At 43.5% G+C, this 72089-nt stretch overlaps 1 protein-coding gene, 1 non-coding gene and 1 pseudogene across 2 annotated transcripts; 1 reads left to right on the plus strand and 2 right to left on the minus strand.

Moving 5' to 3' along the window:
* Positions 1-14541: 14541 nt before the first annotated feature.
* Positions 14542-26183, minus strand: COPS8 (COP9 signalosome subunit 8). Its single transcript, XM_074189797.1, has 8 exons — positions 25996-26183; positions 25579-25649; positions 24123-24171; positions 22635-22767; positions 19194-19301; positions 17761-17823; positions 16352-16393; positions 14542-14783 (listed from the first exon to the last, which is right to left on the minus strand). Exons 1-8 carry the CDS (start codon positions 26074-26076, stop codon positions 14704-14706), a joined length of 627 nt encoding a protein of 208 aa, XP_074045898.1. The 5' UTR covers positions 26077-26183; the 3' UTR covers positions 14542-14703.
* Positions 26184-30173: 3990 nt separating this feature from the next.
* On the plus strand, positions 30174-30277 carry LOC141490280 (U6 spliceosomal RNA). Its single transcript, XR_012469133.1, has one exon. It is a non-coding gene; the product is annotated as a U6 spliceosomal RNA (small nuclear RNA).
* A 4584-nt stretch (positions 30278-34861) lies between these two features.
* Positions 34862-41572, minus strand: LOC141489558 (NADH dehydrogenase [ubiquinone] 1 beta subcomplex subunit 5, mitochondrial pseudogene; annotated as a pseudogene).
* Between the last annotated feature and the right edge of the window lie 30517 nt (positions 41573-72089).

Raw genomic sequence — 72089 nt, forward strand, 5'->3', positions numbered from 1 at the left:
TTTTGAGGCATAGCGGTTAATTAACAAACTTCTATTAAACACTTCTCATGTGGGCTACAAAAATAAAAATAAAAATCAGTTCCTGCGCCCAAAGAGTTTTCATCTGAATGGGGGAGAAAAGCACCTGTTTAAACCTTACAAAACCTTAGAAAAAAAGATACAAGTAGCCCCTGACTCTGGCCTGTGGGACTTGTAGGACAAAAGAAAGAATCAGATTTCTCTAAATCTTTGCTAAATTAATCCAACAGACTGAGGAAGGGTCTATAGGAGTGGAAACTGTACAGAGAAGGTTGGAAAAACTTTTTTTGGAGGGGGTTCTTTGTAACTCATTCCATTCCAGGCAGTCATAGAATAGAAGACCATTGACTTTAGAGTTAGAGGACTGTAGTTTGTATTTTGTGAGTTGGAAAAAATCAGTTTACCTCCTTGGACTCAGTTTCCCTGCATTTAAAATGAAGGCTCCAAAGAGACAGTGGAAGGAATACTGACTTTAGAATCAAAAGACCTCAGCTCAGTTCTTGACATCACAGTTAACTATCCATGTGACTTGGACAATCGTCTTCACCTTTCTGTGCCTCGGTTTCCTCAGCATTGAAATGAGGCATCTGAGAAGCAGCAGCACAGATTTACAACGAGTGAACATGGATTTCCCTAACACTGGCTCTCTCTGTCTACATCTGGGAGATGTTGGTTTGGTTTCCTCATCAGTAAAACAAAAGTTTTGGACTAGAAGGGTCTCTGAGGGCCCTTCCAGCTTCTAATCCTGTGGTTTGTCAATGATTTTGAATATGAATCATTCAGATTTTAACTGTTGCCCTTCTCTCATTAGTGCCGATTAGGCTTGGCTGGGAGAAACTGGACGCCTTGCCAACCCCCAAAACCAGAAGTTTACCAACATACACAACATTCACATATCATCTCCAAATCTGGTCTCCTTACCTAATGAATTGATCTGTTCGGACTCTCCATATTATTCCTAATAACATTCAAACAAACCAAACAGCAGAGAGGATGAGAAATTTGCATTGGATCACTGGTGACTCAGAGGTGTGGATGAGATGGGGACTCAATGTTCTCGCCTCCGTCTGCTACTCTGTTCACTTGGACATCCTAGTGCAGCTCTGTCAAGTCTGTGCCGATGTGGCCGAGTCCCAAATGAGAGAGAGCTCGGATGTTGGGATGGGCCCAGAACCCTTGGAGACTCTGTCGGGGAGAAGAAAAGTGCCTTCTGTTTGGTTCTCCTGGGGGTAGGGTCTTTGCTAGAGAAATACTTTTGTGGCTAAATTTGTCTCTGTTGAGCCTCAGTAGGAAGCTGACAGAGAGAATAGGTGTACATAGGAATGGGGAGGCATTGTGAAGTGGAGAGAGGGAAAAAGGAGTGGAAAAGAAGAAAATGGATAAAGGGGGAGAGAGAGAGAGAGAGAGAGAGAGAGAGAGAGAGAGAGAGAGAGAGAGAGAGAGAGAGAGAGAGATGAAATCAGAAATAGAAAGGACAAGGAGAAAAGGGAAGGGAGTTTCCATGTAGGGAGAAATATATTCAGTGACTGTGGCCTCTAAAGTCAGTGAGGTTGTCTCTGCCAAAGCAAAATCCACATTGAACTCCTCTTGTCATCAAGGAGGGGGGAAATGGTCATGGACACCTGGGAATGAGCAGCTAGGATGAACACAGATGGAAATCGAGGATGAGGGAGCAAAGTGAAGAGAAGATGGATGTCATTGGAGAGTGGCCATAGCAACATCAGACAGAGGGAGACCTTGGAACTCAAATCCCAAAGACACCTCTGAGTCGGTGGGTGAACTAAGGCAAATTTCTCATCTCCTCTGGAGCTCAGTGACTCCCCACCCACGTGCCCACCCACCCACCCATGGCCAGATGGGACAGCCCAACACCAAGTAAGAGACAGGTTCATTCAACTTCTGATGGAGAGAACTCAGGCAGACAGAGAAGCATTGACCTTACTTACCTATTCTCTTTTTGTTAAAAATAGTCATGTTAAATTTAAATTTTTCTTGTTATTTAAAATTCTATCTATAATTTCTGTTTAATTAGTCTGAAAGCCAGTTGCATGAAAATTGGTTGATCATAATTGTTTTTAGTCTATGGGTTTTTTTGTTGAGGAGGGAGAGTGAGAGAAAAGGAAGTTGTGAAAGCCTGGGACAGAGATGAAAGTGTAAGGGACTGAAGTATAGACCCTCGGCCTAAATTATTGGGGATCTTTCCCAGCTGGGGACTCAGGGGCATCCAGGAGAAGAGGGTCAAGAGAGGAGAACTCAGGAAAAGACAAATGTGTCGGGTAGCTAAGAGAGTGCCAATAACTTTGGCCTGACTCACAGATAGTTTTGTGTGGGATTAGGTGGGATTTTGATCCCTTCCTCCTTTTCTCCCTCACTTCCTTCCTCGCTTCCTTCCTCCCTCCCTCCCTCCCTCCCTCCCTCCCTCCCTCCCCTCCCTTCCTTCCTTCCTTCCTCCCTCCCTCCCTCCCTCCCTCCCTCCCTCCCTTCCTTCCTTCCTTCCTCCCTCCCTCCCTCCCTCCCTCCCTCCCTCCCTCCCTTCCTCCCTCCCTCCCTCCCTCCCTCCCTTCCTTCCTCCCTCCCTCCCTCCCTCCCTTCCTTCCTTCCTTCCTTCCTTCCTTCCTTCCTTCCTTCCTTCCTTCCTTCCTTCCTTCTTTCCTCCCTCCCTCCCTCCCTCCCTCCCTCCCTCCCTTCCTTCCTTCCTCCCTTCCTTCCTTCCTTCCTTCCTTCCTTCCTTCCTTCCTTCCCTTCCTTCTTTCCTCCCTCCCTCCCTTCCTCCCTCCCTCCCTTTCTTCCTCCCCTCCCCCTCCCTTCCTCCCTCCCCCACCCTCTTCCTTCCTTCTTTCCTTCTTCCATCCCTTCTGCCCCTCCTCCCTTTCTTCCTGCCTACTAGCATTTATTAAAGACTACTCTGGGTCAGACATTGGAGTAGGTGTTGGCCATACAAAATTAAACTGACCCCAAGGAGCTTACATTCTACTAGGGAGAAACAATACATGTGTGTGTGTCTGTGTTTGTATGTGTCTGTTAGTGTGTGTATGTGTCTGTGTGTGTGTGTGTGTGTGTATGTGTGTGTGTGTGTGTGTGTGTATGTGTGTGTGTATTGAGGCCAGATCTGTAGCTTGTTAGTATTGGGTGCTCCTGGTGAGGAACTCCCCCCCCCCCCCCAGTAATGAACAGGCACCTGCTCACTAACAGAAGCAGTGAGAGATTGATTAGTTTGTCCAGGCTCACTGACAGTATGGGACAGAAGCAGGATTTAAACCCAGAGTCAGACCTGGGTCAGACCTGTCATGTTCCCCTATTAAGCTGGCCTGATAGGGTAAAGGCAGAGTCAGAGTGCCCCGAAGGTCACTGGAACTTGGGGTGAGCTTGACCCTCTGATGTTCCTGCTCATTCCTGAAGGCAAGTTAATAGCTGACTTAGTCAGTGGAAGGGACCATAGTGCTGACTTAAGTCCAACCCCCTCAATTCACCAGTGAGGACATGGAGTCCCAGAGAGTGAACTGAAGGTCCCCTGGGTGAGTAAGGGATGAGCCCAGGTCTTGAACAGAGACCCTGAGGGCTCTCTCCACTGCATCCCCTGCCTCCATCTCCTTCCTTCCCTTGTCCTTTTGGATGCACTCAGATAATGAGGAGCAGCACGCCCTGCCCCTGGTAACAGCAGGGTGTCCTCCCAGTTTTGCTAAGACATCCCAGCCATCTTTCTTACATCTAGTTATTCCCAGAGAAGCCATCCATCTTCAAATGCCGCTTGTGAGAGCTCGCCAGACATCGGAACGCTTTCTGAGGCCAGCAACTTGGTCAGAACTCAACTGGGATGGGAAGTTCAGCAGGTTTGGCAATCCTGCAAAGCAACATTTGGGTGGGATCCACTTATCTCTGTTCTGTGGCTCCCAGGACTCCCATACCAAACCTGGTCATGGAGCTACCTTCCTTCCGGCCCTTCACCTAGCCTCCCCCCCAAGCTCCTTCTTAGGACAAGACTAAGACCTGACCAGGACCTGGGAAATAACTCAACTCAAAGAAGGCCAGAGACATTGTCTCTAGTCTATCGAGGAGAATCAATTCATCTAGAGGGAATCAACTGCTCAAAATGATCTGATAAGAGAAGAATTAGCTGATTGGCACAGATCATCAAATGAGTAACAGCATCAGTTTTCAGGCCATCAGAAAGACAAGGGATAAGGAAGGTCAGGTGTCAAGCAGATGTCTGAACTCACAGAGGAAGCTTGGTTTCAACATGGCGGAAATGAATCCAAAATCATGTGGAGTTCACCCAGATCTCTTTGGCCCCATTCTTCCACAAGCCATATTATCTAGGGGAGAGAACGACCAGAAATGGGAAAAGCTCTGATCCTGAACTGGCGGCCAAACCACACAAAGGTTTGTTTTACTTGCAATGCCAAGCAGAGGCTCAATATAAAACCAATGGAGCCAAGACATTTTTGATGGTTGATGGGAACTTAGCTAAGCCATTTCATCTTTGGAGATTTTCTGTATATTAAAATACCCAGACAATGGTGGAACAGCTGAGCACACTTTGATTTCCGCTAACATCCATGGTGCTTTCTCTGCAGGAATTAGATTTTTAAATCACATACCTCAGAGCATCTGGTGCTTTGAGGATGATTGGCCTGGTTGTACTATACTCCTGTGGATTCATGGAGTTAGAGAATCTGGACTCATTTTCCATCTCTGACACTTATTAGCTTTGCAATTAGTCTTTTTTCCTTTGGTATGGGGATAGAGGGATGAGCCTGAAGTCATGTATAGATATATGTGGAGAAGGAGGGAGGGAGGGAGGGAGGGAGGGAGGGAGAGAGAGACAGAGAGAGAGAGAGAGAGAGAGAGAGAGAAACCAGGATCTTTTTGTTGTCTCCAAATTCAGTATGAGCTATCCAAACAATGTGATAGTCAAAAAAATATAACTGTAATCTGATCTGCATCAAGACGTGTGACTGCCAGAAAACAAAGAGGTGACCACCCTTGTTTCTAACCCAATTGAGACCACAGGGTTGTCTTCAGTTCTGGGTTCCATATTTTAGGAAGGGCATTGTCAAAGTGGAGAATATCCAAAGAAAGGCATCCAATTTGTTTTTGGAAAAAAGTTACGAGTTCAATCACAATCACTCAGAGCCCCCAATTTAGAAAATTTCTTTCTTTTAGGTTTTTTTTTTTATTTTTTGCAAGACAATGGGGTTAAGTGGCTTGCCCAAGGCCACACAGCTAGGTAATTATTAAGTGTCTGAGGTCGGATTTGAACTCAGGTCCTCCTGACTCCAGGGCCAGTGCTCTATCCACTGCACCACCTAGCTACCCCTCAGAAAATTTCTAATGCATTAGACTCAGAAGGGGAATTTATTTTTCTGAGAGAATACAGCTAAATAGGGGCAGCTAGGTGACGCATTGGATAGAGCACTGGCCCTGGAGTCAGGAGGACCTGAGTTCAAATCCGACCTCAGACACTTAATAATTACCTAGCTGTGTGGCCTTGGGCAAGTCATTTAACCCCATTGCCTTGCACAAAAAGGGAAAAAAAAGAAAATGCAGCTAAAAAGTAGAGTCAGAATTGCCCCCTCCCCATATTCTGACTCTAAATTCATTATTTTTCCCTTTATGCTAGGCTGGTTCCTCTTCTCTTACCCTCAGTCTATACAGTCTCATTTAGTGACCTCATTTGTTCTTATGGGTTCAATTATCATCTCTAAGCAGGTGATTCCCAGGACTATATAGCCATCCCTTTTTCTTTCCTGAGCTCCAGTCTTGCCTAATTTACTGGCTTTTAGACATATCAAATTGAATGCCTAATGGGCACCTCAAACTCAACAAGTCCAAACAGAATACATTCCCCCCCTTTCCCAGTTACTGATGATGGCATCCCAGCTGGGTATCAACCCTGATGCCCTACTCACTCATCCCACAAATGCCAGAAATGCCAGATTTGTAATTTCTACCTTCACTTCACTCATGTACATCCTCATCTCTCCATCCACAGAGCTGCTCCCTAAATTTAACCCTAATCAATTTATGTTCAGATTATTTCAATAGCCATCTAACTGGTCTCCCTGACTCAAACATCTCCTTACTTTAATCTATCCTCCACTCATTTGCCAAGGTGATTTTTCTAAAGCATAGGAAATGTCATCCACTTGTTCAACAATTTTCCATGGTTCCCTATTACTTTCAGGATCAAATAGAAACTCCTCTGCCTGGTTTACCTGCTCAGTCTTCTTATCCATCACTTCCTTCCTTGTACTTTATTCTGCTAATATCAAATGAGACAATTAATATTTGTAACATCCCTTGGCTCTGGGACTGCCATGAATAATACTTTATTGTCCTTCCCTCCCCTTCTCTTCCCTTCCCTTCTCTCTTTCTGGATTCATTTTGGAATCTGCCTTAGGAAGGTGTCTTCCAGAGTCTTCTTTCTCTTGGCCCCACCATGGTCTTCTGCCATGGTGTCATTCTCAGAATGGCAGATTCCCATATAGAAGTCTAGCTTATTTACATAGTGCTGACCTCACTCCTGCCCTTTTTCAAAATGCATTTCTTTTCAGGAAGACAAGGGCCCTCTATAGTCCCACCCCATTTACAAATAAAATCTGGACATTCTCACAGCACTTTATTCACATTAACCCAGTGAGATTAACAGTAAATTGGAAATTGAGGAAGAGGATTGAAATTCAAACCTTATCTCTACTATTTACTATGTGTCCTTGGGTAAGTCATTTCACCACCCTGGTTCTCCATTTCCTCATTTTCAAATGAGTTGATTGCAATGACTTTCTCAGGCCCCTTCTGGTTTGAAATCTATGATTCTATTATTCCCATTGTACAGATGACAAAATAGTATGAGAGACTGAGTGAATTTTCCCCAGTTATATAGCCAGTACATTTCAGAGTTGAGATTTAAAGTTGGATATAAATAAAATGAATCCACAGTGCTTCCCCTTCTATACCACAAAGCCTTTCCAATGTCAGATATTCTGAGAGTCTAATTATCGCCTGTGTTTTCAAGCTCAATTTTTTCAAACAGTTTATGAATGCTATATTTTTATTGCATCTGGAAAAGTCCACTATCTTAGTATAGTGGCTACCTGGAAATCTGTAAGACTTTACCACTGAAGAGCAAAATACGTCAGACTCCACCAAACTGAAAAGCTCTGATCAGAGGCCTTGCGACTGAATAATCCCAAACCAGCCAAGCCAAGAATGAAGAGAGTTGTTGTAATTGGTGGTCATGCCGTCAAGTGGTGGATTCTTTGGGGACTGGGTGACCAGTGGGTCTATCACCTCACTTTAGATATTCCCTACAGAAACAAAGATCACAACTCATCCACACACCCCTTCCTGTGTCCCTTGAGCAAGATACCCACCTGATCTTCTCTGCCCTTGCTTTCCTAAAGACCCTTTGATGACCTGTATGTCAACTCTTGATTTGTTTCCTATTTTCGTCCTCCCTACACTTCTTCATTGCCTTCTTTGTACTGTTTCCAGTTCTCCAGAGGCCAGTGCCCTGTGATCTGTACCTATATGACAACTGACATCAAGAAGAGAGGCCTTTGTTTCTGCTTCTGAGGGTTATTAAGGCAATTTCATGAAGCTAACTCTGTCTTTTTTGGTACTACTCATTGATGGATAAGTTGTGGATAATAACGCAAAGACTTGAGATCCTTCAAGATGAGAACCAGGTTGGGAGGAGCTGGGCCAAATCATTCCCCAATGACCTTTAGGCACACAATTTCCTGGATTCATTCCAAAGTGGAGCCAGAAAGATGACTGAGATGGCCTAGATATCTCCTGGCCTTCCCTGACTGGGAAAAGAAGGGTTCATGTGACTATCAGAAGTCATGCCAGAGCAGATCAGCACAAGTGAAGAACAGACCACATATGCTGTTTGGAACTCAGAATTCCTGAGACTCTGGAACTGGCTGACCTCAACCGCCAGCTGAATCTGTTATTGGAATCCCACTTAGACTTTGGTGGTGGTGGTGGGGTTGTTACACAAGCCCTGATGTTCTTGGCCTCAACACATCACCATTTGAATATTCCAGAAGCTGGGAGTCACTGGGCCACTCATGGTTCATCTTGCAAAGTCCGGGTCCTTCTAGCTTACATGCATAGAAATAATCCTACTTATCTCCAAGGCAGCAGGTTAATGGAGATCATTGTGTTCTAAGGAATGAAATCTCATGGCTATTGTGAGTAAATGATATACACCTTCTCCCTCTACTATTCTTGTCTTTAAAGGGGTCATTGTGGTGGCTTGAACAGTCTCTGAAGCAATCCTACACTCCTGGGCCCATGCTGTTTGGATTAAGATGTTTACTGAGCTTTGAAGTCTTGCCTATGAGTTTCAAATGATTAAAAATAACCACAGGTAATCCTGGTTTAGTTTTCAAAAATTAGAATTTCTCCCTGGGGACCTCTGTCCCAGTGGATTTGATTTGATTTCCTCATGCTTTTAGACAAAGGCAAGTGAGTTCAGCTAGTTTAGAGCAAGATGTTTTGAACAGAACAGGAAGGATAGAGGGGATGATTTCCATCATGGGCTACAATCTTCTTGAGGGTGGGGACAGCTGTACTTTCGTCTCTTTATATCTAATGCTTGGTCTGGTACATAAAATCATAGAACGGACTTCAAAGCTACCAAGTCCAATCATTTTACAGATGGGAAAGAGACGACTTAGGACCTTTAAATTATTTGCCAGGCTCATGAAGCTATCAAGTGTCAGAGATGGGATTTGAACTCAGGTCTTCTGACACCAATGCCCTTGCCACTACAATACTACTGATTGAATTTAATCAATAGAGCAGAACAGAAGAGCTGTCAAAAGGAAAATAAAGGAGTAGGAATCACATTTTAATCAAATACAAAGGTCAAGAAAAATTTGACCGCTTACTAGACTTTTAGGGGAAAAAACTCCCCTAATGAACAGGATATGGCACCCACACATGGCAGTTCTTTGAGGAGCGCCATCTTAAAACTATATTGCTCTTCTCATGAGGTAGACCTCCTGGGAAGAAACTGATACATAATGTATCCCACAATGTAGAAAATACCATAATATTATGAGGAAGCTGTAAGGGGAACATGTTCCTCACAGGTGAGATTACCATCATAGATGATGGCTTAATTAGTAGTTGCCACCAGGCCTGTAAGGTTGCACATATCATCTCAAAGAGTTGATGATAGCCATTGGCAAGACCCAATTATCACTAACATGGCCTCCATTTGGGAGGAAATTGATGTTAGCCTGCAGGTGGGAAGGAAATGCAGGCAAGAATGGAAATCATTAAGATTTCAAATATATTTCTTCCTCCCTCAAGTCTTAGTGGAGTAACTTTCTGATTTCTATTGCATTCTTAGCCATTTCCTAATCTGAAAAGCCTCCCCCCACTGACATTTCATCATGAAGGTCAGCAAAAAATGACTTTATTTGGACAAATTTCAGGCACCATATTTCCTACTCCAAATAAAATGGCCAGTTGAATTAGTAACCCATCAATTCATTCTCCCACCTTTGCTCATAGCAGAGTTAGGAGGTATGAAGTTAATTTTATCGTGGAAATTTTAATTAATTCTATTATGAATTTCATCACATAAAGATTAATAACAGAACAATTAAAATCTTTAAAATGAGGCAAGACATGATTTATGTCTCAGTCAAGGACCTGTGATCTCATGGGTGTAGGGAATCTCCTTTAGAAATAAGATGCAAATTGTGATCATTTCTTTAGCTATAAGGAACAATTTGCGATCATTTCTTATTTAAAGTCTTAGGGAATTGTCTTAACTTCAGGCAGGGTAAATGACTTTTCCAGAATCACATTCCTTTGTAAGTATCAGCATATGGATCTGAACCCAGGTCTTCCTGATTCCAGATTCAGGAACTTGACTACTTTTTTAATCTTTTGAAAAAAATTTTCTTTTATTTAAGGCAAGAGGGTTAAAGTGACTTCCCCAAGGTCACACAGCTAGACAATTATTAAGTGCCTGAGATCACATTTGAACTCAGATCCTCCTGACTTCAGAGCCGGTGCTCTATCCACTGCACCACCTAGCTGCCTGACTACTTTTTTAAAGCAAATTTATAACTATCTTTCATTTTACATCACCTTCATTTCCCACTGTATCCAGCTCCTTTTCCCCAGAGAACTATACAAGCACATATCACTTACTATGTATTAGGAACTATATTAATTGGGAGGGGGCTTCAAATGAAAACAAGAAGAGAGGTCTTTCTTTTGAGGAGCTTACATTCTCACAACAGGAACAGAACAAAGGGGGTTTCCCCAAGCTGGACATTGGGGTCAAGTCTGGGGAATGGAGTGTGGCCGGTCTGGGACTCTCCTCAGAGTGGAGACTGGAAGGAACTCATCGATAGGAAAGGGTCCACACAGGTTGGGGAGAAGGTCCCTGGCACATCATGGCATCATCTGGAGAGTGAAGAAAGCCAAACAACCTCACTGACCAAGTCTCTGCATAAGATGGAGAAATGTGGCCACATGAGGAAGGGCTTGATTCTAATCCCATTCACCACAAGCTTATTCTACCCAAAGCCCTGTGAGAAAGGTCTTGCAGGATGCAAAAAAACCAGATGAGAATCCTCCCCATCAGGACTTCACAGCTGGGTGAGCAGACAAGATTCTCACATTGAACTGAGGAAGCCAAGCCAGAAGATGAGGAACAACCATCAAAAGCGCCCCAAGACTCTCTAAGAGGGGATCACACACTGTGGCCACGGGAAGGCTTCCTGGAGGGGGCTCCTTGAAGAACAGATATGACTTTGGTTGGCAGGTGAAAGAGGGACATTAAACCCTGGGTCAGGAACACAAAGGGTCCAAGGACCCACTTGAGGATGCTCTCATTCTTTTGGATTGGAGGCCTTCCTTAGGCTTAGAAGCCCCCTGGGAAGCAGAGACCCCCTGCTCCCTTGGAAGTCACACGGGCTGGTGTTATGGGACACAAAGGCAGCCTTTGGTGCCAATGATCGCTCTTCCACCTCACCCTGTCTTGGCTGAGCTGCTACCAAGCAAGCTTTGTCACTTGGAGGAAAGGGGTGCTGCTGCCCAATCCTCCCCCCCCCCTTCCCTAGGACCCCAGCACCTCTCCTTTCTCTGTTGTTTTGCATCACCCTTCATGTCTCTCTCCATCTCTTTCCCTTTTTCCTCTCTAGGATGTATAAATTCCTTTCTGCAAATGGATCCTGCTGAGTTTGTTGGGTTCCCAAGAGGAGGAAGAAGCAAATGGCAAGATAGCTTCTTTCTCCACTGGCCCCACAGGGTGTTATGGAGTGGAGCTGAGATGGTTTTAATGCTCTCTGGTGAGGTAAGGGAGGGCAGAGGTGGCAGTGGAGTGGGCGACTGGGCAAGAGGCCTCAAATGGACATGGAGGGGAAAGTGATGGTCAAGAAATGGGTATGGGAACCGCCATCTGGCAGGGAAGGCCTGGAGGAGGTTCTCTGGGAGAGGGAGAAGGAAAAGGAGAGGAGGTAAGAGAGGAAAGGGAGGTGGGAGACAAAAGGAACAGGGGAAAGAAGGGAGCAGGTCTTGCAGGGGCTTTCTTGGGGAAAAGGCCCTTGAATACTCCTCTGGCAGCCCTCCCAGGCTGGTCCACGATGCCATGGGGCATATCATGGGGCAGGGTGCTGAGAGGCATTGTGCTGCTTCCCCTTTCCTTGGCTGCCCCCTCCCATGGCTCTGTGGGCTGGCAGTGGAGTCATCAGGAGAGGATGGACCTGGCCTAAAACCTAGCTTGCCCCCTGGGGTTGAAGAGTCAATGGAACACAAGTTCTAGCACAAAAGAGATGAAAATATTGGAAGACACCGTGCATTTTTTTTCTTCCTCATGATTTTCCCTCCTCTTTCACAACCTAATATGGGAAGGTCATATATGATAATATTTGGACAATTTATGCCACATTTTTGCTGCTATGGAAGTGGGAAGGATGAATGTTGAAAACTACCTTTGTATTGGAAATTGTGCGTAATTGGGAAAAATATATGTATTATATAAACATTTTAAAAAACAGCCATCCTGAAAGACACCACTCATCCTAACTTCATCTTCCTTCTCATTTGTCTGGGAAGCAGCTGGTCAGCAACCTGAGAGGTAGCAAAGGCTGCCCCACCCTCCACACCCCACTCCCTCTTCAATGATCCTGGGGCTCCTCCAAAGTCCAGCCAGGCACCAACCTCCCCTTGGGTGGGGGGCTCTAGGTGACTTCATCAGTAGGCACAGAACACTAAAAGGCCCCTTTGATGGACTCAGGCAAACTAACTCACCCTATCAAAACTAAAGCTAGGAAAGAGGGAGTGTGGGTCCAACTCAAGGGTTCCTTCTCCACCCTCTACCCCCTTCTCCTCCCTGCAGCTGCCCGAGTCTGGTGGAAGCAGGTGAACAGGCCTTGCAGTCAGCCCCAAGTTCCCAAAGGTCCCTCCAGGGACAGACAACACTTAGAGCCACTTCAGACCAGAGCTGATGTTTAGTCTGTTATTTAAGGCTCACACCAACCCCCACATTAGAGGACAGAGGCTTTAGAAGGGGTCAGTGGCTTGTCCAGTCATGCAGCTGTTGTCTGGGGGCAGGATTCAAACCCTGGTCCGTGTCTCCCTGGACACCAAAGGCAGCTTTCCTTGGCTCCTTCGGCTCCCCTTTCCGAGGGCTCTTTGGCCTCCAGTGACTGCACTCCCCACCCAACTGGGCTACCAACGCTGACTACACATTTCTCTGCCCCGAACTGGACTCAAGGTGGGAACCCTGCAAACCTTCAGGAGCAACTGGACCCAAGAGTTCCAGGGAGGACAAAGGTACAAACACCAATGAAGGAAATCACACACTGGGTCTGGAGTCAGGACGACTCGGAGCTCCAAACCAGTCTAGACACTTCCCAGCTGTGGGACCCTGGGTAAGTCACTTCCTTCTACCTTTTTATTCCTTGGTAAGAGATGATAAAGTACCTTCCATCCCGAGTTGTTGAAGGATCAAATGAGAGACTAATTATCAAGTGCATAGCCCAGCTCAGAGTGCCAACTGCAAGTTGGACACATAGAAATGAGGGTTATTGTTACTGTTTGGACCATTTTTACAAGTCACCAATTTAAGACTTTTTAAAAAGTCAGACAAACAAATCTGGATTTTCTCACCCATGATCGATACTCCCTGTTTGATTAGGCCTTTTCATCCAAAGGATCAATCATTTCAAAGAAAAGATCAAATTCATCAAGTTCCTTTTCTAAAACTTGAGGGCATTTTGGCTTCCAGGAAACCACTCAAACAACCAATCCTCCCCAAAGTACCAACTTCAGATATTTAAAAAACCAAGCTGCTCCTCCTGGTCAGATCCTGTCTTAGTTTATCCTATTTAACTGGCATCTTGGGTTACAGAAGCTGCGAAATGAAAATTTCATTTGTAGTTATATCTCTGAGGATTCTTCAAAAACCAAAATATACATCCAGAGAAGCTTAGTGTAAACATATTTAATGTCACTGAAATTACATTTCCTTCAACACTTAGAAAAGCTCCAGGACTTCAGAGTTGAAATAAATATCCTATGAGATTAACTGTCACGCATGTTTAATTGACTTTTAAAATAACAGTGCACAATTCAGGACCTTTTGAAAAACAACTGAAGTTTTCAAAAAATGTACAGTAGTACAGTGCGCTGAAGGAAATCTTACTACAAATTCAGAAGCTACCAGTCTCACAAATGAATGAAACCACCCACAAAAGGCGCTTATTAAAAAAATGACCTTTGTCACCATGAAAAGGTGAAAGAAACGCTCTAGCCAGTCAATCATCAAGAATATGCAACGTTCTCTTGCTAAATAGAATCCTAATGGTAATCCAAGTTTCATCTTTCCAAACACAGAACCAACTTTAAACTCCAGAATGTCAAGAGCCCTGTTCTTGGAGTTCAATTGGATGGTCTAGATCCTCTCTGTAATACAGCTTCTTTTTAAGCAGCTTCTGGGTTGCTGTCAACCAGCCGTTTCAGCAAAGACAGGCCCAGCCCTCCTCCAGACCCAGTTCCAGGGCCCTCCTCAAGAGGCCCCCCAACAGCAGGGCCCCACATGAGTCTGAGGAGAGGGAGGGGCTTCTCTTTGGGAAGGTGGCTAAGAGGCAGCAGCATCGCTTTTGGACTCATTCCCCTTCCTTTACAGATGGCTCTGACTGAACCAGGCCCCTCCTATCCAGCATTCTCCCTCCTCCTCTGAGGATCTGTCCTCTTTTTATGGCTCCTTTCAGGGCCTCTGTCCCCGCTCGTGGCAAGTTCCTCACTGCCAGCAGTGGGTAGACGGAAAGTATCAGCAGAGAAGAGCTAAGATTGACCAGTTTGTTTAAAAAAAAAAGATAGTTGTCTTTGCCAGCCTATTGCATTTTAAATCCACTGAGGGAGACAGGTATGTTTCTCCACCAGGAATCACTACAGAATAAGACCTAGCCACATAATACTGTTGTACTCCATATTAATAAATATTGTGGGTCTAAGAAGCCGTTCAATGATGAATTCAGCACAATGTTTAAAGACCAAAAAAACTGTATCTAACATATATTTTATCCCATGTTCTAATCAAGAACATCAGGGGGTTTCATCCAACAGAACACAGTGCAAATGTTGCTTTTTCAGACTGGTTGGTATACGGGATTCCCAAGTTTGATCTCGAACAGAAAAGGTGATGAATCAGTTTTCGAGAAAAGCCACATAGTCGGTCAATCTGGCTAACTGTTGTTCATTGGGGATTGGGGGAACTGGAACAGGCTCTGTTTAGAAAAAACAAGAAAAGGAGACATAAATATGTTATAAGAGGCTATACATTCAGCTCCTGAGCCCTCAACCTCTAAAAAGACATTGCTTTGGATTAGGATTTACTTGTTTCATGGTCACTAGAAAGCTTTTGAGGGTCAAGTCAAATATCTAAGAACAAGGTATCCATTTTTTCTTTAGATTGTGATTTAGCAAATAATAAATAAGAAAAGGTCTGGGTTGTTGGGTGTCAAAAATATTTCTTTTTAATTTCCCTTTCAATGAATAAGAGAAGGGACAACTAGGTGGTGCAGTGGATAGTGCACCAGCCCTGAAGTCAGGAGGACCTGAGTTCAAATAGGGCCTCAGACACTTAATAATTGCCTAGCTGTGTGACCTTGGGCAAGTCACTTAACCCCACTGCCTTGGGCGGGGGGAGGACAATGAACAAGAGAAAAATCCAGGAGAAAAAATTGAAGGTCATAAAGGACAGCTACTTGGTTACTTCTGGACAATCCAAGAAGTCTCAGAAAGCCCTGAACTGGCCTCAAAAGAAGCCAGCTGGGAGGTCAGCCTATCCTTTGATACTTTGGAATTTCAATGCAAACAGGAGGTTAACACACAAGGGGGCAGAGCAAGGCCCCTCAAGGCACTGAAGCCTCATGCCCACCCTGCACCCTCACCAACCTAAGTCAAAGTGATCTACTACTATGTCAAAGCCCACAACCTTTAAAAATCAGTCACTGTTCCATTAGGGAGGGTCCTGGTCCCCACAGTTACCCTGTTGAACTATCATATCAGACCAGGATTCTTTAAGAAAACAACTGGAACCTTCATCTGCCTTAATTCAGGACCCCATGGTCACAAAGCACACCCTCATAAGGTCGGACAAGTCAGTCCCAAGTGGAGAACAGGAACCCCAGGCCATCTAATGACAACCAGGAACAGGACTGTAATATTTCATAATGGAAACAAAAAGCTAACATTAAGTCTGTCTTCTAGCTGAGACTACAGTTAACATATGGGGCAGCTTGATAGCACAATGGATCAAGCACTGGGCTTGAAGTCAGTATGTTTTTGTTTGTCCTTCAAGCATGTGAATTGGATTTGGGTTGGGGTGGGGAACTAAAGCCCCCAGCCTCACTTTCTCCTCCAGGGTATCAGGGTTTGGTAGCCAGAGATAAATCAGGGCAACTAAAGCAGGCTCTGAATGCACAGACTTGCTCAAGGGTACACAGAAAGTATCAAGTGTGCCAGGTGGGATTCAAACTCAAATTCTCCTGACTCCAAGGCCAATGGTCTGTCCACTGCACTACCAAGCTGCCCCATCTGGTCTCAGACACTGGCTGTGTGACCCTGGGCAAATGACTTAATCCTATTTGCCTCCGTTTCCTCATCTATAAAATGAACTAGAAAAAAAAAATGACAAGCCACTCCAGTATCTTGCCATGAAAACCCCCAAAAAAGTCATCAAGTCAGACATGACTGAAAACAACTGAACAAAAAGAAAAGGAAATCCAAGAAAATTCTTTAAAAATTCAATGTTTCTTGAGCATATTAGAGTAAATCCATGGAAACTACCAACCTGATAGAGGAATAAATCTGTTAAAGGAAACATCCAGGGAACCTGCAGGTAAGAAAAGTCAAAGCACTTGTTACAATGTTTTTCATACAAACTTATAAATGCATAAAACATAAGGCTTTTGTCAACTGATCAAAAGCCTTTAATGAATATCCACAACAGGCAGAAAGGCCAGGAAGGCCTGAGCCAGGTTCCAGGCCTCAAGCTAGGACTCTGCCTCCATAGCCTGTGTCCATGAGCTTTGTGGGCCAGAGGCGCCACCCAGATGACTTGAGTCGAGTTTAGTCTAATAGAGTGATGTGGCACATCTAGGAAAATCTTCAGCATCTTGTCAAGCCAAGGGGTGACTTCACATCCAACTCGTAAAGGGTCATTCTGAACCAAAGGGCCAGACTTGACATTTCTTCTTACTCAGTTTGGCCCCATGTTTCAGTACTCTCTGCGTCATCTGTACATTCAACACATGCCATCAAGACCTTTATCTAAATTGTGAATGTCAACCAGCCCAGGGCCAAGCTCTGGGACCAAGGCACTTTCCCTTCCAAGGCAACAGATTCCCTAATGAGCACTCAGAGGAAAGACAGAATGCTCAAGCCTATCAATCCCAAAATTTGTCTAAACTTTGCTCATTCTTGTTAGTTTCTTCTCATTTACTGAAAAAAATCCTTGTTTGCTCAAAAACCCAGTAGTTTCCACTGAGAGTTTAAGGCCTTTCCCCATTTAGGATACAAACTTTAAACAAGAGAGAGGACCAACTAAGTATTGGATATCTGATGTCACCCCCCCCCCCCCCCCCCCGGCCATGGATACCAATATCCTCTGAGTTGTGAACATCTTGCACAGAGAGAAACAATGTTTTTGTCATAAACAGCTCACACCGATGCTCCAAAGTTGCATTTTCTCTTTCACTTCCTCTGCCTATGGGCTCTGTTCTGTCAACCACCCAAGGACAGGATCCATTTTTTTTTATCCAGTTCCTTCAGAAGCATCACGAAACACAGGGAGGGAGGGAAGGGCATTGTCCTCCTGAAGCCTGGACAGCATTCTGCCTGTGCCCCATCCCCACTGAGCCTGAAGATTCCCACATCTGGAACCCCTCACCTCTACTCTGAAGACAATTTTCATCTGCTCTGATAGTTGACCACCCTCAGGATCTCTGAGCTCCCAAGGGCAGAACCACTGTGCCTCCTCTTGTCTCCTAAGTTGGGGGAATCCAATCCAATTTCTCATGGAAAGGAAAGGCAACTTTCAAAAAGTGACAAAGATTATAGGAGTTCTAATTCCTGCCTCTGAATCATGCGTTTTAAAACCTTGACTTGAATCCCGTCCATTTTGTGAGCAGGACCGCCCTGGGACATCTTTGGATTGTAATGGAGGCCAAGGCTGGGCCATGGAGCTGCAGCGCCACCTACCGGGCTTCTTGGGCATCACCATCCTCGTGGTGGAGTCAGCTTGCCATCCTTGTTCTAAGACACCTAGGACAAAGCATGGAAAAGTTAGAATGATATGACCACTGGGTGGACAGAGAAGGACCAGGTCGCAAGGACCCTGGTCAGGACGGAGGGAAACCCGCTCTAGAACCAGTCCTCAAATATTTATCATCAAATCCTACCCGAGGTCCTCACTGACACCTGAAATAGGGGGAATGAATTCTGTGATTCTCTGCAATTTTATCTGCTTTTGTCAGAGGTGTTTTTCAGAATATTCACTGTGAAAGATGCCTGGTCTTGCAGAAATACTTCTTTTAGAAATAATAAAAATTACAAAATGGTCTATTGAGGAGCTCATTTCATCCTCAGAATCACTCACAGGTAAATGATTATTATCATCCCTATTTTTACAGAAAACTGTTCTTTTTTAAACAGAATTATCTTTACAGAATATAGGAAAACTGAGGCCCAGAGATTAAGTCATTTGTAAGGTCCACCAAGTATGTGAGACAGAATTTGAACTCAGGGCTTCTTGATTCCAAGAGTCTCTCTGATTCTGTTGAAACATTCATTTGAGTCTAATTTTTATCTATCACTCACAAATAACTTTTTCTAGAGGCTAGGAATCAAAATTATAGAAACAGGTTAAATACAGAAGTGAAACCAGAGCAGAACTGATGAGACACCTTAAAGGATGTGATTATCTCAGCAAGCCTACATTATAGCAAAACGATTCCTTCCCGTTAACTTATATTGGGTTTTTTTTAAACACCAAAGATGATATGACTTGAAATTGTAAGCCCTGAAATGAATGTTTCTTTTTTTAAAGGGAAAAAAAAACCAAACTGAATACTTGGGGGAAAAAAAGTGGGTTCTTGGGATTCAAGGACCCCATCTCAGATAGGAAGCTGCAATGTTTAAGCTTCTCATGAGGAAGAGAAAGGCAGTCACCCCGAATGCAGGGAGGGCTCCCCTACAATTCTGGCCTTGCCCACTCAGTGGCTTTGCCTGGGCTTCGGGTCAGAGGCTCACTGCCCCCAGGCCTAGTCATGCTTCATTTCTTATGAACCATGTCAGCCCTTCTCTTGGAAGAAGGAAGAAGAGGAGGGAAAAAAACCATGTAGTCAGAATGGGAGGAGGGAAAGGTGGGTTCAGATATGTTGAAGTCAGAGGGGAAAAATAGTAGCAAAAAGGTTGGCATGAAGGTAAGAGGGGAGGACATGAGTAAGAGGAGGCTGGGGGAGAGGAGGACATGGGTAAGATGGGTCTGGGGGGAGGGGGCGATACAGTAAGATGAGGCTGGGGGGGGGGGGGGGGGAACGACACAGATAAGTCTGGCTTCCTAAGGTCCAGGGCCTCTTTTGTTTTTCCTGATCAAGAGGCCTAAACAACCTGAGGACAGTGAGCCAAGCTACCTTTCACAGCTTCTTCTACAGGAAGTCCAACAAATGCTGCAAAATCATCGGCGATGATCGAGGTGTAGGCCTGAGAAACCAGGGAGAAGGCTCTTCTTCTTGTGGCATCTGGTGAATGAACAAAGAACAGTCATCATCTGGCCTCCCACTACTTTCCCTGGCAAGACAGGGAAACAAGAGGGAGAGATCTTCAAGCACATCCACCCCCCTCCCCCATTCCTCAGGGTCCACGGGGCTATGTGCTTATGGGTAAGTTTTAAACATGGCATCTCTCTTGAAGATTTACAGCATTAGATCATAAAAAAGCTAACTTGGAAAGAAAGAAGTATTTTACACAAAGATGCATTTGGTTAACTTAACATGGACCCTGTACAATCATTCAGAAGGCCAGGGTCCCACTCAGGCACTGAGTCCCCCAGCCCCTGGGCAGTCAGAGCCACAGAAATCACCGGCGGCTTTCTTAGCTGCCCCCTCCAGTTCAGTGGTCAGCCCTGGTATGTCTTGGAAGGGAGTTAGCTCCTTCTGATGCCACTGCCCAATGTGGGGGGTAAGCCCCGGCTCTGCCCGTTGAGGAGAAGCGGCCTGGGGAGGCCTGAGGGATGTTTCACTGGTCATCAGTGCCAGGCTGGGTGACAAGGGCCTCAGTCCCATTTGGCCCCCTGATGCAGACCTGGAAGGGGCAGTATCAGCCCAGCGGGCTGGTCCTCAGGAGGTAAAAACAACTTTGCCCAGGGATCAATGGGGGAGGGGGTGTGAACTGCTGGGTAAAGGGAATCACCCAAAGGTAAAACAGCAGCTGAGGTGATTCTACAATTGTGATGGAAGCCCTAAGAGAGGCCCCCATCTACCTGATGACTGGAGACCAGAATTAGCTGGAGAGGTTGGTTGGCTCGGAATGCCCTCCCCCTGCACCCTGAAACAAAGGCCCAGGTTTTAGGACCTTTTCTTAGAGCTGGGTCATGGCTGAGGGACAAAGAAGGGATTGTGGAGGAGTGAAGGGAAGACATCACAAACAAGTCCAGGAAGTGCAGGAACCCAGAGGATGGGCAGCGATGGACAAGTGGTCGACATGCATGGTGCCAAGAGAGAAGGGCAGCTAGAGCCCAGGCTCTGATCTGCATCCCAGCGGAGGGCAGCCACAGCCTGTTGTTGGCTCCAGGGGAGGCAGTAAGGAGTTCCTGTGGGAGGGGGCACTTGAGGTGGATCTGGAGGGAGCTCACAATTCCACAAGACCAAGATGAGGAGAGGGAGCCCTCTAGACAGAGGGTACAGTGAGGAGGGCCAGAGGATCTCTGGAACAATGGTAAGATCAAGTGGGCTAAGAAGTGGGGTGCACAGGGGGCACACTGAGAAGGGCTCTACAAGGCAGAGGATAATGGAGAGGGGTGGCTGTGTGAGCCCCAAACATCCTACACATTCTGACCAATCAGGAGCAAGGGTTTTCCAAGAGGGGGCACCCTTCTCTCACTGACAGAAGCAGGTCCAGTTTGTCCCCAAGGACAGGAGGCAAGGGGCCGCCACCCTTTACCAAACCAAAGTCCCCCATCCAGCTGGCGTTCTGAGGCTCAGAGCTGGGTCGAGGCCTCTGTCCCCCACTTCCCACTGAAGAGATGTCTGATGGTCTCTCACACTGGGCTCCCCCAGGCCTTCCTACTCTTCCTCTCAGAAGCCAGGGCATCCTGGCCTCTGCCACACCTGGAACATTCCCTACTCCCCTCCTTGGATTACTCCAATGGAACAGGAGCTTCCTGAGGGCAGGTCAGCTTCAGCCTTGGCTGTCAGCAGCAGCCTCCTTGTCCTTCCTGTCTCAAGAGCTCCTTCCATGTGACACTGGCACCACCCTTGCCCTGGCTCCCGGGCTCTCCTAACATTCTGGACAACAACCACCAGTCAGTTCTCCCTAATTTTAAAAGAAAGCCCAGCCAGGCTGGTGACCCCCTTTCTGATTCCTCTCAACTTTCATACTCCCCCTGATTAGATAGCTTTCAGAGCTCACTGCAGTGTCATCCCATGGATTGGGGGAGATCTCCAAGGCCCTCCTGGATCTTCTGGGCAGGGTTTTTGGGGTAAACAGGGACAAGATTCTCAAGAGAAGGAATCGATGTTTGCATTCAAGGATCCGGCCTGTAATACATTTTGGGGTCCAGGCTCATGGTTTTGTGGGTCTGTAGGAGCTCCTGCAAAATGAAACCTGCTCTGTCTCAGTGTTTCCTAGTTTCTTGGGAACATGGAAAGGGCCAAGTGACCTGGAAAAACGAGTGATAGCAATACCAATAAGAGAAAAAGAGCAATTTGGAGAAGAAAGATGGCTGGAGTTTAGCTTTAGACACATCACATGGAAGGGTCAAACAGGACCCCAGAGTAGATGAGCCAGGGGCAGCTGGAAGCACAACACTGGCACTTGGGGTAAAGAGAGAGACTGTCCAAGAGGCCTGGTGTGCCCACCTCTGGAGGGCAGGAAGGCCTGGCTGCCCAAGGTGCCCAGCAGAGAGACACCCGCACGCAATGAACAACATCTATGGGATGAGAAACCAGACATGGGCACAGGAGTGGGGTCCCATGGAATGGAGTGACTGAAGAGATTATGTGACTGTGGGGGCTAATATCAGTCCTCCACTTTTTCCTTACAATCAAGTCAATAGAATGCTCTGACCCAGGCCAGCTTGGAGACCTTGGGCTAATCACTGATTGGCACCATGGGTGTTTCTAAGCTTGCTTTTCTGGCAAAATAGTCCTGGTTCTAAAAAAGACCGACAAGTTTGAATTTCTTTCTTTTTTTTTTTGGCAAGGCAATGGGGTTAAGTGACTTGCCCAAGGTCACATCGCTAAATAAGCATTAATTGTCTGAGGCCAAATTTGAATTCAGGTCCTCCTGACTCTAGGGCAGGTTTTCTATCCACTGCACCACCTAGCTGCCCCAAGTTTGAATTTCTTTAACAATTCTTTGGTCCTCAAAGTCTGGGCAGTGCCAGATTCTCTTCAAGTAAACAACAAAACAACAGAACTACTTCAAGAAGATTTCAATCCAAGGGATGCTAGAGAGCCAATGCAGGTCCCGGGGGCCAACCTCAGGGCTGCTGCTCATACTGTAGAGGATCTCAGATTAATACGGGGTCATGATCCAAGGTCATGAAATTTTGAAAACCATCTTTTTCATTTAAAAAAAAATTCGATTTTCCACTCATACTACTGATCTACCTAAAGTTTAAAAAACATAGGGAGGGAAGTGAATGTGCATTTGAGTCTTCAGCAAAAACCAGATCCTACTGGGGGCAGCTAGATGGCAGTGGATAGAACACCGGCCCTGGAGTCAGGAGGACCTGGGTTCAAATGCGGCCTCAGACACTTAATAATGAGCTAGCTGTGTGGCCTTGGGCAAGCCACTTAACCTCATTGCCTTAAATTTAAATATAAAGCAACAAAAAAGAAACTAGGTCCTACCTCTTAGGGCTTCCATGATGGGCTGGATGGTCTCTGACCACTGGTGTGAGCTGATGGTTGTGTAGATCCCTGGGAAATCCCTCTGCCAGATTCTCTGTCCTACTGACCAGATTCCACCAAGCTCAGAATTTGCCTGGAACAAACAGAGAACCTTCACTACACTTCAACACCCCACAATGAACCCTGGATTCAGAGAGAACACAAACAATGAACAAATGTCAGTATAAAAAGCAGTGGGCATCAATTGCTGCAGGCTGATCCATGGGCTCAGACAGAACCAGGGGCCATGGCACCAAGGATCCCCCCAGGCCACATGCTGACTTACTTTTAAACAGCTTTCCTGTTTAATTCTATTTTTATATCTTTGGCCAACTATTTCCCAATGACATTTTAACCAGGTTTGGGCCACACCTGGGAGTGTGCTTTTCTAGTTCAAAATCAACGAGAAGTATCTGAAATTCCAAACGATCCAGCCTCAGGACTGCCGAACTGTGGCTCTCATTAAGAGTATTTCAAAACCAAAGATTAATGTAGGAGTACAAAGCCTCCTACTAAAAAACCCAAAGGCTGCCTGCTCCATTTCAAGATAGACCCTTAGGAGGAAAGCCAGGAGGAGAGACCCTGAGCATTTACTACACTGATATAGAAGTTAGCAAAAAAAAAAAAAATTATAGATATTTTCTAATTTCAAAATTTCCTTTCTCACTCTTAGGAGCTGGGAGTTGGCTAACAACCCACCCTCAGTTGGTGGTCATCAGAACAGCTGAGCAGCATGTGCTGACTTCTTCCACGTCATTCTAGAAAGCCCTTTGTCAAACTTCAAAAGATCCATGAAGCACTTCTTCCATGTCATTCTAGAAAGCCCTTTGTCAAACTTCAAAAGATCCATGAAGCCGTTGGCGTTCCCCATGGGGAAGCTGGCAAAAGTCCAGGGTCTGTGTTCCCCCTCCCCCACAGATCTTCTGGGGATGAGCTCACCAGAACACAGCCAGGCCGGCCCTCCACTGTCAGAGTGTGCCAAGACTATCAAAGTCTTTCTAGCTTCTAGGAGAAGCAGCAAGCCCAGCCCATCCAAGTACTCCTTGGCCTGGAGGGCCCCCCCCAAGCCTTCTGAGTCTGGGATTGCCAAGCCAGGCCGGCCTGGGCTGACACAATTTAGGAGTATGGGCAATGTCTGTGGGCAGCCATGAGGGTATCAGGCAGTGACAGCATATGGTAAAAAGGTTTTGAGAACCAGACTCTCCCTAGCTCTGCCTTGTGTAACTGAGCTCATGGCAGGGCTTTAAGATATATGAAAGAGTGAAACTGTGTCAGTGGGCGCTGAACAAGAGCCCACTCTTCTCAAGCACAAGGTGAAGTGGAGTTTTCATATGGGAGGAAGGGAAGGAAGGACCAGGCTTCATCCCGGCCCCACCCGGCCCTTTTACAAATGGATTTTAAGCACAATAATGTCACAGAGGAGTCAAGACATACAAGGAGCTGACTTACCGATTTTATAGCAGGAGGGATTCTCTTCCAAAGATATCGGGCATTATTCCTAATTTATATATTACAAATATATATCCCCAAAGGAAAAAACAACAATTAACATTTGCTTCATTAGGTAAATATCCTAGTGCTACAGAATGGTTTTTAAAAACATTTAAATCCCCCAGCTCTAGAATCCATTCTCTGGGGGCAGCAGGACCAGACTCCTGGCCTGGCAGAGGATGGTCCAAGCACTAGCCTGGGTTTACCTCATCTAAGGCAGGTCCCAAGCAATCCTGAGCAACAGGCCCTGCCGAAGTTCCTTCAAGAACAAATGAAAGGGAACCTGAGGACTTCTCAAGGGGCTTTGTGGCAGGCTAAGTGTAAGAGTGGAAATTCTGGTTCTAGCTTCTGACCATATTGGGGGGAAGGAGGAGGGTTTGTCTTTCTTATCAGTGTCAGAACCTAACTCTAACCAGAAGGGGGGCTTAATGAACTTCAAACCCAAGCGTCTCTCTCAAGATGAAGGCAGGCCCTTTAAAAAGGCAGATGGAAGGAAACCAACCTCCTAGCCAGAATCTTATCTTAAATACACTCTGAGAACATTTTCACTTTGATTTTCTCTTGAGTCATGACCCTGAGGTCCACAAAGCCTCAGCACTTGGACAAAGACGCACAGAGTGTGATGACACAATGCCCCCATGCATCCAGACACAGCCACACACGGACACACATAGACACATACAGCCACACACACACACACAGACATACAGCCAAGGCAAACACACATAGACACATACAGCCACACATGGACACATACAGCCACACATGGACACATACAGCCACAGGCAAACACACATAGACACATACAGCCACACATGGACACATACAGCCACACACACACACACACACACACACACACACACACACAGTCACTCAGACACACAGACTCACAGAGGTGGAAGGGAGCAGACTGCACAGGAGCCTGTCCGGCCGACTCAGGGAGAGCTCCGGAAGCTGGAGCCACTCAGGGGATGCCCAGAGAGGATTTAAAGTCCTGGGCCAAACGAGGGCATCAAAGCCACAGGCCCCATGCTGACCTAGAGGACCCCGACCAACGGATCTAGGGCGGATCGCCTGTGGCTTTCTTTGGCCGAACGCCTCCTGAGCCCACTGTAATCTGGCTCGGGTGCCACAGGGTCCCCAGGGCGGTGTCCAGTAAAGCGGGGCCCTTTGACCGGGATGCTCGGACGTGGCTGCCACCACCGGGGCCTGCCTTCCTCTGGGGCGGCGGCTCGCCCGGGTCCGGCTACAAAGGCCAGCGGGCATCTCCCTCGGCTTCCACCCGGGCCCTCACCTGGCTTCTACCTAAGTGTTGGATCCCTGGCACAGGGTGGGGGAGGGGCGCCCCGAGGGGCCCATGGCCCCGAGGCGCCTGGTCTGGCCCCGACCTAAGAAGCCCCCCGCCCCGGCTCACATGTCGTTGTGCAGCAGGTACAGTGCCAGCAGCTGCCCGTACACGGGGGGCGTGGCGATTCCGCCGGGGGCCTAGGAGACAGGGCACAGGTGAGGCGCAGGTGAGGCGCAGGTGAGGCTCTGCGGACGCTCCTCTTCCACCAGGCGCGGCGGCGCGGGCGTGGACGCGGGGCGGGGGGCGGGGGCGCCCCCGGGGGCCCACAGTGGGGTCGGCCTCCTCCCCTCCCCCACGCCCACGGCTGAACTGGCGCCTCCGCCCGGGCCCCTCGGGGCGGCCTTGGCCTTGACCTCCAGTGGCGGAAGCAGAGGGGCCAGGCGGGCGGGGGCGCCCGGGGATCTCGGGGTGTCTGGTGGGCCGCCCCCCAACACGCCCCCCGGGCCCGGGGCCCCTCCCCCCGCCCCCCCGGGCCGCCGCTACCTCGAGCTCCTGGTTCTCGCACTGCTCCAGCAGCTTCTTGAAGCTGAAGGCGGCGTTGTCCGCCATCACCGCCACGGGCATCTTCCCCCCCGCGCGGGGCCTGGGCCTCCGCCGCCGCCGCCGCCGCCTCAGGCCGGGCCCCCGAGCTCGCCGCGGGCCGCCGACCCCGGGCTCCCTCAGGCGGCGTCGCGCCGACGATGACGCGCTCCCCGCGCCCGCCCTTCCGGGGACACGCCCCCCGACTTCCGGCTGCTCTGCCTCGCGGGGCCGGCTTCCGGCTTCCCGCTTCCGGCTTCCTCCTCGAGGCCCCGCCCAGCGGCCGCTCCGCCCCGACGTCTCGATGCTCCGGAGGCCTCACCGGGGCGGGCCGGGGGCGGGGCCGGGCGGGGCCGGGGGCGGGCCGGGGGCGGGGCCTCCTCCTCGGTGCCCCCTGGGCCCGGGCGGCGGTGCGGCCCCCCGGGGACCCTGCTGAGGGGGACCGTTACCCCTAGAGCCCAGGAGAGCGGTCCGGTGCGGCCGCGCCGAGCCCCCCGGCCCCCGGCCCCCGGCCCGCCTGGCCTGGCCCCGCAGCCCCCTCGTCCGGCCCAGCTACCGGAGGCCCCCACGGCCCGGGCTGCGAACGCGCGGGGCCCGGCCTCTCCTCCGGCCGCGCCTGGGGGTCCCGGGTGGTCTGGGGCCGGGGCGCCCCCGGGACTGCCCACACAACGGCGCCTGGCAAAGGCTGCTGAATAGCCGCGGTGCTGGCCAGGGCACTGGGCACCGGGCACCCTGGAGCCCAGGACATTTGGGTGGGGGGTTTTGCAAGCCGGCGGGGCCAAGTGACTTGCCCAGGGCCGCTCGGCTAAGTCATCGTGAAGTGTCCGAGGCCGGATTTGAACTCGGGTCCTCCGACTGCAGGCGGGTGATCCGCCCGGCAGGCACATGCGGGAGAACGCTGCCCCCTTGCCAGGTCTGAGGTGTGCCGGCCCTCCCCGACCCCGGGCCAGCGCTGCCATTTTGCAGAAGGAAAGGAGGCCCATCCGGCACAACCGGCCACAGAGACAGGAGGCCGGACAAGACACCTCCGGTGTGCCCCAAGCAACACCAGTGATTTCATTTACCAGAAAAGCAGAATTAATTTTCAGAAAACAACCCTCCCTCCTGAGAAGACTATGAACCCTTTTTGTAGAAAAATGTTAAGTTTGCATTTTAAAAATCAGTTGCAAATCATCTTTTGGCAGCCTGTGAACATAACTCCAAAGGGGTTGACAAACTTGTTCTTTCGGAAGGATGCTGAGAGCAGTAAATCCATCCCTTCGAGGGAGAAGGTCTGGGGCCTAAGAAAAGCGTCAATGATCATCATTTAATCAAAAAGTGTTTATTAAGCACATGCTCCTGTCTGCTAATTCCTTCTCTGCCTTCTGCAGTGGATTTCCCACTCTCTCAGAGCTTGGAAGTGGAGGGAGCAGCCACTCCCAGACTCTCCTCTCTTCCCTCTTCACTTGGGGGTCCCATCAGCTTCCATGGTCAGTGACGGTCTTTCTACAGAGGACTCCAGCTCTAAATGCAGGAACACAGACAGTCCTGAGAGGTCATGGAGCTTTTTCCCCTCCCACCTGCAGATGGGGAAACAAAGCAGGTTACATGATTTACCCCAAATCACATACCTTCTGAGGCAGGATCCCTTCTGAACTTGAGGTAGACGTCTCCTCCTAGGCCTCTCCAAGGCTCATGATCTACCCCCCTCATCAAAAAGTCCCTAGTACCCCTTTTCTTCCAATCCTGAATGAGGATCAGAGAAAGTTTTGCCATGAAACCAGGCCAAATTGAGCTGACACTCCATGTTTCAGGTTCCTTGTTAGGAAAATGAGCACATAGCTCATTATCACAGAGATAATGAATGTGGAGTCTTTGCCAACCAATATTAGCTACTATCATCACCATAACTCAGTGGTTTGTAACAGTTCAGCAGGACCAATACCTAATTTTATGTTGAGTTCAGTGAATTAGCTGTTAAAAGGTAGGAGCCTGGGTAGCCACCCAATGTAGAAATCACAAGTTTACATTCCTTACTCTTTTAACATTCATTTGCGTGGTAGCATTTTCTAAGCACCTGTAGTATTGTTCATTCTGTGGAAAAAAATGACAGAACTATGCTTGTGATATTTATTCATTTCTTAAAACTCATTATACCTTTGATGAAATACATTTTAATTTCCTCATTTTTGTTACTTCAGTAAACAAACATATAGTGTAAAGACAAAAAGTGCCAAACAACCAAGGGGTGTCAAACTGTCATTTCTTTCCACTTTGAGTTAAACCCCCAATTCCCCAGAGATACTATGAGTGCCCTGGTGTTCCCTGAACAGTGAAACCAATAGGAATCTGGGACACAATGAACCAATTCAAGGGTTATCACCTAATATTGGAAGCCATGGAACCAGAAAAAAGGAACAGGTAAAATGTGTTTTGGTTCTGCCTGTCTTCCACCATTGGCTGCCATGGTCACATGGCTGCTTTCGCTCCATAAGGGTATGTTTGCTTCTTGAGAGTAATATAACATGATCTAGTCTTGGACACCTCTTTTATTTTTCTTGAGGATTAAATGCATGAAATATTAAACTACCTTTAGGTATGTCTTTTTGTAAACTTAAAATGGCCATTAGGGCAGAAAACTGGTTGTTAATCTATTTGAATCCCACCACTGCCATCCCCCTCCCCATCAGGAAGGTGATGCTTGACCAGGTCTTTAAAAGATGGTCTGGCAGGGGGAGGAGATTGTCCCAGCAGAGGAACAGAAGCCAGAAACTGGGAAATGCCAGTGTTGATGGATCGTCCAAAGAGGGCAGAGTAAATGGAGGGGAATAGTCTGAGACAACAGCTGGGAACAGGGTATGCCACACAGGGAAAGTTGGAAGCTGTCAGGTCAATAGGCACTTATTAAGTGCTTGCTGTATGTCTGGCTCTTATTAAGTACTGGAATGGTGAGAAGGACAGAGAAAAGTGATGCGGAAGTCAACTGGACATGGAAAGGTCCCTGATTGGATAGGGGACCTGAGGAGGTGGGATGTCAGGGAGTTACAACCCCCTCCCCAACCCTCCCTAGCTGCGTGATCATGGCAAAGTCACAATCTTTCTAAAATTGTCAAACCCTCCCCCATGAAATCACAGGTCTCTGATATATTGGTCTTGCCTATGTCTTTTTTAGACAGTATTGCCCTATGGTTTAATTTTCTGGAGATAGATTTGAAGGCAGGATTGGAAATTTGCATGTTCTGGGAAACAATTGCTGAGAAGATGATCTGCAGTGAAAGAGGGTATTTTTTCATATGGCAGTTCCCTATCTCAATTAAATCATGGGTCCAGTGTCTGTCCTTATCCTTATTAAAATATCTGAGGATAAACATTCATTATTTAGTAGGATTATTTTGTAGAGGAAAGATGCCAGAACTCAAAAAATGGAGCTTGAAAACAATCCTCTTTCTCTGTGGTCTTTCTTCTCCCCCGGCTGTTTTTTGTGCAGAGGGTTGCTAGCAGGAGTAGCTTTGTGTTCCACCTGCAGCTCATCTTGACCCTGACTTCATGCTTGGCAAGCACAGATCCACATCTACGCCTTCCAATCTTCATTTTTTCCAGGCTACTTGGCCAAGAAAAACCCCTTTGAAAAATGAGCCTTCCCACTTCTTCTCTCTTGACAGGTCTGGGTTGAGATTCTACTTCTTCCCACACACTTTCTCAAATTAACTTTCTGTCTCCCTGGCTCCTGACTCATTTGGCATCTCAAACCTTCCTTGAATGCAAGTGTGTTTACTGGGAATACTCAAAAGTCAAAGGGCCATCCTACAGGGGACAAATGGAATAAGATATAGTCCCAAGATCATATTGGTTATATTTCCCATGGCTCCATCAGATCCACTACCTTTTCAATGGATATATTTTAAACATTTAACAACATAAAGATGGCTCTCACTTGGTAAAATCTACCTAGGGTGGCTAGGTGGTGTTATATATAGACTGCTCAGCCTGGAGTCAGGAAGACTCAACTTCCTGAGTTCAAATCTGGCCACAGACTCTTATTAGCTGTGTGACCCTGGGCAAGTCACTTAACCCTGTTTGCCTCAGTTGCTCATCTGTAAGAAATGAGTTAGAGAAGGAAATGTCAAATCATTCCAGTGTCTCTGCCAAGAAAATGACAAATGGTGCTCACTTCAGTAGCATCTACACTAAAATTGGAATGATATGGAGATTAGCACAGCCCCTGCACAGGGATGACCTGAAAAGTTGTGAAGCGTTCCATATTTAAAAAACAAAAAGAAAATTTCAAATGGCCACACAGGGTGTTGGACATGACTTCACAGCAACTCAGATTCAGAAGGGATTCGCTTCCTGAACAGGAACCCTTCAACAACCTCTCCAATAATTGGATGACAATGAGGCAACCTACCTGGTTCACTTCTGGATTGTTCTCCCACTAGGACCTGTTGCTCCTTTCTCTCCTCTCTGAGACCAAGCCAACAATCTGAATAATGTGAGTACTTTTTCCATCAATGAAGCCTTTCCCTATCCTCTGTAATCTGTGTCCATGGTAAAGGACTGTTGGATTACAGATTGAAACTTCTTTCCCGTCTCATCACTCCCCTGAATGAATTCTTCTCTGTCATATGAACATAAGCTCCATGAGGGTAGGGACAACCTCATTTTGTCTATGTACCATTAGCCCTTAGCACCATGTCTGGCCTATAGTTTTTTCATCAGCATTCATTGATTCATTCATTTCTCTAGTGCTTCCAGTTTCTCATGGGGGAACCCACATCTTACAAAGTGTTGAGTAGTTCCTCAGTTACCTCTCATACTTCCTTATTACCTTTTTTTCGCCTTTGTTATCCCCAGAGCCTAGTCCAGTATTCTGGTACACAGGAAGCAGCAACAATTTAGGCCAATTCTTGCTCCATGAAGAAGATGCTTCTTATTCTTGTATACAATCTGTTAATCTTGTTAGGGAAGGGATCATTCCCCTTCATCTGCCTTTCCCCCAAAAGTTGGTTCCCCATCTCTCTGGAATAATAAATATTTGTTAAACTGAACTGAAATGATGAAAGCAAATGAATGGAACTGACAGACCCCCCCACCCCATCTCTTACACACACACACACTCTCCCTCTTTCTCTCATTTTCTATCTCATTGGGGTGGGGGGGAAGAAGGCTTAAGCATTTATATTAGGATATATATATATATATATATATATATATAAAATATCATTTATTTATAGATGCTCATTGAAGGATAATTTGACAAAAAACCCAGGAAGGCTATTGCCCAGATTGACTGCAAAGATGATTGAACAAGTCCCACTGGGATCAGAGTCAGGATCAATTGGAGGTAGACTCACTCTAGGGAAATTACACGATGGAATTAATATTATTTGCCTTTTAGAGTTGTGGGAATCAAATCAGATAATTTTTATAAAGTGACTAGCATAGTGTCTGATTCATTGCAGGTACCATATAAATGTTATCATCATCTTAGAAGTTTTGAAAAAATATGAAAAGAACTTTGAGTACCTTTTGAAGCTCCATAAATTTAAGGTAGTGATTTTTAAAGTAACAAAAAATTAATGAAAAGCCTAAACAATTCCACATTTTTAATAGTAACTTTTGGCCTTTCTACTGGTCCGAGGGAGATCCTGTAACTTAGCAAAGTATTTCTTTTACAATCAGGGAGGAATTTAGACACTGGGAAAATCCATCTTAATAAGGAATGCAAATCTGGACAATGTTTAAATAACACTTATCACAAGAATGTATGAGCAGAAGAACCAAAAAAGTTAGCAAAACCTCTAGGGGGTAAAAGTTATCCTTAGAAATCAAAGATTTCCTTCATTTTATTGTGACATTTCAGAATTTAACCATCTATTAAGCAGTGAGTTAAATGCTACTTGTCACAGCCCTCTTTGTGGTCTGGCAACTAGAGCCTTGAGTTTAGAACTAGATTGTTTTAAGTGGATTGAGGATCACCAGGGGTTGCCCTCATTAGGAGGTAAGAAGAATGGGAGAAAAGATAGATGGGGAACAAATGAGACTAAAATATGCTCCCAATTTGTAGGCAAAGAATTTGGAAGGCAGACAGCTCAGTGAATGATGGCGTCCATGTCTTACACATTCCAGGCTTCATTGTAAGCTTCTCTTCACATCAACACTGAGAACTTTTGAAGATGCTGGCAAATGAGATGTTTTTCTGTGCCTCCCTGCTGTATTTGTCCCAGAATATGTGAATGACCATTAAGTGAAAGCTGAAAGTTATGAGAATACTGAAGAGTAGGATTTTTTTTAACAGGACCATTGTTGATTTGATGTTTTACTTTGCTTTGAGGGAGGAAATGGTCCCCAAAGTCCCATTTGCTGCAGACAGGGCCTCACAGGAAGCATCATCAACTTTGGAACATTCCCTATGAAGAAGATGCTTCTTATTCTTATATCCAATCTGATCCTCTAATCTTGTTAGAGAAGGCATATTTCCTCTCCCCAGAGCCTAGTCCAGTATTCTGATACGCAACAATTTAGGCCAATTCTCTCTCCATGAAGAAGATGCTTCTTATTCTTGTATCCAATCTGTTAATCTTGTTAGGGAAGAAATCATTCCCCTCCTTCATCTACCTGGGAGAAGTAAATGCAAAGTATCTCCCAAGTGTTAGAACAATGTCTAGCTAATTAAAACTCGTAAAGTTTAAAACTGTACTAAGACTTTCGGAATACTCCATATTTCTGAGGATGAAGCCAATAGAAATTGTGTACCCTCCTCCAAAAGAAGCCTATCATTCCTACCACCATGACTACCATAGTCAAAGTCATCACCATGGTTGTGACCTTCTGCTCATCAAATCCTCCTCATGTCTCCCACCGTTATCATCCACAAAAGCTTGCCATTTTTCCTGTCAGTCACTGGCATGGTTCTGTAGTGATTTATCATTGTCCTATTAGATCAGGAGATTCTAGGACTCGTGACTAATCAATAATGAATCAGAATTGTTGAAACAAATATTTGTTAATAAACTACTATGTGATTGGGCCATGTGGGGTGTTCAGTGAGGGCCAGAACCTCTGATGTGAGGGCTGATGAGCTCTTTTCAGGACTGCTCATCCTCCTCCTTTGTGGTATACCTGACACCAACTCTTACCTGTGGCTACAAGAAGCTATAGTATGCACAGCCACCCCTTGGTAAAAATGTCTTGGCAGATAGGTTAAACTTGGTTGAGGGTAACCAATGGATTTCCCCAGCGAAATGAGTGAATAAGAACAATTTGTTCCAACAGCCATGGAGATGGCAGAAGCAGATGCTGTGGAATGCTCAGAGCATGGCCAGACCTTGAAGACACCAAGGACATCCACTGTGTTTCTGGCCTTCCCCAATCTTCCTGACTTTTGTCTTGCCCCGGGACTCTAATGACACTGGAAGAGAGAGGGAGGCTGTGGACTCTGTGCAGCTCTCCCTCACTTAAATCTAAATCTGGGAAGGTCCAAATACTACCCCATAATGTCATTTATTGGTCCTCTTCAAAATGAAAAAAATGAAAACTCTGTATTGACAAGACAAGACAAAGACAAGACAGTCCCTGGCCTCAAGGTGCTTCTCTTTTATAACCTATGAAATGAATGGATCCAAAGGACTCCTAGACAGAAAAGTACTTTGTGATATTTACAGCATAATATAAAATTTTGCAAGTCTTATTACAGTATTTATAGGTGCTAAGGGACTCCATATGACTTTGTAACCTATTTATGGTGGTCTTCTAGTCTAGAAAGGAGGGAGATGGTCCAGCTAATTTCTAAGGCTCTTTGAAATCTCTGGAACTTTGGAAATGAAATGGGTGAGGAGTCTATTCTGATGGAAAAGAGATTGTCTGGGTTGCTTTTAGAAATGGAAGATTGAAATTTTTTTCTTTTTCCTTTTCTTAAAAGACTGAATTGGTCCTGGGACCAGGTGTTCCCCACAAACAGCATGGTCCTCTTTCTTTGGCAATGGTGACTACTAAATTGTCACTGCTCATTTGAAGGTCAAAGAAACAAGAAACTGGAGGTGTACCAACTTAAGGACAATGAGAGGAAAATAATTCTATACATTTTTTTATTTTATAAAGTGGAATGCTCTCTATCTCCTTCATGGAATCCATAGCATAATTTATTTTCCCTTTTTACATAAACTCTGAGTTAACATGTGGTTACATATATGCAGCCCAGTGGCATAATGGAAGCCTTTGGCCTGGGGTGAGAATGGCCTTTGAATCTTTCTCTGAGTGACCCTGATCTAGTCACTTATCTCTCAGGTTTTCTTCTCCTCCTCTAACAATGAGAGGCCTGGACTAGATGATCCACTCTGAGATGCCCCCTGGATCTGAATCCATGACCCAGGTCTCAAGTCCCATGTCTGCATCTCACTGATGTATTGGCATTTAATTCAGTCCTCTCTTCTCCCTTGCCAGGATGGGGAGTCTAGGAAATGCCTGTTTCTACAGTAATGACTCAGCATTCTCTAGTAGAATGGAAGTTCAAAGAGGGCAGGGCTTTTTTGTCTTGGTCTTGTTTACTGAGGGCCCAAGCACAATCAGTGATTAATCAGTATTGATGATCACTTATGATCCATCTACAAATCAGTAAGTAAACATTTATCATTTATTATATATTATAATATATAATATAATATATTACTATATATTAACTTGGGCAAGTTACTCAATAGCCTCAGTTTCCTTATTTTACAATGATGGCCTGTGACGTCTGTCTTAGCTCTTAATTTATATGACTATATTTATTTATTTACTTTTTATGCATTTCTTTATTTAACCCCCATTAAAAAAGAGAGTTTTACATCAGACATGTAGAATCAATAACTTAATAGTCAGGTACTGCTTTAGGATCATTGTCAATAAGTTCCTTATCAACAGTTGGGTAATGTTCAACCAGGATCCATCCCCTCTTCCTTGCATAAGTCTTTCTGTTTTCTGATACTTTAACCTCAGACCAGCCTTTTCAGCTTCTATCTGAAGGACTGCTATGGTTCTTTCATAATTCTTTTCAGGAGGCTCATAAACATAACGAGCAATACATCTAGTTACAGGGTGCTTGAAGTACTCCCAACGTTCGGGGATTTCTGCTAATTCAGCTTCACCAATGAATATATTCACCAATGTTATGCCAACTGCTACTGGAATCCCAGTCGACAATAAATAAAATCTCAACAACTTCAGAAATCTCTTGTCGTAATATTCAGAAGGTTTGATGACAAACAGTCTCTTCCCCTGGCCCCTGCCCGTGCTGGACTGGGGCCATGGTGCCCACAGCTGCCGAGGTACAACTGTGGCCAGAGCCCATGGTGACTCAGGGCTGGGCTGGCGCCCGTGGCTGCCCAGGCTGAAGCCCGCAGCAAGACTATATGACTATATTTATATGACTATTTATATGATTTTAGCCTGACTGGTCCTGTTAAATAAATACACAAACCCAAACCATATTATTGTACCTCCGTCAGGTTATTTAATGGTTAGACTTAGATTCAGGAATAACTAGGTTAAAATCTTTCCTCAGATATCTCTTAGCTTCAGTTTTTTTTTCTATCTGTAAAGTTGGATTAATAATGGCACCTGTCTCATAGAGTTGTGTTAAAAATCAAATGATGAAGCATTTGGAAAGCCTTTAAGGACAATATCCATGCTAGCTAGAATGATGGGGTCAGTTTAGGTGTAAAGAGTCATGATTTTTAAAGTTAGTTGGCTGAAGGACAAGTGTAGTGACCCAAAGGGCCATAGTAGTTGGCAGAATCTCTCTGGAAACCATTTGGAACAAGATGAGAAAAGTCCCTGAATTGCTCCTACATTCTCTTGGACTCAGTGATACCACTAGTAGGCATCCCTCCCAAGTAAAGTATTTTCCCATGCATTCCAAGTGTTTATAATTGCACTTCTGTGGTAGTGAAGAACTGGAAATGGTGGCCCATTGTTTGGGGAATGGCTCATGAAATTGTTCTATATGAATGTTGTGAATATTACTGAGCTATTAGAAGGGAGGAATTTGAAGAAACAAGAGGATTTGTATGCTACAGAGCAAAATGAGCAGAATCAGAACCATGTCCATAAAGGCCATTCCAAGTATTCTCAGTTTGGTAGGATCTGCCCAGATTTGCATTTGTAAAGGAAATGACCCAGAAAGACATCAGAACTCTGATCAAAGCAGTGACCTACCCTGAATTCAGTGACCTCTTGGTATAAGACACTACCTTCTGCTTGGTAGAGAAAAAACAATCAAGGACTAGAGGGGCTGAATGGAACATTAGGTGTGAGATGTGGCCAATATATGTATTGGCTTTGCTTCTTCCTTGGAGGGTGATGCAGAAACAGAAGGACAGTCATAAGATGGGTGATTTGGAAAGTATGGATGAAACATGTATTTAAATATCAAGAGAGGCAGCTACTCTGGACTTTCCCATCTTCTCATAATGGCTGGAAGAGATGCTAGAGGAGGACAGATGACTGCTCCCCTCAGTGGTCTCCTATGAAGACTGAGGATAGTGTCTCATGCTCCTAAGTCTCTGTCTAGTGGGCTTTCAGTGGTCACCTAGCAGTCACTTAATTAGCTTTATAATATGATACATTTTTTTTTACACACATGATAAAATAGAAACTCCTCCTCCTCCTCCCTCTTTTCTTGTGCACACTTATCCCTGGGGATGGCAGACCGAATCTGAAAGAGAACACACGGCCAAAAGGTAACTTGCGATTTCTAGTTTACTTGTAGTCCCTTTTTGTCCCGTTGGTGGAGACCCCACGACATTGCTTTATGGGGAAGCTCACTACTGGTCGCAGAAGGTGGTGCCATTTTGAGTTCCAATGCTTCTTGTCCTCAGCATGCCTCTCATTTTCCAATGTGGACACAACCATTGACCAATTCTGCTCCAGGAACACCACAACTGTGGTCCTGGAAGCCCAATGGTCAGGAGATTTTCCTCCAATAGAGAGGGAGACAGAGATGTCCTCTACTCTCGGCCCTAGTGATGCCCTCTTGGTGGTGGCATCGCTATTGGAATTCAACAGCTTGCTGGTTTATCTAAGTCCCACAAGACTATGACTGATTTTCTTTAATCCTTTTTAACCACAACACATTTTAGCTTTCATTCAATTCATTTCTAGTTCACTTGAGATAATTGAGTCAATAAAACAATAATCATTCACTCTGACTTTAAACTTTCCACAAATGATTCTTTAAGGCCAAGGGGCCCTCTCACCTGATGAAGGTTGTCAGGGCATGGAACAGGTCTTCTTAACTTGGAGCTGACAATTGTTTTCTAAAAAATTGAAATATTACAATATATTATAATAGAATTGGCTTCATTGTCATGTTATGCCTTCTACTTTATGCATTTAAGAACATACTTCTGAGAAGGATCATTAAGCTTCACCAGACTGGTGCTCAAAGGGGTTCGGAATGTTAAAACTGTCCTGTCCTGGTGCAGACTGTTAAATGGGGTTCATTCTTGGGGGTGGGCACTTTTCTGACACAAGTGTAAGTGCCCTAAAATGTACTGGCAATGAGGATTTTGGAATAAAAAGTGGTATAAATGGCAGAAAATGGAATGTGAGTCCTGTGTGGGCAGGAGCTCTTTTCTTTTGTCTTTGTATTTATCCCCAGTGCCAATCATTTCTTTTTACAATGGCTCTCAATGCAAAAGAAACGGGAAAAAACATAGGGGACTGCAATGAAGAGCAATTGTCACGAGATGGTGCTGGGCCCCAACCAATAGTACAGCTTCTATTATCTGGAATCTTTTATGATTGACTGTCTCTCTTCTTTCTCTGTCTCTCCCTGTCTTTCTTTCTCTCTCTGTCTCTGTCCCCCCCCCCCCCACCGCTTCACTCTCTCTGTCGCTCTGTGTCTCTGTGTCTCTCTCTCTCTTTGTCTCTCTGTCTTGGTCTCTCTGTGTCTGTCTCTGTCTGTCTCTCTCTCTCTGTCTGTCTGTCTCTGTCTCTGTCTCTCTCTCCTTCATAAAATGAGGCAAAACAAATATTTGGTTTTCTGCCCTGGGATTCTTCTCTGCCTTGATTTTTATTCTTTTTTTTCCTGGTTAACAACACATCCCCATCCATCATGAAATTGTTATATATGAATGTTGTAAATATTACTGAGGTAATGGGTCCCTCCATTCTAGTCTTGGCATCAGAGGATCAAAGGTTAATAGCAGAAAGGGGACCCCCAAAGCCTTCTAGTCCATCCCACCCCCTCCTCTAACAGAGAAGGAAACTGAGGATGAGGGAGGATAAGGACACAGTCAAGGTCCCATCCAAGATCATAGATCCAGAGGCAAAATAGAAAAGAGACTTTGAGGTCAAGTCCAACCACCATTTTACAAATGAGGAAACTGGGGCCCAGGCAAGTCAAATGACTTGAGGAGGCCTCTATTGCATCATGGTGCAATGGAAAGAGCCCTATAGGTAGAGTCAGAGGGACTGGATTCAAATATTGCTTCTGTTCCTACCTGTGTGGCCTTATCTATAAAGTGAACCACGTGCTCCCCAAATAAGACTGGTCTTAGATTAGTTTTTGCTCCAAAAGATGAATTAGGACTTATTTTCAGGGGCTGTCTGGAGCTGGGCAGTTATTCCTGCGGGAATCCTTATTTGATCTCTTCTCCCTGCAAAATTCTTCAGGTTTTCAGGGCTACACGCCAGTGGGCCCAATCCCAAAGGAGCCGAGCTCTGGGGCCAACTCCTAAAACAATAGCTTGTGGGCAATGTTTTACTTTTTTGGTTTCAAGGACCCAAATACTTCTCTTTCTTACACTTAAAGATATTGGAGGTGGGGCTTTCTTTCCATCCAGACATTATCCAGTGGTCACTTTATTCATGTACTGTGCATCTGGAGTCAGATTAGTCATTTGTCAATACGTTTCAAGTTCATCTGCTTACATAGCATTGACCTCTCCTTCAAAAGCACCTGCTTGGGTATTTACAAATACTTAATTCTAATTTGTTATTTATTTTATGGATTCATGCCAATAATACTATTTATTTATATATTATTATTGTTATTTTATAGTTCAATATGGCCATCCATTGCAATGGATATGATCACTGCCTCCAACGGGGTGATGATATTAACTGGGGCTTATTTTTGGGGTAGGGCTTCAATTACAACTGTCCTGGAAAAAAATCAAGCTAGGGCTTATTTGGGGGGAAATGCCATAATCTCTACGTCCTTATAGCATACCTGTGACCCTCCATTGCTCTTCTCCTAAAGACAGGGATCTGTATATCCATGACAATGTTGGCTTTTAGGGAGCTGCCAGAAAAGGAAGTCCTGTCTACACCTTCCCTGCTCCACAGAGTTTTGAGGAGCTGCCTGGGACTCAGAGAGGTTAAATGATTGTCTACAGTCCCAGAGTCGATGTGAGTCAGAAGCAGGATCTCTCTTGAGCATGCTGTCCTTCTCTCACCCTCATCTTATAAAGAGGAAAAATTCTTTTTTTTCTTTTTTTTTGAAAGGCAATGGGGTTAAGTGACTTGCCAAAGGTCACACAGCTAAGTAAATATTAAGTGTCTGAGGCCAAATTTGAACTCAGTTTTTTAAAAAAAGAATTTGATGACTTTCAATATATATATATATATATAATTGATTTTCTCGGTAATCATATATATATATATATATATATATATATATATACATATACATATATATATATATATATATTTAAAAAACATTATTCCAAGAAGGAAGTTACTAGACTGTGAAATTAAAAAAAAGAATTCAATCTTTTTCAATATGTAATTGGTTTTCTCTGTAATCTTATGTATTTTTTAAGATGTATTTAAAAACATGATTCTGAGAAGGGAGTCGTTAGGCGTCCAAAGGGATCCATGGCTGAAGACATGTTAAGAAGCCCTGATAAAGAGAGTGTAGAAGGAGCAGGAGCCATCACAGGAGTTAGAGGTAGAAGGGAGCCTCATTTTGCAGATGGACAAACTGAGGCTCTTGTAGCTGAAGTGACTCGCCATAGTCACACACGTTGGAAATGTCCATCCGATGTGGTGTCCTTCCACTGAACCAGGCCGTCTCTGGAAATCAGTGAGGAGCAAGGGGCTCCCCTTCATTTTCCTTCCTTCTTGTCATCCTTCCCATTCCCTCCCCCTTTTAATCTCTCACCTCTGCATTCCACCTTCTCTCCCTCCAGCTGAGGGAGGCTAGGCATTGTGAATGAGCCTCCCAGCCCTCCCTGGCTTGGCAAAGCATCAAGTAGAAAAGCAATGTGGTCCTGACAGGAGGTAAAGCATCCCCATGGTAACCCCAGAGCTCTGGAGCCCAGGAGAGAGGCAGGGGGGCTTCAATAGCACAGGGGCAGGGAGGAGGAGCAGGACTTTCCCCCAATGCCTTTTGTATCAGCTCTGAGAAATTCGCTGAGCACCATTTCATCCTGAACAGAAATCTGACATAAATCCTGGTCTAATTCCAACATATCCATCTCACTTACCTTGCCTTTCTGGTTTCTCACTTATGTTGACTCTGTCTTGTGATTCTTTTTTTCTTTTGCAAGTAGTGGGGTTAAATGACTTGCTCAAGGTCACACAGCTAGGCAATCATTAAGTGTCAAATTCAGTTCAAATTTGAACTCAGGTCCTCCTGACTCCAGGGCTGGTGCTCTATCTACTGCACCACCTAGCTGCCCCTTGTGAAGGATTAATCTCATGTAAGGTAGGAGAGATGGGGAGAATGAAGGTAAAGACTGGGTAACCCCCAAGGTGCTCTAGAAATGCCAGTTAGGATTATTATTTCAGACTAGATCCATGATTTAACTGATAGGATTAGACAATCAGGAAGTATTTATCAAACTTTGGGACATTAAAAAAGGTAAGAGACAGTTCTTGCCCTCACAGAGTTCACAGTCCAATGAAGGAGACAGCATGTAAGCAACTATGTAAACATGGCCAATAAGAAAAACTTAATACACTAAAATTAAGGGGGTGATCAAGAAAGTCTTCCTGGAAAAGATGGGATTTTAGCTGGGGCTTGAAGGAAGCCAGAGGTGGAGATGAGGGAGAGAATCCCAAGCACGGAGGATGGTCAGAGCAAACCCATATTGAAGAAAAATGGCAACTCATCGACCAACAGCATGTACTGTTAAAAAAAAAATAACTGGTAATAAGCAATGATTGGGGGAGATCTTCTTCTGCTTTAGTCCTGATTTCCAAAGTTCAGTCTCTCAAAGGACATAATTATTAATGAGATTGAATTCAGACCCCCAGGGATGGAAGCCATTGTGCTGGCGATTTTGCATAGCCCTCCCTCCCTCACTTAAATCCAAAGTAAAATAGGTGACCCGAGGAAGTTGGGAGGTGCAGCGGATAGAGCATTGACCCTGGACTCAGGAGGATCTAAATTCAAATCCAAACTCAGACAGGATCCTTCCTTAGCTGGGTGACCTTGAGTAGGTCACTTTAACCCCATTGCCTGGCCCAAAACAAAAGCATGTGACACAAAGTTCATTTGAATAGGTTCCGCTCCTCAGTGTAATGCATATTCATACATTAATTACTTACCTGGATGCACATCCAAGGCCATCTCCAGCCTTCCTGATTCATATCTAGCCATTAGATCCAGATGGCTCCAGAGAAGAAGATGAGGTTGGGGACTTAGCCTGGTCCCTCTCACTCAAATCCAATTCACATGCTTGTGATAACATCACCTCCCGGATAGCTTGGTCTTCAAGAATGAAGGACAAATGTCAATTGTTAACCAATCAGACTTGCTTGCCACTCTCAGGAACACCCCTCTTCCAATGGGCATATAAGCTGTGAGTCTACCACCATGATTGTCTTTGGTCTAACAGAGATGGCCAAATGACTATCTTTTTATTAAAATGTTGCTGTTGTCAGTAAGATTATTAAATGTCCCCCAAATTATGTCTTTGGATCTTTTTAAATACCACACTATGTTCCAAGTTGCTGAGTACAATTATTTCATTTGATCCTCCCAACAGCCCTGGAGTGGGGGCTACTATTTTCCTCATCTATCAGATGAGGAAATAAAGGCAGGGGTTAAGTGACTTGTCCAGCTCACGTGACTAGCTAGTAGGTGTTCTTACTCCCTGACCCAGTGCTCTATCCAAACTGAAAGATGAAATGCTATGTGTGAGAAGCAGTAAATAGGCCAGTGTCCCTAGATCATAGTGTGTGTGTAGAGGATAAAGATCTAAGATAACTGAAAAATAGAAAAGGACAAAGTAGGGAATGACTCAAAATGCCAGTCAATTTTATATCTAATCCTGGAGGTAATAGGGAGCCACTCAAGTATATTGAATGAGCATGGGGTGACATGATCAGATCTGGTTTGGCAGCCGGGTGAGTACAGGTGAGATTGAATATTGACTGATATTATTATTGAACCAAAGCGATTTGGAAGAGAACTCACTCAGCTGCACCTCCTCCAACCAGGCCAGGAAGTAAATGGTCATTAAACAGGCCTGATAAAGGGCTATCCCAATTCTTTCTGTGTGTGTGTGTGTGTTTTAGGTTTTTGCAAGGCAATGGGGTTAAGTGGCTTGCCCAAGGCCACACAGCTAGGTAATTACTAAATGTCTGAGGTTGGATTTGAACTCAGGTACTGTGAGTGCTCTATCCACTGTGTCACCTAGCCACCCCCATCATTCCACTTCTTTTTGAAGACTACCATGAAGGCGATATCTATTCCTTCTTGGAGTATCCCATTGGACTTTTGGATACTCTCGTTGTTAGAACATTTCTCCTGACATCAGACCTGAATTGACCAATTTTCCCCATGCTTTCGACTCTGCACTTGAGGGTCAAAAAGAGCCAGTTGGGTCCCTTCTCCCATAATGAGAGCCCTTCAGATTCTTGGAGGCATCTGCCATGTCCTCTCTGAGTCTTCCCTTCTCCAGTTCCTCATTCAATATTCATGTGACATGAACTTAAGACACTTTACCATCTTGCTTGCCTTTCTCTCAATGTCCTCCGTTTTATCAATGTCTTCTTCAGCTGTGCTGCCCAGAAATGGGACAACTGGGGGGTCACCACAGTACACAGAGCACCAAGCCTGAATCAGGAAGACCTGAGTTTAAATCTGCCCTCATATAGCTATGTGAACCTGAGCATGTCACTTAACTGCTATCTGTCCCCATTTCCTCATCTGTAGATCGGGGATAACTTATCTCCCAGAATTATTGTGAAGATCAAATGAGATAATAATTGTATATAGTATTTAGTTTAGTGCCTGGTATATAGTAGGTGCTATAATAATATAATATTATTCTAGTACAGTGATACTACCTCTTCCTTCCTGGAAGCATTGTGTCTCTCAGTGTAGTCCATGATTGTATCTGTTATTTGTTTTTTGTTTTTTTCCTGCTAAATTATACTCCTGACTCATATTGACATTACTACAGTCCACTAAGACCTCCAGATCTTTTTCTGGAACAATGGCTATTTAAGATACTACTGTCTCCTCTATCTTACATTTCTGAAATTGAGTTTTTGTATTCCAATATCTGCCTTTATGTTTATTTGCACTGAATTTCATCTTCTTATAGTCAATGCAGTATGTTAGCCCGCCAATATCCTGCTCTGTTATCCACTCTGTTACTCATCCCTCTCAGTTATCGATATTATTATTGAATAATAGTATATAATTATCAATTCAATAATCATTGAATAGATTGAATAATTAATAATATTTGATGAGCCTGTCATTGATAATTTTATTCAAATCACTAAATGGGTGTTGCCTCAGGTAAGGGGAGACCTGGAAAAGACCTTAGCTTAAAAAAATCCTAGATCTCCTACTGCACCTAGCACCCTTTTGAGTCATTCTGATTTATATCTTGCCCTTGAACCCAGATGCCTTTGGAGAGGAGAGTGAGGCTGGAGACTTTGCAAGCTTTGCCTCATTCATATCCAATTCACTTGCAAATCAAGCCATTACCTTTCTGATGGGATCTTCTCTTCTTGAATGAAGGACAAACTACAATCTGGTAAAAAGTGAAATGGCCCAAAGTGAAACACTGATCCCTGTGGTTTTCCACTAGCAAGTTTCTTCCCAATTTGCATTGTACCATTAACAATAACTTTCAGTCCATTTGAGCAGACTTGATTGAAGATGATTATCTAGCCCATATCTTTCCAGGTTTTCCACAAGTATGAGACACTTTATCAGAAGATTGGCTAAAATCTAGTCCAATTAGCATTTTCCATACCCACTTGTTTAGTAATCCTGTCAAAAAAAGAAAAGAAAATTGCTTTGTGATGAGGCCACATTTGGTCTTTGTAATCACCATTTCCCTTTCACCAATCATTTCCTTCCTTCTTTTCTTCCCTCTTTACTCCTTTCCTTCCTTTCTTCCCTCTTTTCCTCCCACCAGTTTTCCCTCCCTTTCTTTTTCTTTCCATTCTTTTCTCTCATCTCTTCCACTTCTTTGCTTTCAAAAAAAAAGCATAGAGGAAAAGGTGAAGAGAGATTTTTTTTTTTATTAAAATAAGTTATATGGGGCAGGGTGGCTTGCCTGGGGCCACATAGCAGGGTGTGTGAGGCCAGATTTGGACCCCGGTGCTCCTGGGTCAAGGGCCAGTGCTCCGTCTGCCACCCAGCCACCCCTACTATTATTACTATTTTATTTTATTTTGGGTCTTTTTTTAAAATTTTTTTGGTTTTTGCAGGGCAGTGGGGTTGGGGTGGCTTGCATGTCACATGGCTGGGTGATTGTTGGGTGTGTGGGGCCGGATGTGGGCTCAGGTGCTCCTGGCTCCAGGGCTGGTGCTCTGTCCATTGCGCCACCTGGCCATACCTACAATTATTACTATTTTTTTATTTTAATTTTTTCTCTCCCCTTTATTGCTCAAGCAAGTCTATATTTTTTTGGGGAGGGGATGTTTTGTTTACTCTTAAACAAGAATATTTTATTAATGTATACAAACATTATTTGTACAAAATGAGAATAAATAAATATTAAATATTTAAAAAAAGAAAGGAATATACTTAGACAAAGACTGGGTAGAAATTAACTGTGATTTGAGCAAACTTTTAACTCTTAAGGGTTGTGTTTGTATTGGGATGGTTGTAATGAGGGTACCTGACAAGGCTATGTGGGTATAAATTAACTGTGATATGATAAAAAAAAAAAAAACTCCCGAGAATTTGCATGAACTGATGCTGAGTGAGATGAGCAGAACCAGAAAAACGTTGTACACCCTAACAGCAACATGGGAGTGATGATCAACCTTGATGGACTTACTTATCCCTTCAATGGAACAACCAGGGACAATTTTGGGGTATCTGTGATTCATCTGTATCCAGAGAAAGAATTGTGGAGTTTGAACAAAGACCAAAGACTATTACCTTCAATTTAGCGGGGAAACCCCATTATCTTATTATGTAATGCTGCTGTCTCTTATACTTTATTTTTCTTCCTTAAGAATATAATTTCTCTCTCATCACATTCAACTGAGATCAATGTATACCAAGGAAACAATGTAAAAACTAACAATGTTCTGTGGGGGGTGGGGGGAGGGAAGTAAGATGGGGGAAAAAATTGTAAAACTCAAAATAAATAAAATCCTTTAAAAAAAGGCAAAAATAAAAAAAAATAAGTTATAGATTTACACTTAGGTTCAAATTTGAAAAAATGATTCCAAGGGAAACTCCAATTTAAAATTGGTGACATTATTCATTAGCTCTAGCAAATGACTGAGGAGGCAGCACGGCCTGGTGGAGGCTGTTGTCTTTGGAAGGAAGAGGACGGGATGGTCTCAGGACCTGCAGCTGACCTCTGCCACCTGGTGATCCTGGGCAAACCACTTCATGCTTTCTTAGGCAACTCTTCAAGTCAGTGGGAAATGCCCACCAGCCCCTGGGAGGGAATTTCCAGGCTTCTAATTCCCCAGCACTGATATTACAAGTCTGGATTGAAACAAAACAAGCAGCATCAGTAACTCATGGGTCTCCAAAGTCAGGGTGAGATGTGTGGTGAATATTCCCACATCTTATCGGGTCATTGACCCAGAATACCACCTAGCCCAGACCTCTAGGTGCTATCCTCTGTAGTCACATCTCCTGGTAGTTCATTAGTTCATCGTCAACTCTCATCACCCCATTTCCCCAGATCTGCATCATAGAACTCCAATTGTTGTGTGACTACCCTTCTACCTTTCCAAAGAATCTAACTGCAGAGGAAAAAAATCAAATAATCCCAGGAAGAGCAGTTTTCCAAACCAGCTTTTCTCCTGTTATTTCAGAAACAATTACTTATGGCTGGATCTGGAATTAGACCAAATGCCAGGTCTTCTCCCCTTCTGAATTGAATGAAGCAATCATAAAAGAAATAACTGTCTTCCTTGCCAATTCTTTTCTCTGTGAGGCTAGTAAATTGGCTAATAACTTCAAAACTCCCTTAACCTACCTGTTAATAAGTTTATGAACCAACCAGCCTTATAAAGTCCTTCTTCTTTACCAGGCTAAGTGCTAAGGATACAAGTTCAGAAAGAAAAGACAGTATCTGTGTGCCCAGGAAGCTTATATTCTATTGGAGGAAAGGCACCACATAAAAGGAAATTGAAAAACTGGAAACTGAGGAGATGGAAAGGTGCCCACTTGGTCCAATGGTAGAGAAAAAACATAGAGAGTTAGGAGTAGAGTCTGGAGAGGGGGAAAGGAGTGAATATTATTGTCACTGACACCCTAAAGTAAAAAAAAAATTGTTGGGGTAGCTAGGTATCGCAGTGGATAGAGCACTGGCCCTGGAGTCAGAAGGACCTGAATTCAAATCCGACCTCAGACACTTAATAATTACCTAGCTGTGTGGCCTTGGGCAAGCCACTTAACCCCATTGCCTTGCAACCCCCCCCAAAAATTATTAAAGAGGCAATGTTTTGATAAGAAATGAAGCCTTGCAAAGTGTTTATACACAGGCATTTTCTCACTGACGCTAACCTGGTGAGGCAAGCACTGTAGCTATTATTAGACCCATTTTAGAGCTGATAAAAGTGAGGTCAGAGGAGGGAAACAGGTTTCTCCAGATTTCAAGTCTCCTATGTCTTCATTCCATCCTGATGATTCAGAAGGTAATCCTGCAAAGATATGAATGTTGGTTGAATAAATTGCAAAGGATATTCTCAAGCATTAGATTTCAATCCCTTTTATCTGCTCTAGTTTTGGTAGTTTGTGAACACAAGGTAGGGAGTGAGAGACCATCAGCAGGCCTCAGGGGGTGAGGAAGAGACAATTACTAAGGAATAATTCCATATTTTTTATAAACAGGACTTTCACACGATATCAAGATGGGATGAGCTTTATCAGGTCTGGCAGAGTTTCCCGGTCTATGATTCTGGTATCCATTATAGGCCAAAAGCACTGCCCCGCCGCCTCAATGCTGTTCAGTTATATAAAAGAAAATACAAGGGAGTTCATTGTTATTTCCATGGTTGGGAAAACAATGTTAGGGATTCAGAAGGGCTCTGGGTCAGGGAATCATGGACCTAAAACTGGACAGCACTTCAGAGGCCTATCTCCTCCACCTAATTATAGAGGAGCCCCCAGCAGACCTGATTCAAGCTAGTGACTTAGCGCAATCTCCCCTGACTCAAATCCAATTCATGTGCTTGTCATGGCATCATTTCCCTGATGTCATAGTCCTCTTCGAGAATGAAGGATAAACATTATTATCATAGGGGAGGAAACCGAGGTCTAGGTTTGAGTGATTATGTATCATATCCAGAACTGAAAAGAACATCAGAATGACCTTCTCATTGTACAGAGTAAGAAACTGAGGCCTGGATAGGCCACAATCATGCTGATAGTATGTGGCCTGGCCATCACCCTCTCTTCTTAGGTCTTGTTCCCAGAACATTTCTCCCTTCCTTTTGCTTGCCTTGCACAGCCTTCATTGTACACTGCCTCAATGTGTTTTCTACATTTTAAGGTTAAAAGAAAACTAAAAAGCTGGTGAGTAGTTACTTCCAGTTAGGGTTTGGAGAGTTCGAGTCTGACTGTAGATTGAGCATTGTGACCTTGGACAGCACCCAGTTCAATGGCTCTTGACCTTTTTGGTGTTAGACAAGCAGGCAGGGTGGTGAAGTCTCTGGATTCCTTCTCAGAATTTCTTCTCAAATGTATGAAATTAAGGATGAAAGAAATCAGTTATGTTGAAATAGTTATCAAAATACTATCAAAGATTCCCAAATTAACAGCATTTGATTCTAATATAAATCCTTGATTCATGGGGGATAGAGAGTCAAAGGGATTTCCCCAAGTTCATGTATCTAAGGGATGGCTAAACTGAGGCCTGAATTTCTCTACATCTTCCCCTTGGCCCTCCCCAGTCCCCAAAGGGCTACTCATTCAATCAGCACCACTCTCTTGGAAGGATCTCCTTCAGAATCAGCAGAATGTGATGGAGAGAGATGCTAGACCAAACCTGTAGAGACTTGTTTGCTCTGTTGTTCTTTTCTGTGGACAGCTGAGTACTACAGTGGAGAGAGCTGGGTCTGGAGGCAGAAAGTTGTGGTTTAGTCATTTCTTACTGTTTGCTGACTCTTCATGACCGAATTTGGGTTTTCTTGTCAAAGAAACTGGAGTGGTTTATCAATTCCATCTCCATCTTATTTTACAGATGAGGAAACTGAGGCAAATGGGATAAAGTGATTTGCCCAAGGTCACACAGTAAAGTGTCTGAGAGCAGATTTGAATTCAGGAAGACAAATCTTCTGGAGTCAGGAATATCTGAATTAAATCCTATTTCCAACCCTTATTAACTTTCTCTATTTAACTATCTCAGTTTCTTTATCTGTAAATTAGCACTGATATTTCAAGATTGCTTAAAGGTTAAAAAGAGAAAATTTTTTTAAAAGTACATTGCAGGGGCAGCTAGGTGGCACAGTGGATAGAACCTCAGCCCTGGAGTCAGGAGGACCTGAGTACAAATCTGACCTCAGACACTTAATAATTGCCTAGCTGTGTGGCCTTGGGAAAGTCACTTAACCCCATTGCCTTGCCAAAAAAAAAAACAACCCAAAAAAGTACATTACAAATTATATAAATGCTAATTATAGGCTGGCTTTCACCAGTCTTCAAACTTGACTCACATCAGGGGATCTCTGATTACAAGTGCAGAGGGCAGCATATTCCATGATAAGTGAAGTCTAAAACTTTCATGGGCAGAAGGAAGGCTCAGAGGATCTCATCCACTGTGGGGCCTGCAGAGATGGTGGAAAGTAAGCAGAATGCCTGCTCCTTAAATGGTTGGTTCCCTGGCCTCCAGAATCATCTCTCCATTGAAACCCCCACCCAGACTGGTCATTGTTCTCCAAAGCCCTCTGGGTTACCCAGTTTTTCTAAAATATTTTTGAAAACTCTACCAGTTGCTTTTGATTTCCTAAAATTTTTTGAATGAATGAATTTTTAAAAATATCAGAAGACCCAATACACTGGCATCAGAACTTTAGATACCTGTTGGGTTTGATTATCTCTGGTGGGTGTCCTGACTCAGAATCTCTGGTGATTTTCAGGCACAAAGGAGCTAAAAATGGAGGGGGAGTAGGGTAAGATTTTGAAATGGGAAATATTTATATCAGAAATTATAGAGTCATAGTTTTACAACTGGAAGAGACCTTTGGGGCTATCGAATCCCCTTCTTTTACAGTTAGGAAACTTAGGTCATCAATTTAGAGCTGGATAGGACCTTAGAATTGACTGGGTCCATCTCTCTCATTTTACAGACAAGGAATGAAAGTGACTTACCCAAGGTCATCTATGTCTGTGGATGAGAGAGTTGGAATTTGAACACTTTTTTTTTCATTCCAAATCCAGTATCACCTGCTTCTCAGGACTAGATTTTCACAGAGATGTGAACTTTATAACTCCAAGGAGTCTGGCATCATCTTGCCCAGAGATTCTTAAGATGAACTTACGTATTTTGATTGCTATTTCAGTAAGATTGCTTTCCTTTGTTATTTTCTGTATTTTATTTTATGCATTTACAAACATGATTTTAATATTATTGATTAGAGAAATGTCAATTAAGCCAACTCTGAGATACACTTCACGCTGATCAGATTGGCTAAAATGATGAAAAAAAAGGAAAACAATCAACGTTGGAGAAGATGTGGGAAAACTAGGACTCTAATACTTTGTTGGTGGAGTTGTGAATTGATCCAACCATTCTGGGGAGCAATCTTCTTGTGGTGGCAAAGAATTGGACATTTAGGGGATGCCCATCAACTGGGGAATGGCTGAACAAATGATGATAAATGAATGATGAAGTACTATTGTTCTGTAAGAAATCATGAGCAGGAGAATTTAGAAAAGACTGAAAAGAGTTATATGGATTGATGCTGAGCAAAGTGAACAAAACAGGAGAACTTTCGCAGCCACACTGCATGATGAGCAGCATGAGACACTTAGCGCTTCTCATCAGTACAATGATCAAAGACAATTCTAAAGGACTTGTGATGGAAAATGTCACCCGTGTCTGAGGGTGGGGGAGTATGGGGTATGAATGCAGAGCAAAATAGACTATGTTCGATTAAAAATTCTTTTTTTCCCCTCATGTTTCACCCCACCTAGTTCTAATTCTTTTTTCAAGACACGACTAAGATGGAAATATGTTAAACATGATGGGGCATGGGTGACCTATATCAAGTTGTTGCTATGAAGAGGGGGGAGGAAAGGGGATAGGAGAAAAATGTGGAGCTCAAGAGCTTGCAAAGGGATGAATGTTAAAATTATCTTTGTACGTAATAAAAAAAATAAAACAAAAAAATAAAAATGGTTTTGAAAAGGGGCATTAGGCATCCCCAAGCTGCTGGAGTCGGGGGTGGGTGGGAGGGAGACCCAGGACAAAAAAAAAAGAAGTGAATAATCTTTCATTTTACAAATGAGGAACTGAGGCCTAGAATGGCAAGTATGCCAAGGTCACATGAATCACATCGATGGATCAATCAATTAGCAAGTAATTACTAATCACTTCCTCCTCTCAGTTTGAGGAGCTTCTGGTCATGGAAGGAATATCCCAGGGTGTGACGAGCCATTTTCTCCCCTAGGCTGCAGCCAGTGGCTTCCTATGGCCGGCGTTGCTGTGGTGGGAGCTGCTTCCTGGGGCTTCCATGGGGAAGACAGGAGGCAGAATGTAGACCCGGGAGGCCATATGGTCAGAGCTGGAGAGTGAGAGAGAGGAGGCTTTTGGGAGATGGCACTCACCTTCTTGTCAGGGGAAGATGTCTCACTGGAAAAATAACACCAGGGGATGGCACGTCCATAAGAAATTCTGGGGGATGAACAGAAAGGAGAGAAGAATGTGGGATAGAGGCCGCACCCCATGTCCTGCTCTGCTTGTCCCCAGGCTCTCAATGGGGGTGGAATGCAGAGCAGGGTCACACAGCAGGAAACAATGATGAGAAGAATGGGAAGGAGGAAGGTGGGAGGGGGCCGGCTTCCAACCCCTCATCTCCCACTTAGTCTCAGCATCATATATCGCATCCCATGTACATATATCTACATATACAGATAGATGGTCTAGGCATGGATGCACACTCACTGCACACCCCTACACACATGCATCACACATGTGTGCTGCCTCATACAATATAGAGGCATCTGTGTGTGCACATGTGACTCTATGGAGATGGGAACCATGCACACACATAGATATGTATGTATGCATTCATACACGAGACACATACACACATATATGGCTGCCTCTACTGTTCAGTAGACTGAGCTGTAGACGTCACCGTGTCTGTGTTTTCTGAGACACCGAACATAGACATGCATGTGCAGATATATGCATCTAAATGGTGTGTATGGGTGGGTATATGTGTGTAGCTTCCTCTACACACACACACACACACACACACACACACACACACACACACTGGCTGACCCAGGTAAGGCAGTATTAGTGGGCAGTGGGTCTGAGGCTGTGTCAGCAGCATCCTCACCCGCCTTGGGCCAGCCCAGGACCAGTCTCTCCTGTCTGCAGACAGACAGACAGACACACACACACACACACACACACAATCAAATACAGAGCTACAAGGAAATTCCTCTCTTGTAGGCCTGTAAAGAATGAGGCATTTCAGCTGGCCCGGTGCCCAGGCTGCCACCCCCAGAGGAAACGCCTCCTTGCCAATACAGCAGAAGGCGGGGCCTGGCCACCAGGTGCTGCAGGACAGAACAAGGGCCCTGCTAAGAGGTTCTGACTGCAAGTAACCTCTCTGTAGAGCTGGACAACAGCCCGGCTCCTTGCCTTGCAGGAAGAGGTCAGAGCTCATTGGAAGAGAGCTGAAAGGGACCTCAGAGGTCATCTAGTCTCCCCATCTCCTCATTTTACAGGTGAAGAAACTGAGGCCTAGAGAAAAGTCTTGTGTGAGGTTCCACAGGTAACACTGGCCCTCAGACTTGTCTGACTCCTAAGACCCTCCCTCTCCCCCATCTCCAGAGATGGCTGTATATCTCTTTAGGAAGTCTGAACTCTTTTGGAACATCCATGAAGCCTGGGTTTTTATCTGATGGCACATATGGACACCTCTATACTGTGCAATGTGGCATGTGTGTGTCATGCATGCATGTGCAAACATACATAAACCAGGGTATATGATTGGCAGAGCCAGGAGGGGAGTCACTAGAGCCCGGTGACTGGCCCTGCCTGCCCTCAGATCCCTTTGGTCCTCAGTTTCTCAGGTGCCATCAGGAGACAATGTCTCCTGAAGTTCATCAGCACAGGTTGATGACAAAGCAAGGGACTCCCTTTACCTTTACAGGCCTCAGTTTCCCCATTTGTACAATAAGGTGACAGAACTAGATAGCCTCCAAAGTCATTTCTGGTTTTCAATCTGTGATCCTTTTCTAACATCTAAAAACTGAAAAGTTCTGGTCTTTGATCTGGCAAGGACTGGAAGTCAAGCTGGTCTGGAGTTTGGAGATTCCATTCTTTGCATTTTTTTAAAATTAAAAAAAAATCCTGGAGTAATATTTCTGAGTTGGGGACAGAGTTTGGGAAATAAAATCACCTGATCTTGAGGACAGATCTGGGATCGTTTTACCCTAGAGATCCCTGGAGAGAGAGGGGGCAGGGTCTTGGGAGACAGGTCACCCCTCCCTATTGCTTTCTCTCTGTCTCTGTCTCAGTCTGTCTCTCTTCCTGTCTTCTCTTGTCTTTGTCTTTCAGTTTCTGGGTCTCCTTTCCCCTTTCCTCCCTCTCATGACTTCTCTCTCCTTTTCTGTTTCCCTTCCTCTTGTTTCTTCTCCAGCCTGTCTGCCTGCCAACATCCCTGTTTGTCTCCTCTCCACCTCCTCCCCCTTTCCTGTATCTCATCCATTCCTTTTCTCTTCTTCCTTTTCATTCTCCCTCAACCTACCTGCCCGTCCCTTTGTCCAGTCTTTGCCTTCCCTCCTCAAATGTCCCCAGAGGGCAAATCTAGAGGGGACCAGAGAGAGATTAGTATCCTCATGGCCATTGCTTGGATTTTTTCAGTTTTTGGCAAAACTGGAAATAACCTCAAGAAATAAACTCGGTTATATCTTTTTCTAGGACCATTCTTGGGAAGATCTTTGTGGTGGAAGACGAAGCTCCTTTCTTAAGAGCATCTTTATACAAGTCAGACCCAGTGAACCTGCAGCTCACCATCTTCCAGGTGCCTCACGCTCCCTTTTTTCTTCTCTGGGGAGATGCCCAAGACAAAATATCATTTTTGACTGATGATGAAAAATGAAGCAGCTTTCTAGATCCTTCAGAAAGTCTTCCTGGCTGAGGTCTCCTCCCTCCTTCCCAACCTCCAACTTTCATCTCCTTACAAAGGACTAGGAAAAAAATGTACATGCCTCAGCCTGCTAGAGAATAATGGACTTGGGCAGTTACTTGGCATTTAAAAAATAAAATAAACAGTATCTTTTCTAAGACTCCAAGGCCAAGGTCAGTCTGTACTGCTCAGTCCATCTTCTGAGCATCTTCTGGTTTATATCACTTGTTGATGTTCTGGAACGAAAGGGACTGGCCCAATGATTTCCTTCCATAAAATCAAAGGTGATTGGCCCCATCACACCACAGGGTTGTCTCTGCTGGATTCCATTTCAAAAGCCTGTGCTCAGCACCAGGGAAACTCCAAGTCTTTTATAAAAAGAGAATAGAGACATCATTTCATAATGGTTAGAGCATTGACTTTGGAATCAATTGTTGTGGGTTCAAATTCCAACTCTACCAAGCATGACCTATGTGACCTTGGACAAGTCACTTCCTCTCTGTGATCCTTAGTTTTCTCAAATAGCATCAATGAATTATAACGCATTTATTAAATGCCTACTCTGTACTAAGCAATATGCTGGAGGCTGTGGTTACCAAGGGGGAAAAAATGCTCTGGGGCTTCAGGGAGCTATTATTTCATTCTTCCTGTGAAACAGAGTTAAATCAGAGGAGCTTGGAGGTCCCTTTCCATTTGATCTAAGATTCTTCTTGGTACAAAGAAAGGGAAATCTTTTAAAGACCAGGACATCATCAGGGCAGCTAGGTGGTACAGTGGGTAGAGCACCAGCCCTGGAGTCAGGAGGACCTGAGTTCAAATCTGACCTCAGACATTTAATAATTGCCTGGCTGTGTGACCTTGGGCAAGTCACTTAATCCTACTGCCTTAAAGTAAAATTTAAAAAATAAACAAATAAAACCAGGTCATCCAGGATAAAAATCAATTGCTTAACTTTGTTGGCAGCATATTAAAAACCTTGAGACAGAATTATATGGTCAAATAAAAATGAATTTTATAGCTAAAGACATATACATACATACATGTATATAAATATGTAATAACCTTCAGATTTTCTAAGTGTTTTCAATGTTCACCACTCTGAGACTGGAATGTTGTTATAATCTCCATTTTATAAATGAAGAGACTGAGAGAAGCAGAAGTGTCTTGCCCAGGCTCCCATAATTAGTAAGTCTCTGAGGCAGAATTTGAACTCTGGTCTTTTTGACTCTAAGGGTAACAGATGCCTCATTAGCTACCCTCTTCCATACAGGGTCCACACATAAGGCTCCTAGCTTGGCGAGGACCTACTAGGTCTTGTACACTTCCCAAGTTACCCTCTGAGAATGGAGCCGGGACCGCTGTGTTATGAAAGTTCTCCTTAGGGGAGAGCTTTAATGGAGGTTAGTGGAGAGATTTAATTTGGAATATGTCTAGCAATTTCAACAAGTTCTCTGCTGGAAAATTCAAGGTCCATGTAGCCCATATGTCTTCATGAGCCACAGAGCTGAAATCATTTTATTCTATTGTCCATGCATGAACCCAGCAAAATCTTATTAGGTTCAGGTCCTGAGAGTCATAATTTATTCTTTATTGCCTTGAAAACTGGGGAGATTTCTCCTGCCAAGACATTCAGGCGTGTGTTTCTTTGGTCCTGTTTCATTTATTTCTTCCAGATGAAGAGATGGTGTTTTTAGATACAGGAAATCTGAGGGCTGAGCAGAATCTAGCTTTGAATCTTGGTGCGGTCACTTGCCACCTTGTGTAACCTTGGGCAAAATATTTCAACTCTGTGAGACGCAGTTTCCTCATCTGTAAAAATGAGAGGAGTTGGGCTCAGTGATCTTGGCGGTCATTTCCCTTTCTAAATTTATAACCCTTTGAGAAGTTGGGAGGAATGGAAAAATCTAGAATTTAGCTAGATCCAGACACAAACCCACTAAAAAGTGTTGATATTGTTGAAATGAGCCCCAGAGCAGAAGTTGGAGTGAGGCTAAGTGGGTGTCCTTCAGGCACAGTGTCTTAGAAGGAGGGCTACTGAGAGATCCAAGGTGCTCTGGTTTGAGAACTGTGACTTCTGTGACTCTGCTGTGGGACTTAGTTTCCTCATCTGTAAAGGGAGAGGGTTAAAGGGTTAAACTACTTCCAAGATCCCTTTTAAGATCAGTGTTCCTTGCCATCGATATATAAAACACTAAGAGAGATCTCAAATATATTACGGCAGCTGGGGCATGGAGGATAGCTGGATGGACTTTGAGTCGAGAAGTTCAATTTGGAATCTTGATTCAGATGCTTACCAACTGAGTGACCCTGGGCAATTCATTCAACTGCTTTCAAACTTAGTTTCTTTTTTTTTTTAATAAAATGAGGCATCCACCTACCAGGGTGTCACATGAGATATCGTAGAGGATGTTGTAAACCTTAAAGCTCGTGACAGATGCTAGCTATCATTCATATTACCTATAGTCACAATGACTTGACCAAGGTCACACCGTGAAGCCTCAGGAGACAGTCAAGTCTTCCAAATGGTTCAGATGGATGGAGGAGCTTGGTGAAAATCCAATGGGAAATGGGGATGGGAAGTAGGAACTGTCTTTCCTTTGCCTGGCCATTTCCTTCTCCTCTGCCCACCTTTTATACTCATCATCTGTTCTTTGCCACATAGCAAAGAGTTGGCATATCTTCTGCCTAAGATGGTCTGAAGTAAGATCCACAACCTTAGAAATGTGTTACCTAAAACCCAGTGACTCCCTATTGCTTATTTGTGACTCTGTATTTGTAATGGCCATCCTGTAATGTCTGTGAGGTCCATAGTTACTGTAAAGTAAGAGGTTTAGACTGGTTGCTTTCCTTTCTCTAGGCTTCCCTTCTCATGATTCCATTGCTAGCCTCTGAATTGAAATTCCTCTTTCAAGATCTCCCTTGGAATGGGACTTCCTATTCTTTCAGAGGGAGACAGAAACAGAGCTGAAATCTTCCAAGATCTCTAGGTGTGTCTGTGTGGGTCCCCATGAAGATAGCCAACCTCCTCCACATTCTATAGATGATTCAGGAGGTGGTGAGCAATCCAGTGACTTGTAGGAGTTGGAAACTGTAAACAGGAACCAATCGGTAGAGCTTTTTTTTTTTTTAAAATAAGGTATAGCCAAGTTGCTCATTCATAATGTTTCTCCTTTAATGACATTTCTTAGGTGCTCACATTCCTCTTACTGAGGCTCTTTGAACATAAGACTCCAAGGGCTGGGGTTAGAAGGAAATAGTAGATTCTTAATTTCTGTTTTAAGGCAATATGAAATTTTTGCCATTTGGGCGTTCCTTTGACAACCAGAGAAAGGGGATAGGTTCAAAGATGAAAAAGGCGAGATAATTCAGTTGAAGATGAAACTCTTTAGATCACAGGACCTCAGATGTAGACCTGGAAAGGACTTTAGGGAGAAGTTAATCTAACTCTATTGCTTTATAAGTGAAGCTCAGAGAGAATGGAGGACTCCTCCAAGGTCATTTAGCTAGTAAAGAACAAAGCCAGGCTTGAAACACTCCCAACCCAAAGATTTCCCCAACACCTTGCTGTCAAGTACATATTTGAATTAATTTAATCAGAATTAGGGAAGATAGCAATCAACACAGTCTTACCCTGGAAAACTGTCCCTCTCCAGACCATATAAAAGTGACGGAGTCCTAATGATTGGCAGAGGTTATTTAAACACACTTCTGGGAGTTTGAACTTATTACTATATTTTCTTTCCTTTAACTTTCATTTCCAGAAAATCATTTTCTAGGGAGCAGTAGAAATAATGCAAAGGGGCCTCTAGTGAATCTCCACGCACTCTGTAGAACAAGTATAAAATTTAGAATTTAAATTCTGACTAATTCCTACTTAATATGACCTTGGGCACATTTAGATTCTTTGGATCCCACCTTGGTTGTTAAATGAGAGACTTAGACTAAACGATCTCTTACATCCCTTCCAGCTTGAAATTTGTGCTTTTGTGAAGTTTCTCTCCCTCTTCTTTATCCTTTCCTCCAATAAGAGGCTTCTCACAGCATATTGAGGAGACTTTGATTAGAAAAGAACTACAAAAAGTCTAACCATTTGTTCTCCTGAGACCCTGAAAAGATCCCTCTGTGGATACAATTATATAGACCAAGATTTGATTTCTTGCTCTGGGACAGAATTTTCTTAAATTCTCCTCTCCATGTCCTTCTCATGGACTCATTCTTGCCCAATCATCATTTTACTTCTTTTCAAAGAACTGGGATCTGTTTAGCTATCAGTAGTCCAAAGGAAGAACTGGGGGCAGGAGTCGAGTCTAGGGTCTTTTAGATTGGTCATCTAAGTATCAGTGTGACTCCCATGGCCTCCAGGACAGCACACCATCAGCTCCACCTGTCCATCTCACTGCCGCCTAACTTTCCAGGCAAGTCCTATTATTTCAAAGTATTTATTCCACATTCCAGGCAAATGAGCTCGCCAAGAAAAATGGACATTCTAGGTCTTGTCTGAGCCTCTGAAGAAGCGAGGGGCTCATGTCTGGGATGCCCTCCCTTTTTCACCTCTTGGCAAAAAATCTTGGATTGAATCCTACATCTGAAAGTTTGAAAATTATCTGAGTGATCACTGGCATGCCGCATAAATTTCCCAAGCCTCAGTTTCTTCATCTGTAAAGTGGACATGGTTATTACCAAAGAGCCTATGTCTCATGGAAATTGGAAGGTGCCTCTCTATGGCATTTCTCCTCCATGTCTTCATGATTCTCCCAGAATTTAACTCCTCAGCCTCTTCACATGGGGAATATATCTCAGGCAAGTGAGCTGCTGCACTCTCTACATTTCCTTTAAGGTTTATCTCAGCTGCGATTTCTAAGGAGAAGCCTTTCTCATTGTCTATTTTCATGGTGCTTCCCCCAGAAAAACAGAGAAGAAAGGGACCTGTGCTTAGCCCACAGTTGGACACATGTTGACCAACTACCTTTTTCTGTTTTTGCTTTTCTAACTCTGCACATGACAGGAGACCTGGTTCACAGGAAACATTTAGTAATTGTGGAATTGCCTTGAATTGAATTCAGACAACAACAGAGATATAAAAGGCTTGCTGAGGACAGGGTCAGTGTCAGAACCAATCCAAAACATACCAGGTGTCTTGTTGACCATTGTGTTTGGTGATTTTGCCCCTTGGGCCAAGCCTTGGCAGAAAAGTGGTTAATGCATCAACCTTCTCCCTGAAACAGCCAAATGGATAAAGAGATACTCTGAAACCTGAACCAGTTGGAGGAGATTATGGGGCAATGGGGGGTGGGGCACCAGGGCAGGGAGAGAGGGTTGAGTTTTCTCTCCTCATATCCAGTTTCTAGGTAAGAGGATAAAGTTTCTTTCTTTGAATGTGCTGCCTCATGACTTCAAGGGCAGACATCATTTTTCCCCTAGATCTGTTAATTTCCTGTGAGCTCACGCATGTTAGGAACACCTGTTCCCCCTGTAAAGCCACAGGGATATTAAGTGTGGGTGCCTGGGTAAGTGTAACCTTAGACGTGACTAAGAAGACTGGTTTCCATGTGGAAAGGGCTTAACCAAGGGCTCTGTTCACCAAGGCCCAAGTTTTTCTTTGCCTAATCTTTGTTAAATACCAAAAACAAAGACTTCAGCACTCTGAGGTGACTCCTGTCCCCTTCCTCAGCCTCCTGTCCTCCCAAGATGAGAGTCTCTTCTCGGACCACCTGGGGGTGTCCTCTAAGTTAGTCTGAAACCATTCTGATTAAACAATTACAACAACAACAATGACAACAGTGAATTTACCACCACCAGAGGTGTTGGCATCAGATTTCCAGATATGGAGCCCTTCCACAGGCTCCTTTCCTTTCTTCTCAGTTCCTGAGGCCTTTGTTGTAATGACTCCTTTGTCCTGACACTTTCCTCTGAGAACAGCTGGCTTCCCCATTCACAGCTTTTGGCATTTTGGTTTTTTCCCCTCTCTCAAAAGAAAGAAAGACAATAACCAACCAGGCCAATGAGTTTTTGCTGGCATTGGGGAGATAGAAATGGGAGAAAGGAGGTCATGACTAAGACTAGAAGGAACCTAAAACATCTTCATGATCGTGTTTGCACAAATCACTGGGTGTGGACCAGGGGTTCTTAGTCTTAGATTCTTTGAACAGTCAACCTTTCTCCTTCTCAGCATTTATTGAGATATTAGTGAAAGTAAAGATGGAATTTTTTTCTTATCCAGTTTCATGGACTTCTCAAAATTTATACCTGATTATTGTGGACCTGTGGACCCAAGACTAAGAACCTCAAGTTAAGTGGGATCTTGGATTGAATCCTACATCTGAAATGTTTGAAAATTATCTGAGTGATCACAATGTAAGCCACATAAATTTCCCAAGCCTCAGTTTCTTCATCTGTAAAGTGTGAATAGTTATTACCAAAGAACCTATCTCTCATGGAAATCAAAAGGTGTCCCTCTATGGCATTCTCTTCCATGTCTTCATGATTCTCCCAGAATTCAACTCCTCAGCCTCTCCACATGGGGAATATAGACCAGGCAAGTGAGCTACTGCACTCTCTGCATTCTACATTGCTTTAATTATGGGTCTTGAAAACAACTATTCTTGGTGACAGGAAGACCCAGGGTCATGCCCAATTTCTGATTGTGTTGTAGGAAACTCTCAAAGATGCTACAGTAAGTCCCAGATGAATTGTCGATCTGTAACTGGGGAGGGGTTTTCATATCAAGAATTCAATATGGTCTTCATGAATATGGTCATGAATTCCCAGGTCTTAATTCCAACCCCTTTTCCCCCCAACAAGGGGCAATAGAGACCCTGCTTAAAGATTTTTCTTGGAGCACCAAGATGGAATGAGAAATGAGAGTTGGTGGGGCTAAAAATCCCCAAAGTAAATAACTACCATGTCTGGGCTGATTGTGGATTATTAGGGGCAAGGGGCATCAGAGAGGCCACTGAGTCCCCTTCTCTTTGTTGATATTTTTGTATCTAACTCTTTGTGATTCCATTTGGAATTTTCTTGACAGAGATAATGGAGTGGTTTGCCATTTCTCCAGCTCATTTTACAGTTGAGGAAACTGGGGCAAAAAGAGTTAGGTGACTTGTCTAGGTTCACACATCTAGTGTCTGATTTGAACTCAGGTCTTCCTGATTCTAGGCCCAGACCTCTATGCAATGAGCTTCCCAACTGCCTCCTCAACCTTACTGATGAATAAGCAGAAGCAGAGGCTTAAGGGGTTTGCTCAGGGTTACATGCAAGTAGTAAGTATCTGAGGTGAAAGTAGTATAGCAGATTTACAGTTTCATGTGGAATCACCTTTTTTTGTACGATGTTATGGAAATGCTTGTTTTATTCCATAAATTAAAAACAAAAATGAAATAAAAGATTTGAACCCAGATCTTTCTGACTCCCTCTAATACTCCATACTGAAAAAATAATAAAACTTATCTTGAATGCTCCCTTTTGCTGTCCCAAATATTGGCCATGAGGGAAAATTTTCTTTGCTTTGGGGGTAGAGGACAAGACTGGTTTTTCTATTTTTATTTTGGTATCTCTAGGCCCAATTTGGTGCCTGACACAGAATCATTTATTAAAAAAATGCCAATTGACTTGGCTTGACTTGGATTGGGGAAAGGAAGGGGGAGCATTCTTCTTAGAATGGTCCCAGTGGAAGCTGCCATAACTAGAATCTCCCAGCATCTGGGAGAAGACAGAAGCAAGTCAGAGACCTCTCAAACTTACTGGGCCAGTGGCTTTGAGAATGATAGTAGTTGGAACTTATACATGTTAAACACTATTCTCTAAGCATCTTTCTTTGATTCCTTTTGTTTTTCCATCCCTTTAATTGCCAATTACTTTGGGTTTTGCAGAAGTCTTTCCACCTACAATCTCATGAAATCATCCCAACAACCTTGCAGGGTTCATGCTGCTGGTTTATGTTTCCTTTTTATATAAATTGAGACTCAGAGGGATGAAGGGACATGACTAGATGATATGCTAACTGAGGTGAGTCTTCATAACTTCCGTTCCAGAACTCCATTAACCATGCCAGGCTGCTTCAGAAGAAAGGGCACGGTCAATCAACTCTGCCCTCAAGGTTGCTCTGTGTTCCCATTAATTCTTCCCACAAGGATTAGTCAGATACCTGCTAGTATTCCCATAGCTATCTGGCACTTTTTCCTTGGAATCTTAATAATAATGACATCTAGCACAAATATTTTAAGATCTGCAAAACATTGTACAAATGTCTTTCACTTTAAAATGGAGGAAAAAGCCCTAAGATACATTCCAAGTGCCCCTGCCCTCAAGTTGAATTAATCACGGAGACTCTTGCTCTCATTGACTAAAGGACAGGGGTTCCCATAGAATGACTCAGCAGGCAAGGGCAATGCTCAATGGACCTCGAGTGCCTAAAATTTCCTGTCCTTCAACCATCCTTCTTGATTTTGGGAAAAAGACAATTTTCACCAAGGCTCCTTGTGCTTTTCAGAAAGAAGGGGGGGGGGGGGATGGGAATGATCTGGATTAGAAGTTCATTAGGGTTAGAGAAAAAATAAAAAAAGACTTCGAATTTCTTTTCCTTTCAACTTTCAGATTTGAAACTAAGGCATTCTCAAGGAGAAAAAAATAAAACAAAACCAAACAACTCTTCACCCAAGGAAGGACTAGGAAGTTTTTTCCCCACGGGGGGAGACATTGAGGGTCAACTCCAAATATATTCTGGGCTGCTATTGAAGGTAATAAGGGGTTACATCTGCAACTTTTTAGCTGAGGGAAATTCAGAGTAGGGCCTGGATGCCCAGAGCTGGGTGTACAATTTGCATGTAACCATAAAATGGTGAGGTTAACCTTGTGCAACTCAACAGTCCCTGTTACTCACCTGGGAACAAACTCTTTTTTAAAAAATTGTTTATTTATTTAAGGCAATAGGATTAAGTGACTTGCCCAAGGTCATACAGCTAGGTAATGATTAAGTGTCTGAGGTCATATTTGAACTCAGGTCCTCCTGACTCCAGATCTGCTGCTCTATCCACTGTGCCACCTAGCTGTCCTCCATAACAAACTCTTTTAATTTTAATTTTCTTTTCAATTTTTAATTTTTTTTAGGTTTTTGCAAGGCAAATGGGGTTAAGTGACTTGCCCAAGGCCACATAGCTAGGTAATTATTAAGTGTTTGAGACCAGATTTGAACCTAGGTACTCCTGACTCCAGGGCTGGTGCTTTATCCACTGCACCACCTAGCTGCCCCCATAACAAACTCTTAACTCCCAATCCTGGATCTAGGATCCTCCAATTTCCACAGGATTTAGTTGATTTCTGAGTTCAGATGCTGGTTTGCATTCTATACATATCTTCATCCCTACACTCAGTAACCCTAGGGTTTTGGACATTGCTATGACTTCACCATTTTTGATCCTGACCCCTTCATTTCAGTCCCTGACCTTGCCTTGATTGACCCATACTACAATTCTGTCCCCATATTCAGTCCACAGGCTATTCCAAAAGTTCCCAGATGAGATGTTTCCCCTGCTCCATTAGGGTGGGAAGAGGGGATGCTAAGTAGTGCAGTGGATAGAATGGGATTTCAAATCTGCCCTCAGATACTTGATTCTTATTAGCTGTGTGACCTTGGGCAAATCACTTAACCCTGATTGCCTTGCATCCAGGGTCATCTCCAGTCTTCCTGATTTTCATATCTGACCACTGGGCCCAGATGACTCTGGAGGAGAAAGTGAGACTGGTGACTTAGAACAGCAGGCCTTCACTCTAAGCCAATTCAAGTGCTTGTTATGGCATCACCTTCCTGAGGTCATAGTCTTCTTCGAAATGAAGGACAAACATTAGAGGGAGGGAAGGCTTCTTTTCAGCATCATGAAATCCAGGAAGCAGAAACATCTTTTAGTTCCTGATGCCAGTCCTGCTAAGGGTTTAGGAGAGGGAATAGATAGAAAGTCAGGAAAAAGAACAATGTAAATGAATGAGAAGAAACTCTAAAGACCAGGGAGTGTTGATCATGTCCACTATCCTCTCCCAAGAACTAGGATCCCATCTCTCCTCTGAGGCCAACCACTTGCATTGCTCTGGCCAAATCCACTTTACTTTTCTGGACCTTCGTTTGCTCATCTATAAAAGGAATCCAGTGTCAACTGGATGACCTTGATGAGCCTTCCCATTTTAACTCCATGATGCTATGTGACTCTAGCTTCATTCATGCAATCATTCATACAATTCTGTAATTCATAGGATTACAGAATCTCAGTTTTGGAAGGAACTCCAAGAGTCCATCTGCTCTTCCTTGAAGAATAATCTTTCACTCATTCAGTCATTCCACAAGCATTTTGTTATGTACTTCTATGTGATGATTACTGCAGACTCCAAAGAAAGACAAAACCTGCCCTAAAGGAGCTCATATTCTAATGGAGGAATCAACATGCAAACAATTATGTATAGACAAGAACAGGTCCTGAGTAGATAGAAGGTCATATCATGAGGAAGTCACCAAAAAAAAAAGCCATTTAGCCATGACTTCATGATGTAATGGTGTTTCATTCAGGAAGTCTGATTCAGTTTTGAACATCTGTGATTGTGAATGTTTTCCTCATAGATTGAGTCAAAATTGGCCTCTTTCCCTCTCCTGTGGCTCCTAGTTCTGCCCATTATGACCAAGTCAAATAAGACTGATTCTCCACACCCATGCCATCCCTTCAGATTCTTGAAGACAACCAGCGTTTGAAGACACATACCCAACTTTTGCTTAGCTAAGCTTCTCTGGGCTATTCTTCCATGCATGCCCTGTGCTCTACAACAACCTGGTCACCCTTTTTCCTAAACTGCAGTATTCATTACAAAAAAAGCAATAGTCTTGGTGTTATCTGACTAGAGCAGCATCCTGGGGGACCATCAATCCTCCCTCTTGAAGAGGATCATGACATCAAGGAAGTGTTGCCATGACAAGCATGTGCATTGGATTTGAGTGGTGGTGGTGGGGGGGGAGGCTGTGCTAAATTCACCAGCCTCACTTTCTCCTCCAGAACAATCTGGATCAGGACAACTGCAGATGGCCCTGGATGAGAGGCAATCAGGGGTCAAATGATTTGCCCAAGGTCACACATCTAGTAAGGATCAAGTTGTCTGAGACCAAATTTGAACTGCCATCCTCCTGACCTCAAGGCCAGTTCTCTGTCCACTGTGCCACCTAGCTGCTCCTTCAGTTATGTAGCCTTCTATTCATGGAGTTTAAATAACACTATTGAGTCCTATTTAGTTTGCAGTCCATTAAAACCTCCAGATCTTTTTCAAATGAATTGTTTAACAGTAAGCAGTTTTAATTTATTTTCTCTGGATGGGATAGAGTTTTTTCCCCTTTCCCCCTAAGGCAAGCTTCTGATATTATTTTTTAAGAATGAAAGGATAAAGAGAGATGAGTTTACCTAGGAAAAATATTTATCTTAATTTTTTCCCCAAAAACCTGGCTTCAAAGGATCTAGGTTTAACCCTGCCTCTTCCTATTTGTTCAAGTCATTTCTCTCAGCTTCCGTTTTCCATTCTGTAAAATGAGGGGTTAACATAACCAATTATAAAGGAGAAAATAGAGAGGGATATTTAATATATTTACATTTCATTTTAAGTTCTATTTCTAGGCCTAGAAGAGCTTTGCAGACTAGGCCCATTGAGGCCCATTGGGTTTCAGTGAGGGTACCCAAGATGGGGATCAGGAGAGAACTGATGAGGGTGCCAGGGCAATCCAATCCACAGATCCCCTCCCCTAATACAAGTTCTATGAAAATCAGGAATGATGTTCAATTTTGTATCTGTAGTCCTAAAATTTGACAGATAATAACTGCTTAGTAAATACTTTTTTATTCAATTATAACCATAGTTAGACCAAGTTTTCTTTTCTTTTTACCATATTTGATTGACCTGGTACTTATTTGAATTCTAATCCTTCCCTATTTACTTCCAAGTCCCTACTCCCCCCCCCCCATTTCCCTTGACCTCCATCATCTGCCTCCAATCTCAACAATTACTGGCACTAAGAACATAGATTGATGGACTCCACTGCTTAGCACATAGTAGGTACTTAATAATTATGATTGTTTTGACTTCTCCACTCCCTGATCTGGTAGGGAGAAGTGTGGTAGGAGTTGACCAAGATGAGAAAATGACTTTGAATGCTTAGAATTCAACCAGAGGTCTATGTCTGCACAATTTCCACCCTTATGCTTTATTTGCTGAAAAACTAAAATAATATTGAGTTGGTATTAGGTGGATATGGGAAAGCCCACACCCGAGGGGCCCTGGGTTTTGGGTAGGGCTTATCTAAAGAGGAAGGGCGAAGGACAGCGGACAAAACCCTTTGGAAGGAAAAGTAAACTCCTACAAATTGCCACATGGACTAAATATTGGAGGATTTCCTATTCCCACTCCCCATGGGTCTGCTTGGGTCTCCAGTTTCTCCATCACTTCCTCCCATTGGTCTTCAACCCATCCCTGGTGCTCCCCTCCCATCACAATCAGGACATGACCCTGGCCAGCAGACTCTCTTCCCTGACCTTGACTGACCTCCCAGCCATGCCAAAAGAGTCGGGTGAAATGAAAGTTCAGAGTTCCAGAGGAAACACCTCAGAGCAGCTGGTTTGGAGTCAACTTTCCATTAAGGTGGGATTTCAGCTCCTGAGTCCCAGGAGGGCACTCCCTCGAAGAGCAGGGTTAAAACAATATCATAATAACAAGATGATGGCTCAGCTCCCCCTACGAATGGCTTGCATTAGGACTCTGGTGTAGTTGGAAAATTTGACCACTGGAAAGAGCAATTATACAGTAGGTAAGCCATGGAGGGTGACCAGGTCCATTCCTCCCTTTGGAAACTGATTCCCTTCCTCGCCCCCCTTTTTAAAGTTGTTAATGTGAAATAATTTCCCTTAGGTTTATTTCCAGCCTCAGTGCTGAATGAGCTTTTCTGTATGGTTTTCAAGGAAAGCTACTGTGTACAATTTCTTTTTCTTTTTATTAGTTTAGGATATAATTGTGTGTATTCCACAGGGCTCCCTGGGAGTTCTGTGGTGTTATTTCAGCCTCCTCAGTATCCTGAAACCATCAAATTTATTCCATAGGTGTGAGAGGGCATATTTCCCTACAAGTTTTTCCTGGATTGAGTTCTTATTCCTACAACCAATCATTGCAAAGACCTTCACCCATCGTGGAGTCTGTCTTTCTGGGTCCTAGATTTGATCTTGCAATGTTCTTCAAATGTGGCATTCCCAGACTTTGCACAGGTTGCCTTATACCTGTAACATAGCTGCCCCTCCTGGTCCCATCCCTCCATCATTAGATGTTTTCTAGACCTAGCTTGAATGCTGAAAACACAGATAGCTACCAAACACAAGTATTTACGAAGAAAACATCCATCTGAAGCCAACATTACCAGCCTTTCTTATTTTCTTAACCTTGATATTACCCATGTCTCTTAATTCTCTCTTAACCCATGTGTACCAACTTTTGTCATTTATATCTCTATAATATCTCTTGGATAATTAATAATAATATAATAATAATGATAATAATACCTAAAATTCATTTAACACTTAGAGTCTGCAAAACTCTTTAAACATAATATTATTGTTATATATAACACGTATATAATATTAATTTTTATATTTATAATAACCCTAGAAGGCGGTTGCTATTTTATCTCCATTTTACAAATGAGGAGACCGAGGCAGGCAGAGGTTAAGTGAAGTGCAAAAGGCTACACAACTAGTAAGTGTCTGAGACTAGATTCAAACTCAGGTTTTCCTGACTCTGGGTCCAGAACTCTCTCTATTGTGCTACTTATTAACATCCCCTTCTCTCCACTCATGAAGCTACCATCCTAGCTCACCCTTAACTTTCCCCTGGACTATTTAAAATGGTTTTTTTGAATAATATTTTATTTTTTCTAATGGCATTTCAAAACAAACTTTAACAAATTTTGAATTCCAAATTCTATTCTTTTCTTCTCTTCTCCCTCTCTGAGGTGGCAAGTAATTTGATATAGTTTATACATGTCCAATCATGCAAAATAAATCCCCATATTAATGGCTTAGAAAGCAGTTAATAATGATGAAGAGAGGAGGAGACCAGGAGGGGCAGATGTTCCAGGCTTGGGGCAATCTGTTTGGAGAACAGTACAAGATCATACATATGTAAGACCCATAAATACAGGGTCACCCCCCCAAAAGGAAACAAATAAAATGAAAAATGATATGCTTCTATTTTCATTCAAACTCCATTAGTTCTTTTTCTGAGGGTGAATAACATTTTCCATCATAAATCCTTTGGAATTATTTTGGATCATTGTATATCTGAAAATAGCTAAATTCTTTCATAGTTGATCTTCATACCATATTGCTGTTACTATGTACAATGTTTTCCTGGAACTGCTTACTTCATGTTCCATCAATTCATGTAAGTCTTTCCAGGTTTTTCTGAAACCATTCTTCTTATCATTTTTATAGCATAATAATATTCCATTATAATCATAATAGTACTTGTTTAGCCATTCCTTAACTGATAAACATCTCAATTCCAGTCAACACAAAAATAACTGCTATAAATAGTTGTATGCATACATATATTCTTTTCCCAGTCTTAGTAGCAGTATTGCTAGATCAAAGGATATGCACAAATTTATAATCCTTTGGACATAGTTCCCAATTGTTCTTCAGAATGGTTGGAACAGTTCACAATCCCACCAAAAGTGGGATTTTCCCACTTCCTCTCCAACATTTATTATTTTGTTTTTCTGCCATATTAGTCAAACTAAGAGGTATGAGGTGGTATCTCAAGGGTTGACTTAATTTGCATTTCTCTAATCAATAGTGATTTACAGCATTTTTTCCCATAATGGTTTTGATTATTCTGAAAACTGCCTATTCATATCCTTTGACTATTTATCAATTAAGGAATGATTCATATTCTTATAAATTTAGTTCAGAACTTTCTGCTTTCCTTTTCATTTTGGTTGCATTGGTTTTGTTTGTCTAAACCTTTTTAATTTAATGTGATCAAAATTATCCATTTATATCTTTTCATGCTTTCTATCTCTTGTTGGATTATAAATTCTTCCCTATCAATAGAATCAACAGGCAACTCACTCCATGTTCCCCTAATCTGCTTATGTTTTCGATCTTTAAATCATATACCTGTTTTGACCTTATCTTGGGATGCAGTATGAGATCCTGCTCTATACCTAATTTCTGCTAGTCTAAGTCTACTTTTATAATGTTTCCATGAGGTTTTGTCAAATAGTGTTCCAAAAGCTTGGAGCTTTGGGTTTATCAAGCATTAAATTACTATGATCATTTACTACTGTAGCTTGTGGACCTAATCTATTTTTTATTTTTTAGATTTTTGCAAGGCAAATGGGGTTAAGTGGCTAGGTAATTATTAAGTGTCTGAGACTGGATTTGAACCCAGGTACTCCTGACTCCAGGGCCGGTGCTTTATCCACTATGCCACCTAGCCACCCCTTTGGACCTAATCTATTGCCCTGATCCACCATTCTATTTCTTAGCCAGTACCATATTGTTTGATTATGGCTAGTTCATTTTTCTTTATCTTTTATTTTTTCACTAATTCCCCTTGATATTTTTGACTTTTTGCCATTCCAGGTGAATTTTATCATCTTTTTTTTCTGGTTTTATGAAATATTTTTGGTAGTTTTTTGGTATGCATTAAATAAGCAAATTTATTTAGGTAGATTTTATTCAGCATATCCATTAGCAATCAATAATTTTCCATTGGTTCATATCTGACTTTATTTGTGTGAAAAGTGTTTTCTAATTGTGTTCATATAATTTCTGACTTTCTCTTGGTTGATGATATTTTATATTGTCAGAAGGTATTTTTAATGTAATTACTCTTTCTATCTATTATAGTGAGGTTTTATTGATAACATAAAGAAATGCTGATGATTTATTTATTCTGCATAACAACTGTCTTTAATGACTTCCTAATTGGTGTCCCTGTCTCAAGTCTCTATACTAGCCATCCCTCTACACAGTGGTCACAGCTTGGGTATGACATAGTCATCTTCCTACTCAGTAAATTCCAGTGCTTCTTATAACCTTTAGGAGAAAGATTTTTAATATGGGACCTCTGAAATTGTTGTTTTTAATATTCTTACAACTGTATAATTTATTTCATTTGAAATTCTATGTCTTTTATTTTATGTACTTATAAATTTTCTTGTGGGAAAGGGTGCATAGATTTCATGAGACTCTCAGAGGTCCTTGACAGAAAAAAATGGAAATCTCTAGTCTAAGATCAAATACAATTTCCACTTTGGGCAATTAAAATTCTTTACCACCTAGCTCAACCTGTTTTTATAGCCTTAGTCAACATCACTGCCTTCCATTCATGCTTTGGTCCAATCAAACTGTCCTTCTTACTTTTCCTCATACATAACAGTTCATTTTCCATCTCCATCCTTTTGTCATGGGTGTTTCCCATACTTGAAATTCCTTCCTTCTTCATGTACACATCTGGTTTTCTCCAAGATTCAATTCAGCTGATGTCTTCTGTCAGTGAAAAGACTTTTTTCCTGACAAGCACCTCACACCTGCCTCCCCTCAAGTATCTGTGAACATATCATATCTTCCGAGTAGGATATTAGCTCTTTGAAAACAAAGACTATATCCTTTTTGTCTTTATATCTACACAACCTAGCTCAATATTCCCCCCCCCACACACAGCAGAATCATGATCAATATTGAATTAAGTTAAATTCAGCAGGGTTATTGGAACTGAGTAGCTCTGGGTTCAGGTTCTACTTCTAACCCAGACTGGCTCTGTGAACTTGGACAAGTCATTTCATTTTTTGTGCCTCTAGGGAACTCTTTAGGCTCTATTGGCTTTTGAAAAATATAATAATTTTTTAATTTATTTTTCCAACTACCTGCAAAGATAGTCTTCAATATTAATTTTTTGCAAGATTTTGAGTTTCACATTTTTCTCCTTACCTTTCTTGTATCTTCCCTCCCCTGACAGTAAGTAATCTGATATAGTTTATACATATATAACTAGGTTGAACATATTTCCATATTAGTCATGTTGTAAAAGAAGAATCAGAAGAAAAGGGGGAAAACCATAAGAGGGGAAAAAACCCATAAAATCGAAAACATTTTAAAAATGAAAAATAGTATGTTTTAATTTGCATTCAGACTTCATAGTTATTTCCTAGATATGGATGACATTTTCATAAATTCTATAGAATTGCTTTTAGATATAGATAAACATGGATCATTGCACTTCTGAGAAGAGTTGGCTCTCATAGTTATTAATTGCACAGTGTTACTGTTAATGTATATAATGATCTGATTCTGGTCACTAGCCTCAGCATCAATTCTTTTTCTGAAGTCCTGCTTCTCATTATTTCTCATAGAACAAAAGTACTCCATCACATTGATATAAAACAATTTCTTCATCCATGCCCCATCGATGGGCATCCCATCAATTTCCAATTCTTTGCCACTACAAAAAGAGCTGCTTTACATATGCTTGTACATGTGGGTATTTTCTTCATTTTTATGATTTCTTGGGGATACAGACCTTATAGTGGTCTTGCTGGATCAAAGGGTATGTACTTGCATTATGGCCCTTTGAACAGAGTTCTAAATTGCTTTCCTGAATGGTTGGAACAGTTTGCCATTCTATCAGCAGAGCATTAGTGTGTCAGTTTTCCCACATTCCCTCCAACAATGATCATATTCCTTTTTTTTTGTCATATTGACCAATCTGATAGGTGTGAGGTAGTACCTTAGAATTGTTTTAATGTGCATTTCTCTAATCAATAATAATTTAGAGCCTTTTAAAGGACTCTATTGTTGCAGAACAATTTGGTTACTACTTTTGACATCTTGGGAGCTACCACTCTGTTGGATGTATGATCTTGCCTAAGTGGATGTTGTCCCCGCCAGAGGACCATTCTGTGCAGCTCTTGTTCATGGTCTCCTCTAAGGCTACCATGAAGGGTGGCATTTTGGCAGACTACCTGCTCGTTCACCTTTGCCACTTAACCAGTCAGGACTCATGTCCTTGATGATGACATATCTTATGGGTAGAGGAGTTTCTTAGCCAACAAGTCATAACAAAGGAACAAAGCAGACAAAACAAAGCAAAGCAAAGCAACAACAAAAATCAGCTCAAGTATGCCGAGATTATCACCAAGGTGATTTTGGGATACTTTCTATTCAAATTTCTATGGGATTTTATGCCAATATTTCCTAGGAAAATGAATGTCTTAGACTGAGAGTCTTATCTCTGCAAGTTCTCATTCCTTATTCTGATGACAATTCAAT

This window comes from Macrotis lagotis, chromosome 5 (genome assembly GCF_037893015.1).
Source record: "Macrotis lagotis isolate mMagLag1 chromosome 5, bilby.v1.9.chrom.fasta, whole genome shotgun sequence".
In the NCBI taxonomy this organism is placed as follows: Eukaryota; Metazoa; Chordata; class Mammalia; order Peramelemorphia; family Peramelidae; genus Macrotis; species Macrotis lagotis.

Excerpts from the sequence above, each read along its gene's own strand:
- COPS8 (XM_074189797.1), bottom strand. The coding sequence starts at position 26,076 with ATGCCCGTGGCGGTGATGGCGGACAACGCCGCCTTCAGCTTCAAGAAG. Across the intron at positions 16,394-17,760 it reads GGTGATGCCCAAGAAGCCCG|GTTCCCTGGATGTTTCCTTT; the intron begins GTAGGTGGCGCT and ends TCTTACCTGCAG. Across the intron at positions 14,784-16,351 it reads CAGATTTATTCCTCTATCAG|AGCCTGTTCCAGTTCCCCCA; the intron begins GTTGGTAGTTTC and ends TTTTCTAAACAG.